Genomic DNA, 50,832 nt, shown 5'->3' with positions numbered 1-50,832 from the left:
GGGGAAAAATGTACACGCTATTTTTTTTTTTAAATTATGAGCAAAAATGAGGGGCTTTTTAAACTTCAAAACGAAAACGGGCAAATAACAAAGGAAAGTAGTGAAATAACCAGATTGGTCGAAGACTACTACAAAAAATTATTTGAAAAGAAAGAAACACATGAGAATGAAATGGGGCATGTATTAGATTATATTTCAAGATCAGTGCGTCAAGACCCCTTTTTAACATCGGACTTTACCCAAGACCAACTGAATGATTGCATAAAGCCTATGAAAAAAGGCAAATCACCCGGGGAGGACGGACTCAACCTCGAATTTTACCGGACTTTTTGGGATATTTTAGCACCAAATCTGTTTACTGTTTTTAACGAATTTTCCAGTCGAGACCATATGCCAGACAGTTTCAGAATAGGGATAGTTACTCTATTGCACAAAAAAGGAGACAAAATTGACTTAAAAAACTGGCGACCCATAACGCTTTTAAACGTGGACTGTAAAATTTTCAGCAAGCTTCTAGCAACACAAATGTCTGTAGTCTTGGGAGACTTGGTTGATCCAGACCAAACCTGTGCCATTGTGGGAAGGAAGATCAGCGACAGTCTCATGCTGATCCGTGACACCATTTGTTATGCGAGAGACAGAAACATGCGACTAGCGGTCCTAAACCTAGACTTTGAAAAAGCCTTTGATCGAGTCTCGCACCAATACCTCTTCAGGGTATTGCAAAAATGTGGTTTTCCCCAAAAATACATCAAGTGGGTAGGACTGCTATACCGAGACATCTACAGCAAATTCATGATTAACGGGAATTTATCGGAAGCAATCGAGATCAACTGCGGTGTACGTCAAGGTTGCCCTATGTCTCCCCTTCTCTATGTTCTTTGCATTGAACCTTTGGCACAAATGTTAAGAAAAGATAGATTTGTCGAAGGGATCAATATCCCAGGAAGTGGGGGACAAATTACCAAGTGTGTTTTGTACATGGATGATTTTAATATTTTATGTACTGACCGCGCATCTGTTGGAAGAGCCCTTGACTTGACTGACCTGTTTGGGAGGGCGTCTGGGTCAAGGCTAAATAGAGAAAAATCACAAGTGAAGTTTTATGGAATGTGGAAAGAGACAGAAAAGGCAGGACTGCCGCTGACGGTGTTAAAGACAGACCAGAAAATCCTAGGGATAAAATTCAATGCGGATGGAGGAGGCGAGACCAACTGGGATGACGTGACAAGGAAAGTTAAGCAAAGACTTGTTTTATGGTCACTAAGAAAACTGACAATAGAGGGGAAGGTCCTAATCCTCAAAGCGATCATCCTCCCAATGCTTATGTCAATCAGTTTAGTTTTTATGCCTAAAAGAAACGTGCTGTTACAACTGGACCGAGCCATCTTTCGCTTTGTCTGGGGCTCAAAGCGGGAAAGGATAAAAAGAGATACAATGAAAAGGAAAAAGGGGGGAAAGGAGTGCCTGACCTCCAGCTTTTCCTGGGAAGCAAATATGTCTCTCTCCACTTCCAAAACGCTGTGGGCCCACCCAACAACCCGAAAAGTCAAGCAATGACCCGGTTTTGGATGGGCTCATATTTGCGGAAGCTAAAGCTTGTACCAAACAATCGTTTGATTCCAGTTTCATTTAACTTGCCACCAACACATCTCTTTATTTGGGATTTTTTGAAGAAGTTTGATTTGGAAACACAAGAATGTCACACTTTACAAAACCACAGGGCCCTTATTGCTATTGTGCAAAAGCGTGCAACAGTAAGTCCTGTGCGGGGGCTTGCGTTTGGCGAATCCACAACGGTTTGGAGCAACGTGAATCATCCTGCCCTCCCAAACAGACTACGAGACTTGTCATGGATGGTGGCTCATGAGGTTCTCGCAGTCAGAGCCGTAATGCACCACCGAGGAATGTCAGCGACTTCGACGTGCCCTCGACCTGGCTGTGGCGCCCAGGAGTCGGTGAGGCACCTTTTTTGTGAGTGCAGCGCTGCCCAGGTCTTGTGGACAATGGCCGACCAACTAGGAAAGTTCCCGGACTTGCCAGCAGGGGAGGTCCCTGATGCACAGTACGTGCTTTACGGGATGAGTCGGTCGAGGAGGTCTCGGAACGACTTTGCCAGGGACTGGCTCACTCTCGCCGCCATCAAGGACGCCATCTGGACCTCCAGAAACCTGCTGGTATGGAGGTGCAGGCAGATCCCCCCCGTGGCTGTGCTCCAAATGGCTGCAGATACCATACAATCTGCGAGCGGCGGGCCTAGGACGCAGCCATAAAGAAGACTCGTCTGCACCCACCCGGAGGGGGGAGCCGGAGCTACACTGTGGGAGTCCGAGCAGCAACGGCCTGGGTTGTGGAACCCAGAAGGGAGAGGACCCACACAGAAGTCAAGTCAAGTCAAGTCATTTTTATTTGTATAGCCCTAAATCACGAAGAGTCTCAAAGGGCTTCACAGATTATTACACTATGTTACACAGACTATTTTTTCAGCCGACGAGAAGAGTAGGTTATTCATATGCTATGGAGTAGAAGTGAGTTTTAAGTTTAGATTTAAACATTTCCACTGAGGTTGCAGATCGGATCTCAGGGGGAAGAGCATTCCACAGCACCGGTGCCCGGATGGAGAACGCTCTCGAACCAGCAGAACACTTATTTGCTCTTGGGATCACCAGAAGACCGGCACTCTCAGATCGTAGGCTTCGGACCGGGACGTAGGGGCAAATCAGATCTGAAAGATAAGAGGGAGCAAGTCCATGTATGATTTTGTACAATACTAAGAGAACCTTGAAATCACATCTATGGCTAACTGGGAGCCAATGCAGGTTAGCCAAAATCGGTGTTATGTGATCGTACTTGTTTGTCCTAGTTAAAAGCCTCGCTGCGGCATTTTGTACCAGCTGAAGTGATTTGATTCTAGACTTCGGGAGACCAGAGAGTAGTGCATTACAGTAATCGAGACGGGAGGTGACAAACGCATGAATTATAATTTCCGCATCAGACTGAGACAGTATTGAACGGATTTTAGCAATGTTACGAAGATGGAAGAAAGCGGTTCTAGTAGTTTTCTTTACATGCATTTCAAAGGATAGATCAGGGTCAAATATGACACCTAAATTTTTAACTGAGTCACTCTGTGTGATGTGACATTTGTCAATGTTCACAGCAGTTTTTGAGAATATATCACGGCATTTAGATGGACCAATGACTAACATTTCGGTCTTTTCAGAGTTAAGACGCAAGAAATTGAGTGACATCCACTCTTTTATCTCAACGAGGCAGGCCTCCAAATTTCCACAGTTTAGTGTGTGAGATTCCTCCAACGGAAGATATAGTTGAGTGTCGTCTGCGTAGCAGTGGAAGCTGATATTGTACTTGCGAATAATATCACCTAATGGAAGCATGTAAATACTGAAAAGAAGGGGGCCAAGCACTGAACCCTGCGGAACACCAGAAGGGAGAGGACCCACACAGAGGACTGGAAGAATGCGGCTTGGGAGGGTGGGATGGCAGAGCTATGCCCTTGCACAATAGTATTGCCTTTTACACGCTGGTTAACTACTGTTAAAAGAAAATAACTCTGAAATTGTTTAATTGATGTTGAAAATGTCAGGAAAAAATGTTAAAACGTCATATCGTCACGTCATATTGTCAGATATTAAAAAATTGTGAATATGCTTGATGGCTGTTGAGATTGTCGTGTTTGTTTTGCTGCTGTTGGTGTCGGTGGATTTGTTCAGACTGAGGACAATCGACTTTGGCCTGGACGGATCTATTGACACTAACAAAGATGTTATATAATGAAATTGTGAATATGCTTGATTGCTAATAAGATTTTCGAGAAGGTTTGTTCAAACCTCACTTTGTGTTTGCTGTTAAAAACGTCATATTGGAATATAATATTGTGAATGTGCTTAATTGCTGTTGAGATTGTCATGATTGTTTTCTGTTTTTAGTGTCAATAAATTTGTTCAAACCAAAAAAATTTGGCCTGGACGGATCTATTGACATTAACAAAGATGTTATATAATGAAATTGTGAATATGCTTGATTGCTAATAAGATTTTCGAGAAGGTTTGTTCAAACCTCACTTTGTGCTTGCTGTTAAAAACGTCATATTGGAATATAATATTGTGAATGTGCTTAATTGCTGTTGAGATTGTCATGATTGTTTTCTGTTTTTAGTGTCAATAAATTTGTTAAAAAAAAAAAAAATTTAAAAAAAAAAAAAAATCTGGTGGATTTGTTCAGACCAAAGGCAATCGACTTTGACCTGGACGGATCTATTGACACTATCAAAGATGTTATATAATGAAATTGTGAATATGCTTGATTGCTATTAAGATTTTCGAGAAGGGTTGTTCAAACCTCACATTGTGTTTGCTGTTAAAAACGTCATATTGAAATATAATATTGTGAATGTGCTTAATTGCTGTTGATATTGTCATGATTGTTTTCTGTTATTAGTGTCAATAAATTTGTTGAAACCCATCCCTTTGCTGAGAACAGCACAATAATAAAGCAATAGGAATACAATATACAAAACACCCAATGTGACGGGCTAATACCCACTGTAGCGTGTTGTATAGAGTATTTCAGATTCAGATTCAGATTCAGATCTACTTTATTGTCATTCTAGTACACGTGTATACAGAACGAAATGTCGATACATCTGACCCGCACAGTTTCCTCGAATGTACAGATATAAGTAAAAGTTGTATTGTATTGTATTATGGCTACGTATAGTATTTTACCATAGTGCCGATAGTGCAAGAGGAGTAGCTAACCAGATGTGCAAAATGGGCATTCAGGTTAACAAGTCAGGTAAACAGTAACATTAACACTGTAACAATAGTGCTTTAAATAGTGCTACATAAAATACACACTGCAATAAAAGTACGGTAATATGCAATGTAGGGGGGTGTGGTTTAGTGTGGGCCTTTACTCCGCCAGGTGGAGTTAAAGAGCCTCATGGCATGAGGAAGAAAAGGTCTCTTCAGTCTGTCCGTGGTACAAGACAGTAACAGCAGTCAGTCGCTGAAGCTGCTCTTCTGTCTGGATATAATGCTGTGTAGTGGATGTGATGAATTGTCCATGATTGACCGCAGCTTTTTCAGTGCCCGTCTCTCAGCTACTGTTGTCAGGCTGTCGAGCTCTGTGCCCACAACAGAGCTCGCTTTCCTCGCCAGTTTATTGAGACGAGAGGAATCCTTCTTCATGACGCTGCCTCCCCAACATTGATAAAATTCTGAAGTTTAAAATGGAGGACTTACATTGCGTCATAAACTTGCCTTCTGGCAAAGGCTTTGATGTAAGTTTTGTAACGGCGGCTCTTTATCAAGAGTTTTGGAATCGTTTTGAGGGGGTGAGGCCCCAGTTTTCTGGATTTACAGTGGAGAAGCTGTCTGATAATGCTAACAAGATAGTTATTGTCAGGATGTTTAATGAAATGGTGAATGCTGATGACATCTGTTATTTGTTGAGTAGATATTGCTCGATAAAAGGCCAGGCTATGAAGGTGAGGGATGAGAAAAACAATTGGAATTGTGCCTGGAGGATACCCATCCAGCAATGGCAAGATCCTCAGGGCTTTCAGGGACTGAAACAACTCCCGTCGACTATATTCCTGGGGGAAAACTCTGGCTTTATCCACTATCAAGGACAACCGAAACTCTGTCATAAATGTGGTGAGCATGGGCATCTGGCTGAGGTATGTGATCGAATTTTTTGTGGAAAGTGCAGGACAATTGGACATTCCTTTGAGGAATGCACCAATAGCAGAAAATGCAATCTCTGCGGAGAAACGAACAACCTCTATAGAAACTGCCCAAAATCGTTTGCTAACAAGTTGAAAGCTAGGGAGTTAACAAAGACAACAAAGACAATGAAATGATGTCAGACAACATAGATAATTAAATTAATATATGTAACAAAGACAATGAAATGAAAAAAGACAACAAAAACAATGAAATGAATAAAGTTATGGAAATACAAAATGAAAATGAACAAGAAATGAATAAAGTTATGGAAATACCCAATGAAGATGAACAGGAAATGAATAAAATTATGGAAATACCCAATGAAGATGAACAAGAAATGCACAAAGACAATGAACAAGACAAACAAATTGAAAATACATCCCAAACCTCTGGAGGAGAGACCAAAGAATCAAATTTGAGTCAGGAAGGAACTGGAAATTCTAATTCGATTTTTCATCAAATACCTGAATTTGGACAAGACAAACAAATAGAAAAGGCAACTGTCACTCCAAAAACACATATTAATCAGGAAGGGCCTGGAAGAGAGTCCAAAATAACAAAATTGTTTGCTATGCCACTTCCGGGATTTGAAAAAGACAAACAAATCGAAAAGGCGAACGACTCCCCAAAAAACCCTACGGGCACTGGAAAGAGGGGTAAAAGTAAGACAAAATTGTGGGTGGTGAAAACACCGGAAACAAAGAGAAGAGATTTAGAAGAAAGCCGATTGCCGTTGAAAAAGCCCACAAGGGAACTGTATGAAGTTGAGACGGAGGAAGTCGGGGAGGGAAAAAATCGGACCCTTTGTGGGCAGGGAAGTAAGAGACCCCTTGATAGGTCCTCTGGCTCACCCCCTAACCCAAAAAAAAGGGGAAGACCTGGAACCACAGACAGAGAGTCAGAGGATTCCAAAGTTTTCCCCGGTGAGTCTCCAAATGAGGTACTGCTCTTAAGTGATGTGTCTGACACAGGTGACACCCTCGATGATCACCAAAGAATGGACTCGGATCCCCCGGTTTTGTCCAAGTAGTTTAAATACTTTAACAATAATTATGAACATTACATTCTCTACTATCAATGTGAGAAGTGTGAGATCAAAGGTTAAGGCTCACAGCGTTTTATTGTTCAGAACGGATGTGTTTTTACTACAAGAATGCTGCATCCCCTTTCTAAAAAATTATAAACAGTGGGAAGAGATTTGGCCATATCCGTCATTATGGAGTGGCTCGAATGAAAACCGTAACGATGGGGTAGCCATTTTGATAAACAACCCTCAACTCATCCTAAAGGGGAGTACTGTGATGAGAGACGGACGCGCAATCTTAGCAAGACTTTCTTATATAGGGAATGATTTTAACCTCAATAACATACCGACAGACAACTCAGGTACGAACTCTTAGAGGACATCCAGTCGGATATGCTAGGCCATCAACCACTAATCGTGGGAGGAGATTTTAATTGCATCCTAAGTAGGAAGGATAGAAAGAGGACCGATGACGAGTTTAAAGTAGATAAAACATCAACTTTATTACAAGACATGTGCCGGACATTTAAACTGGTAGACTGTTTTAAATCCATACATCCAGGAGAGGAGGGCTTCACCTGGTTCAGTAGTGACAATGCCAGAGCCTCTCGAATAGACTACATATTTACGAGGGGTTTAGCACAGAGTGATGCAAGATTAATTCCAGTTTTTTTTTCGGATCACTTGCTACTGTCCTGCTCTTTCTCATTTCCTTCAGGTATGACTGTTGGGAAGGGTTTGTGGAAGTTAAACTGCTCCCTGCTGGAGGATGAGGCTCAAGCCGCACAATACAGGGAGCTGTACAAAGACTGGCAGACCCTTCAAGACTCGTATGATTCACAAGCACAATGGTGGGAAATGACAAAGAAACGAACACAGACCTTTTTTAAAAATGCAGGAAAAAAACAAGAAACTTAAAGAGACAGTTTCAGAATAGGGATAGTTACTCTATTGCACAAAAAAGGAGACAAAATTGACTTAAAAAACTGGCGACCCATAACGCTTTTAAACGTGGACTGTAAAATTTTCAGCAAGCTTCTAGCAACACAAATGTCTGTAGTCTTGGGAGACTTGGTTGATCCAGACCAAACCTGTGCCATTGTGGGAAGGAAGATCAGCGACAGTCTCATGCTGATCCGTGACACCATTTGTTATGCGAGAGACAGAAACATGCGACTAGCGGTCCTAAACCTAGACTTTGAAAAAGCCTTTGATCGAGTCTCGCACCAATACCTCTTCAGGGTATTGCAAAAATGTGGTTTTCCCCAAAAATACATCAAGTGGGTAGGACTGCTATACCGAGACATCTACAGCAAATTCATGATTAACGGGAATTTATCGGAAGCAATCGAGATCAACTGCGGTGTACGTCAAGGTTGCCCTATGTCTCCCCTTCTCTATGTTCTTTGCATTGAACCTTTGGCACAAATGTTAAGAAAAGATAGATTTGTCGAAGGGATCAATATCCCAGGAAGTGGGGGACAAATTACCAAGTGTGTTTTGTACATGGATGATTTTAATATTTTATGTACTGACCGCGCATCTGTTGGAAGAGCCCTTGACTTGACTGACCTGTTTGGGAAGGCGTCTGGGTCAAGGCTAAATAGAGAAAAGTCACAAGTGAAGTTTTATGGAACGTGGAAAAAGACAGAAAAGGCAGGACTCCCACTGACGGTGTTAAAGACAGACCAGAAAATCCTAGGGATAAAATTCAATGCAGATGGAGGAGGCGAGACCAACTGGGATGACGTGACAAGGAAAGTTAAGCAAAGACTTGTTTTTTGGTCACTAAGAAAACTGACAATAGAGGGGAAGGTCCTAATCATCAAAGCGATCATCCTCCCACTGCTTTTATCAATCAGTTTAGTTTTTATGCCCAAAAGAAACGTGCTGTTACAACTGGACCGAGCCCTCTTTTGCTTTGTCTGGGGCTCAAAGTGGGAAAGGATAAAAAGAGATACAATGAAAAAGAAAAAGGAAAAAGGGGGAAAGGAGTGCCTGATCTACAGCTTTTCCTGGGAAGCAAATATGTCTCTCTCCACTTCCAAAACGCTGTGGGCCCACCCAACAACCCGAAAAGTCAAGCGATGACCCGGTTCTGGATGGGCTCATATTTGCGGAAGCTAAAGCTTGTACCAAACAATCGTTTGATTCCAGTTTCATTTAACTTGCCACCAACACATCTCTTTATTCGGGATTTTTTAAAGAAGTTTGATTTAGAAACACAAGAAAGTCACACTTTACAAAACCACAGGGCCCTTATTGCTATTGTGCAAGAGCGTGCAACAGTAAGTCCTGTGCGGGGGCTTGCGTTTGGCGAACCTACAACGGTTTGGAGCAACGTGAATCATCCTGCCCTCCCAAACAGACTACGAGACTTGTCATGGATGGTGGCTCATGAGGTTCTCCCAGTCAGAGCCGTAATGCACCACCGAGGAATGTCAGCGACTTCGACGTGCCCTCGACCTGGCTGTGGCGCCCAGGAGTCGGTGAGGCACCTTTTTTGTGAGTGCAGCGCTGCCGAGGACTTGTGGACAATGGCCGACCAACTAGGAAAATTCCCGGACTTGCCAGCAGGGGAGGTCCCTGATGCACAGTACGTGCTTTACGGGATGAGTCGGTCGAGGAGGTCTCGGAACGACTTTGCCAGGGATTGGCTCACTCTCGCCGCCATCAAGGACGCCATCTGGACCTCTAGAAACCTGCTGGTATGGAGGTGCAGGCAGATCCCCCCAGTGGCTGTGCTCCAAATGGCTGTAGATACCATACAATCTGTGAGCGGCGGGCCTAGGACGCAACCATAAAGAAGAATCGTCTGCACCCACCCGGAGTGGGGAACCGGGGCTACACTGTGGGGGTCCCGGAAGCAACGGCCTGGGTTGTGGAAAGTAGAAGTAAGAAGGGAGAGGACCCACAAAGAGGACTGGAGGATGCTGCTTGGGAGGGTGGGATGACAGAGCTATGCCCTTGCACAATAGTTTTGCCCTTTACACTTTGGTTAACTACTATTAAAAGATAATAACTCTGAAATTGTTTAATTGATGTTGAAAATGTCAGAAAAAAGTGTTAAAATATCGTCATGTCATATTGTCAGATATAACAAAATTGTGAAAATGCTTGATGGCTGTTGAGATCGTCGTATTTGTTTTGCTGCTGTTGGTGTCGGTGGATTTGTTCAAAACAAAGACAATCGACTTTGGCCTGGACGAATCTATTGACACTAACAAAGATGTTATACAACGAAATTGTGAATACGCTTGATTGCTATTAAGATTTTAGAGAAGGGTTGTTCAAACCTCACATTGTGTTTGCTGTTAAACGTCATATTGAAATATAATATTGTGAATGTGCTTGATTGCTGTTGAGATTGACAAGATTGTTTTCTGTTATTAGTGTCAATGAATTTGTTCAAACCATTAATTGCTGTTAAAAATGTTGAAAAAATTGTTAAAATGTCATATTGTCAGATATAACGAAATTGTGAATATGCCTAATTGCTGCTAAAATTATCGAGAAAAATTGTTCAAACCTCACATTGTTTATTTGTTGTTAATAGTGTCAATAAAATTGTTTAAACCCAAAAAAATGGATAATGAATAACGAAGATAGAACAATAACCCTTAAACCCCCCCCCTCCTGTAACCAACTATGCAGTTACAATCGTGTTCAAGATTTGTGAACAATCTATGAAGAGCCATGATCTTTGATTTTTGCAATCCGGAGATGGAATAAGAGCTTGCTCTGTCCACTCCACGCATCGGCCCGGTATTGCAGTACCTCCGGGAACGGTGCATTCGCAATGATCGCAGCAAGGCTTTAAGGCTAGGACCTTAGCTTGGCCTTTTGGCTGAGAGTAAGTGTCCCGGCTCCTAGGCTTTGTAGCGCATTATGAACTGACCGATAATGGATAATGAATAACGAATATAGAACAATAACCCTTAAAAATCCCCTCCTGTGGTTCTGATATAACTGGGAGGAGACGGTCATGCTTTGTCCACTCCACGCATCGGCCCGGTATTGCAGTACCTCCAGTAACGGTGCATTCGCAATGATCGCAGCAAGGCTTTAAGGCTAGGACCTTACCTTGGCCTTTTGGCTGAGAGTAAGAGTCCCGGCTCCTAGGCTTTGTAGCGTATTATGAACTGACCGATAACGGATAATGGATAATGAATAAAGAAGATAGAACAATAACCCTTAAAAAATTCCCCCCCCCCTGGTCAGTTGTGGTTCTGATCTTGTATACGATCACTGGCCTGGTATTGTAGTACCTCCGGGATCGGTGAATTCGCAATGATCGCAGCACGGCTTTGGGGCTAGGACCTTAGCTTGGCCTTTTGGCTGAGAGTAAGTGTCCCGGCTCCTAGACTTTGTAGCGTATTATGAACTTGCCGATGATGGATAATGAATAAAGAAGATACAACAATAACCCTTAAAAAATCCACCCCCTAACCCCCAACCCCCTCGCTTCTTTAGCTTGGCCTTTTGGCTGAGAGTAAGAGTCCCGGCTCCTTGGCTTTGTAGCGTTTTATGAACTGACTGATAACGGATAATGGATGATTAATAGAAAAAATAGAACAATAACCCTTAACCCCCCCAATAGTTACTAAATACTGAATTGTGGCATTCATACAAGTTAGTAAAAACACAGCACTATGAACAGCAAATTTTAGGCAAAAACTGCAAGTCTTTACTACTCTGCATAAAATCTGATTTGAAATAAGATATTCTTGTCTGGACATTTTGCAAAGGATGTTTTTTTTAAAAATTCAACAAAAATATATTAAACCCTTCAATGTTCCACCGGTCTGCCGTCAGACTGTTGATAAAGTCTTGTCTTTACGATGTCACTAGTCACTGAAATACTTTGTTATAAAATTGGAAAGCCTAAACTAATCACAGAATCTCAGAAAGTTAGGGTTAGGGTTAGTATGAATGGGGATGTGTTTTACTCTTGATTTTGATTGTCTGTTTGTTATGCAAGCCATCAAACAAAACTTCCGAGCTCAAAAACAACGCTTCTTTGATATATTCGCATTAAGTAAAAGATTTTCCATGCTTTGCTATATAGTGAGCAATGGCGCTTTTAGAAGTGACAGTGGTTTTCAGGATCTGTGTTTGTTTGCCGTAACCTGGACACAGCGCGTTTCAATGTCACCGCCTTGTCAGACTCGTCCTTGAATTCATGTTCATGATTCGTTACGTATTGACGTTTAATACTTGATGTGCGAGGTACAACACTCTCAAGGCATAATGCACAAAGAGCATGGTCATTTTTTGCACAAGGCCCCAGTCATTTGCCCATGCTGGCTGAAAAGAACAACATTTTTTGCTGGAAAAGCCGCCATGATTCATTCGGTTATCGCGCGCCTGTGTTTCGTTGGCTGGGTTACAACACAGATCTCTTCCCCTCTCCTCGGCACCGCACAGACACACGCTCACAAACGGAGCAGAGGAGGAGGGGCGTGACCGTAAAGCCTCTAAACAACACGCCGCACAACTGAAAATGTCTAAATTTCAGGTAAATGCGCGAAAAACAAAAAATCATTATTATTTTGCCGTGCGCTCGCGTGCCACTGGGTAACCCCTCACGTGCCACTGCTGTATTTACTCGTCATCATTCATGCAATGTTTGTGTTGCGTCTTCTACAAGCCACGTGAACTCTTTCCACGATGCTTTTAATGTACGTTTACGTTTTGCAGCGTCATAAATTTTAGCTTCTTTTGAATCTTTCTTCTGGGACTGAGGTTTTGGCTTGATTCCTAACCACTTATCCATTTTTCTTGTGTTCTCTGTTGTGTGTATTTTAGAAAATGAAATGCAAATGCACGACCTTATAACGCTCGGGAGAGTCCGGAAGCACGAAGTTATTTGATGCAGGCTTCTGATCGGTTGCCGAGTATGCAAATTGCCAAATGAACCGAAATTTCCAAACCGAACAAAGATTTTGAAATCGGAATAAAGCAAAAGTTTGATTTAAAAAAAAACAACCTTTTTTTCCCTTGAAAAAGTTGTCGGCCACCCGGGCGGAGATGTTTTGTAAGTTGTACGCCCGACGTAAAAGATGCACGCCCCGGGCATCCGGGCAGACGTTATTTTAGACACTGGTCTAACAAGATGGTCAGTAGGGTCAAACGAACTACTTGCTTTCTTGATCCGTTTCTGGCTTTACTGGTGAAAGATCTGTTTGGGATCTCATGACCTTCAGTTTTAAATATGATTAATATATCGCTATCCTGGGGTATTGTTCCTGTAGCCTTTGAGTCTGCTGTCATTAAACCCACGCTTAAGCAACCTAACCTTGACCTGGAAAGTGTAGGTAATTATAGGCGAGTGTCATATCTGCCATTTTTTGCAAAATTACTTGAAAAGGTCGTTGCAATGCAGCTTTATGACTTTATGCCGGAAATTAATCTTTGAGACTGTCCAGTGAGCATTTAGAGAAAATCACTCTCCTGAGATAGCCCAGGCTAAAGTAACCAATGATCACCTCTTTGCAAAAGATTCTGGTGCCTTGTCAATGTTACTGCTGCTGGATCTCAGTGCTGCTTTTGATACTGTGGCCCAAAACATGGTATTTGTTCGTCTGGAATGCATCGGTATCTTGGGGACTGTACTCTCGTGGTTTAGGTCCTACCTGTCAGACAGGACGCAATGCGTTAACTACGGCAATCTGACCTCTAGCCATTTTGATGTCCCCTGTGGCGTTCCATGGGGCTCTGTATTTAGCCCCCTTCTCTTTAGTATTTATATGCTTCCGCTAGGTGATATTATCTGCAAATATAATAGTTTCCATTGCTATGCAGATGACACTCAACGGTTAAATTGTAGAAATCTGGAGGCCTGGCTTACTGAGATTCAAAGATGGATGTCACTTAATTTTTTGCGCCTTAACCCAGGTGTTTGGGCATTTGGGTTGGCCATGGTCCAAAAAATGTTGTGTGTGTTTTTGCTCCGTTTTCCCTTTTTATTTTCTTTGTTTTTGTATGTGTTTGTATTGCTGTCGGTCTCCCCTCTAGAGGGATATGACCAGGATAGGTAGATAGATAAACCCAGAAAAAAACTGAAATGTTGATTGTTGGTCCAGCTCATTGTCGTGAGTTGTTTTCAAACACTGCCCTGAACCTAGACAAATGTAATATCACCCATAGTGATTCGGTCAAAAATCTACATGTTATATTTTATCCCAATCTGTCAGTTACACATGAAAAATATGACCTTACACCTCCGTAATATTGCAAAGATTTGTTCGATGCTGTCCCAATTAGATGCAGAGGTTCTAATTCATGCGTTTATTAATTCTCGGCTTGATTTACTGTCATGTATTGCTTTCTGGTCTCCCGATGTCTAGCATCTAATGTTTGCTGCTGGTTCAGAATGCGGCAGCGAGACCCTTGACTAAGACAAAAAAGTTTGTGCATATTACTCCTGTAATGGCCAACTTGCACTGGCTCCCAGTCCACCTAAGATGTGACTTTAAGGTTCTTTTACTAACATACAAATATTTGCATGGACTTGTGCCCTCTTATCTCTCAGATTTGGTTTCTCCCTATGTTACTGCACAGAGCCTCCGCTCTGAAAATGCCGGTCTACTTGTGACTCCGAGAGCCAAAAAGAAGTCTGCAGGCTCGAGAGCGATCTCCAATCCGGGTCGCGGTGCTGTGGAATGCTCTGCGCCTCCAGAAATAAGATCTGCAACCTCAGTGGAAATTTTTAAATCTAGACTTAAGACACATTTCTATTCAAAAGCGTACGATTGATGCCCACCTCATATTTTGTATTGTCCTGTCTTTTTCTGAATGTTTGGCCGGTGGTGACACTTGGGAGAAGGACGATTTGAGATGAGTCAGCGAACCACCGTCTTACCTAAAGCATGTCAACACCTGCATTGACCAGCCGGCAGAGATAGGAAGCTGCGTCGTCGCTGTTATGGACTTTTTAGACAAATTTCGACATGTTATCTATTGTTCTCTTTTATTGATGTTTACTATGTTTGTATACTGTTACCCAGTGCTAAATCTATTACACCCTGGTCATCCTGAAAGGGGGATTACCACCCTTTTCAAGGTTTCTTTTTTCCTCACGCTGAGGTTTTGAGTTTTTCCCTGCCCACATGTTGGTTTAAAATCAGGCGACGGTGAAATTATAACCCTGTGCAGTCCTTTGAGACATTTTTGTGATTAAGGGCTATACAATTAAATGTGACTTGACTGACTTGATTTGACATGTTCTGTATTTTATTTTGTTTCTTTAAGAATCTAGCTCTGATATTGTTCAGTCTCAATGGAAGAGGTGACAATCTTAAATCGTGTCAATGTTCAGTTCGATGTTTTTAGCTGTTAGGAACGCCACCACCAGTTCTTCCGCACTTTGCCGCCAACTCGCTGTGGTTCACCTCGTTGCAGAGGCTGGTAGCTGCTGCCTTTTGCATACGAGCGGGGTTTGATCTTCAGCCCAGTCACAATGAAATAATTCATTCTTAAATACTGCTCCAGGTCGAGCTCGGTTATTTTTCCGTCTCTTTCCACAGCACGCATCCTCAGCTCTTTCCCCTTCATCAACAGATCAAGTATCATATATTTTTTTATAAAAGTCATTTAATTTGTTTACAAGAAAGTCCAGTGATTTTTTTAATATCCTGCGTCTCGTCCGATTATCTTCTTGTTTTTTTTTACCTCACTGTGAGAGTGTGACACTGGAGTGTCATGTCCAATTTCGTTGTCACAATATGTTAACCCATTTTGTAACAATGACAATAAAGGTATAATCTATTCTATACAATGTTTATTTGGCCACTTAATCTTTGCAATTTGACACATTGAGTGTGTCAGCGGTTAAGCCAGTTAACTAGGCCTACGCCCACTTGATCAAGTAATTTGTATATATTTTAAACAACATGAGGCTCACCTAGAGGAATCTATGATTGTCCCTCATCTTATGGCTAAACAAAAAACTTGTTAATGTCTGGGCAAAATAGGATAAGAAAAAATGTGTAGCTTAGTCACTTTGAGTCTGTGTAGTTTCTGTTTTTCCTTGTGCTTTGAAGCACTTGTTTTCGGTTGTACTACCTAATACAGCTACATCTAGGGGTCAAAAAATACCCAGCAATCACAAAAGCAGTGGTATTGATATGAAATACTGTAAATCACCACATTACGATATGAGTGTTACACTAAACTAAATTTAAAACCCATATCTTTCATTTGATCTTTTTACTCGCCGATACGATACCTTAAAATAGTACAGAATCTGCATTGGAACAATGCTAGTTATTTTTTAGTGTAATTAGATGGCTAACAGAAGTGTATTATACATTAAACTTCTGTCTCAATTACCATGTTTGATGTGCTTTATCATTGCCAGTGTTAGGAATGACGCCGTTATAAATAACGCTGTTACCAAACAGCGTTCAAAGATGTAAAGATATTCCCTGACTGAAGACTCCTATTACCCCCCACAGTTTCTCCTTTGTTAATGACAAATGTGACTTTCTCTTGTCAACAATGTCCTTTATTCTTTCGTTTGATACAACTTTCCTTGTCATATAAATAAACATAGTTAGTTAGTATCAAACCACTTGCATTATTTATTTGTGTCTACTATTTTCCTTCTGGACTGATCAATCATTACCTATATCAATTACAGTAATAGAAAAACGACCATTTAAAGCTAAAATTAAAATATGTTTTGAGTATTTCGTACTTCATGATAAATGCAAGGCATAATATGAGACTATTTGTGTTGGAAACAGTAAGAATTTACCTGCTGACCAAATTGGTAACCACCGAACTAGATTCTGAATTATATAAATATGATTTAGACCAATTTCTCTACAGCCTCTTCCACAACGTCATCATTACTGATGGTCAAGTACAAATCAGCTGGTTGTTTCATGTTAAAGCTATGTCAGCGTGTGCATTCTTCTTATGCGTAAGAAAGAAAAGCAGGGCATTCTCGGTTGGCCTTTCAACATATTTATTCACGCACAATACGCTAACGTGAACACGGCTATCATTTTTACCTTACACGAGAGCCATCTAAAAATTAAACAAAGCAATGTGTTCTGTTGTGTACACAATGGAGAACATCCTACCGTAATATCACGGGTAAGAGCGCTATTAAATTAGCAATACACAGTGTTCATTTTACCTCTGAAAAGTGATGGGTCCCGGGGACTCGCATGTTTAAAAATCTATGGGTCCCAACAGATATCTATGGGTCCCCAAAATTTAGTCTCATATTGAAATTGTAAATCGGCGACAAATATATAATGTAAATCTATATATTCATTCCGTTTTAATCACCACCGTTTATTGATAATACAAATCAGTTATCACTTCAAGAGTTTTCAGTTCACAACAATATTGTACATTATACAAGATAATATTGCTGAAATAATTATATTAATCTATATTTTCATTCAGTTTTATTCATGACAGTTAATTGGTAATACGAAGCGGTTATCACTTCAGATTTTTCAGTTCACAATATTGTACATTATACAAAATAATCTTGCTGAAATATGAATCTATATTTTCATTCAAATTTAATCATCACAGTTAATTTGTAATACAAATCAGTTATCACTTCAAGAGTTTTAAGTTCACAAAAATATTGTACATTATACAAAATAATATTGCTGAAATATTAGTCTATATATTCATGCAGTTTTAATCATCACAGTTGATTGGTAATACAAGGCAGTTATGACTTCAGGTTTTCAGTTCATATATTCTTCGTGGTTTGCTGTCCCGCCACAGTTGTAATGCCTTCTTAAGGTCCAATTGCAGCAACGGAATTTCCATAGCTAATTTGTGGTTTTCATTGTCGTGGTGCCGATCAAATGTGCTCTTCTGAAAGTTAGTATTGTGAAATTATTTATGCAATCCAGTTTTTTTGTCACGCTGGGTACGCACAACACAGAACATGTAGCCTCTATTATCATCCTCATAGCGTAACCAGGAATATAATTGAGTCCATTTTGGCAGAAAAGTAATTTTCTTGCTAGAAGTATTCTTTTGTTTATTTTCTTTCGTCGAATCGTTCGCTTCAACACACGTGCTTTCCTTGCCGGAATTATTGCCGTTGTTATCACTCTCTGCATTATGTTTTGACTTATACTGACACTGATGAATGACCAATTTTGTGTTGATTGTTAAATTATACTGTTTTTTCGGAGGCATACTTAACCTTCACTCAACGACAAGCACCACAACAATGACGTAATCTGGAAGCAACGAAATCTCGTTTGCCGAGATCGGCTTGCAGACGAAATCTCGAACCGCGAGACCAAAACAACAATGGCGGATCTGCCTGACGAAAAGTTTGGAGTGCGATAAATCTTTGTTAAAAAAAAAAGTAATCGGGTAATAATGTCAATTTTGTGTCAAAAAAGTTGCGTCCCGGGGACGCACGTTGATTCAACACTATGCGTCCCCAGCAAAAATGATGCGTCGAGGACGCGGGCAAACGAGAACACTGAATACTTAACATCTAATTTGGGAGAACCAGTGTATACAGTGGGACCTCGGTTATCGCGGTTAATGGGGACCAAAACCACCCGCAATAAGTGAAAATCTGCGAAGTAGCTGCGCACCTTAAAAAAAAAAAAATTCTCATCTCATCTCATCTCATCAGCCGTACCGCTTATCCTCATCAGGGTCGCGGGGGGGCTGGAGCCCATCCCAGCCATCTCCGGGCAGTGGGCAGGGGACACCCTGAACTGGTTGCCAGCCAATCGCAGGGCACACAGGGACAGACAACTCATTCGCTCATTCACACCTAGGGACAATTTGGACCGGCCAATTCACCTGAAATGCATGTTTTTGGAACGTGGGAGGAAACCGGAGTGCCCGGAGGAAACCCACGCAAGCACGGGGAGAACTTTATTTATAAAATTATTTTATTCTATATTATTATTTTTTAGACCTGTGAAGCTCTAAACCCGCGAACGTGGAACCACGAAGTAGCGACACCCCTTAAAAATGCTTTAAAAAGTATATATATAAATAAATAGATAATTATTTTTTTTATTTTATTTTTTTTTTAGGCCCGCAAAGCTCTGAATCCGCGAACGTCAAAGCTCGAAGTAGCGAGGTCCCACTGTAGTTCTTTTTCAGTAGTTCCTGCATCTTTAAACCCTATTTTTTTCCAAAAGTGCTGCTCTTTCCTCACTGAGAAAGATTTTTGTCAGGTATCATAGACAGAGGGAGAGAGATGGAGAGGGGAGGGGATAGAAATTGATAGGGAGCGGAGGGAGTGAGAGAGGTAGAAAGGGGATTGGATAGTCACTTTATATTGTCGTACTGTTGACTTTTGTTGTGCACAAAATAGTTGAGGTGCAGTTACTTATTTTTACTTGTCTAGTCGTCTCATGTTGTGAGAGATTGATTGATTGATTTTACGCTGAAGTGTTAAACACACTTTATTTATGATCTGTTTCCTTCTGTTGCGTGATAATACTTGAAGTACAGTAGCATATGTCTACTTGAGCAGATGTCTGACTACAGATTGTGAAATCTATATTGTCTTACAATTGATTTTTGTGGTGAACAGCAGGCTGTCCACTTGACCAGTTGTCTCAGACTGTGAGAGTTAAATTTAGTTTATTAAACTCACTTTATATTGTTTCCTGCAGATTGTTATTTTATTATACTGTCCGTTTGGGTTTCCGGTTGGACAAGTGAGCTGAGAAGAGGCAGGTCGGGGTAGCTCCCGTTACACATCGTTTAAGCCCGCAAATTTATGGTTACTAGGTTTTTTATGGTTTTTACTAGGTAGGGATTGCAAACAGGGATGTGTATTGAGCCCTTTGTTGTTTGCTTTAGCTCTGGAGCCACTCTCACAAACAATTAGAGAAGACCCTGCCATACATGGCTATAACACAGAACATACTTGCAAAAAGTTTTCCTTGTACGCAGGTGACATTCTTCTGTACTGTATGTAACCCGACCTGAAACTACAATTCCACATATTTTGGAACTACCGTAAATTCCGGACTATAAGCCGCTACTTTTCCCCCAAACTTTCAACCCTGCGGCTTATTCAGTGATTCGGCCAATTTATGTAATTTTTCTAATGGCCGCCAGCGGCGCTCGAGTACAAAAGGTAAGATTTAGACCGGTGGAATATATGCGCCAAGGAAGACTGCAACTTCACTAAAACTGGCCGCATGCGAAAGGCAACTTTTTCACAAGTCTGCCAGTGGATCCTGACAGCGTGGGGCAGCATCAAAAAATCCACCGTCACCAACGGGTTCCGAAAAGCCGGTGTAATGCCGAGAAATGCAGAGAATTGCATCCCCTGTCGCTGGAGCGCGCACACGTCACTCCCGCTACTACAACCACTTTTACCTCGTTTTATCTCACTTTTATATCACTTTTCGGGAATGTAATGGCGAAAATATATCCAAGACCACTTCGTCTTGCATTTGTTGGGAATGTAATACAACTTAAACCATTCTGTCTTGTATTTATTGTGAATGTAATCGAACAGTAATGCACACCGTATATATACCACTTTTGAGCATGTAACGTGTTTATTTTGGCTTTTTCGACTCAAATCGCTCGTATTTAAACTGTTATGCCCTCTCCCATAAAGCTTATTTTGCTGAAATCATCAACAGATATAAAAGTGAGATAAAACAAGGTACGTAAAAGTGGTTGTAGTAGCGGGAGTGACGTGTGTGCGCTCCCGCGACAGGGGATGCAATTCTCGGCATTTCTTGGCATAACACCGGCTGCGGGAGCGTGGGACGACGTCTATATGACAAAGTTTCCTTCCGACACTGAGGAAGACGACTTTGATGGCTTCAGTTCTAAGGAGGAAGATGAGGACGGTTTACCGTGATTTTTACAAGTACGGTATGTTTTTTTTAACAGACCCGTTTACTGTGTTGCGAGCGTATTCAACTTATGAACCATCATCCGGGAACTAACTTGTTCATAAGTCGGGCAGCGTCTGTAATGCCCTTGCGTGTTGTCACAGATGCACACGGTCACTGATGAGATCCGATCACCAATTTTGAGGCACCCTTTCACTATAAAAAAATGTCTCTTGATCAAAATACAGGGCAGCCAGTCTGACATCTGACCATTTCTGACACATGGGTCACCACCAGTGTTGGGCACGTTACTTGAAAAAAGTAATTATAGTTACTCACTACTTCTTCGAAAGAGTAACTGACTTAGTAACTGAATTACTCTAGTTACCAAGAAAAGTAACAATTTCTGAACTTCTAAAATAAGTTTTTGTATGTCAAAGAGTTTGAAATCTTCTGCCCTAAAATTTGTCGCTTTGCCGAAGTTTGCAATTGAAACTGTCGCTTGTTTTTTTCTTTTTATGGGACTCAACCATTTCCAAAGTACCTCCAAACAGCTGAAGTGCCCCCCTGGCCGTTGTCTTTTTCGCTTATTTGGTTTTGTTTGGTTAATGGAGTCAGATAACTAATTTGAACAATTTGGTGAACGATACATTTTTAATATTCAAAATCTAACAATACATATGCACGGAATGACTTAAAAAAGGGGGGTAAATGAAAAAAAAATACGATAACAAAAGGAAAAAGAGAGATGTTTTTAAATTTTTGTATAAACACATTAACACTGAAAAACATAAGAAAATAGAATTACTATATTTATAAATCTACATCAAAGATAAAATACAAAACAATTTCAACTTTTTATGCTCAACAAATTTAAAGTCTACAACACGGAATCTCCAAAAAATGCGCAGTAACCAATCACAAGAGAAAAACGGGGTCTCAGAGGGAACCATCTGTTGATTAATGACTAGCGGGCTCATTGAGATGTTTCGATTGCGAATGACACAAATCTGGGTGCTCAAACTTTTCGCAAAACAGCATATATATTGTTCATTGGGGATAAAATAATTATATATATATATATATATATATATATATATTATAATCATTTTATCCCTCTCGGGCTTCCATAACATACAAGTAAACTTTTGACATGATAAATACTGAGATACATCTTTTTTCAATATTTTATTTAAAACTTTTAAAAAATTGAAACTTGGGATGAAAGCAAATGAAATGATCTGAAATAATCTGCATTTATATAGCGCTTTTCAAGTCAATGACTTCCCAAAGCGCTTTACAGTGTGCTTCACATTTCCCAATAGCGGCCTTGTATTGCAGCCATGTAAGACACTAACCTGCTTATTGGGGATGTTAGGGGTTCAGTGTCTTACCCAAGGACACTTCGACATGTAACACGGACAAGCCGGGATTCGAACTGGGATCCCTTGATCCCAACACGAGCGCTGTACCTCCTGAGCTACTGCCGCCCCAAAGCATTACATGATTGCCAGGTTTTAGTAACATTTATTTAAATGTCATTTTATTTTGGCATTCTTGGGCTTCGGTAGAACACAAGTTAGCCCAAATCATATCATTTATATAATTTTGTCCCTCTCTAGATTCCATAACATACAAGTAAACTTTTGACATGATATATCCCAAAACATGTTTCATTTTTTACATGCATTCTTTTCAAACTTTGTTTTACTTGAAGCAAGGAAGTGTGAGAGCATTACATAGTTGCTTGTTTTAGTAAAATTGATATCTAATTAAACGTCATTTTATTTTTTCCCTCTTGGCCTTCCAAAAGGACAAATGAACATTTGAAACAATAAGTTTAAATCATATCATTTTTTTCACCTTTTAAAAAGAAACATAAAAATGAAATGTTTTTTTGTTTTGTTTTGTATTTTTGTTATTGTTTTTTAGGGATACTTAAATTCTTTAAACATTATTATATTTACTTTGTGGCACTTTTGGCTTTCCTTAGAAATCAACTGAAAAATAAATTGTAACTTATTAAAATACGATAAATCTACAACAATTAAATTTAGTTTTCAAAAAATTGTTTCCAGTTGATTTTTTTTATTTGTTTGTCTCATTGTTCGTTCGTTTATTTCATTTCTGAGAGGTTTTGGCGGAGGGAAAACAAAGGTAGCGTAATGTCCCTTTAACTTGGACGGACTTGCGGTTCGGGTCCTGAACCTGCCTGTGGAATTTAATCGTTTTTGCCCAGTTGTCTGTGCCGAAGGGGGCAGAACCTCCGAAGCGCAACAACATACCACCAAAACACAAATTGGTCCAAAAATACGGGTATTCAATCTACCAACTGGTGTCGTTTCGGAGGAAACCGACAGAACCGTACCGGAGTCTCCGTGTTCGTAACGGTAAGAAGCGGCCGCCGTAAAAAGGATCAGAGGCGTGTTCAGGAGAGTGAGCGATTGCTATCGCTAGCTATCGCTAGCTTCTGAACGGCCAATGATTATTGAGCGCTCGCGTGCCCGAGTAATCACGGGAGAAAGACCGCTTACTTTGATTTCCAACATGGCGTCGACAGTGCAGAAGATGGAGGATCTCACCCTGACGAGTGCTGTTGGCGATGTAATATATCGTCTTACATTGCCTGGTAATGTTTGTGAACAATGCAAGACAGGTATGACCCTTCCACTGCGTTTAGGATAACCTTAACTGTGTCAATATGCGAACTGTCGCTCATATAAGCCAACTCGCTCAAAGCAAGCTGTAGAACGAAATCCATTGTACTGTCGTCGGCCATTTTGGATCAGTAAGGCAATCACAGTGAGCGATTACAAAACGTTCAGCAGTGCGCGGCAAGCGATTAACAAGCGACTACATGTCTGATTACTCTCCTGAACACGCCTCAGGTGGATCCTTCCTCTTGTTTTTCTTTCAATAGGCTTTGATGACCGCTTCCCATTCAGTTGGAACTTTGTTTTATTTATTTTATTTTAACTTTTAAGTCCGCGTTGTGTTCGTACTAAGGTGACTGTTCAAGTTGAAAAAAATAAAAAAAAAACACTGTTCGTCGTTTTCTTGTCGGCAATGCTAGCTAGCGATAGCAACTTGTTGCCAGCTATTTCGCGTTCCAGAGAGTAAATTAAATTATAAAGCAAAGTTATTACATTAAAAATTAAATTGTCTGATTACTCTTAATAACCTCACGAGTGAGGATACTTTCGACAAATAATAATAATAATAATAATAATTTCCTTGTATTGTCATTCTGTGTAACAATGTACACAGAACGAAATGTCGATTGCATCTGACCCGATGCAGCCGCAGCCAAGAGAGGGCGCCGCCGACCACTTTTTAAGTCTTAGGAATGACTCGGCCGGGGCGCGAACCCGAACCTCCCAGTCTCAAAGCGGGCGCCTTACCATCTAGGCTACTGAGCTGGTAAATCTCCCTTGTTGTCGTTTTTGTTTCAACTTTTAGTGTTTGCGTTCTCGGCAGCTTTGTTAGCTTGCTTTTATTTTTATACTAAAGCTCCTTGCAATTCCTTAGTGCATGTCTGTCTATAGAAATATCAATATGCTAATCATAATTGATGATATTTGTTGGTAATTCAAACTTACACAATCAAATTGTATTCATAAATACACACCTTATATTTTACATGAATCTAAATTAAAGAACATTGCTTTCTCATTTGTTTACATAATCAGTGTTTACTTTTAAAATGGGGGAAAAATCTGACACACCAGTCAACCTCATCCAATTGCTTCCCTTATTAAGTGATTATAAATCTTTCTAACACGCAGAATATCACGAACAGTTTGAGCAATCTATAATGATGTTGTCGTCTGCAGGTTCCTCTGTGAAAAGCGCTATATAAATGCAGATCATTTACCATTGTTACCAGTCACCGAGATGATCCAAATTAGAGCTCAAATGGGCAAGGCAAGAGTTAATAAAATCCGTACAAAAATGGCTTTACAGTGTACACAATTTGAAACGTATAAGATAGATAGATAGATAGATAGATACATTATTCATCCCCGAAGGGAAATTCACATTTCCAGCAGCATCCCTGAGCTGAGAACAGTACAATAATAAAGCCAAAAGAATACAATATACAAATACCCAGTGTGACGTGCAAATGCCCACTGTAGCGTGTTATATAGAGTAACTAAATAGTGCTACACAGAATACATATTGCAGTAAGATTCGGTAATATCCAATGTAGGTGGTGTGGTTTAATGTGGGCCTTTACTCTGCCGGGTGGAGTTAAAGAGCCTCATGGCATGAGGAAGAAAAGATCTCTTCAGTCTGTCCGTAGTACAAGACAGTGGCAGCAGTCTGTCGCTGAAACTGCTCTTCTGTCTGGAGATAATGCTGTGTAGTGGATGCGATGGATTGTCCATGATTGACCTCAGCTTTTTCAGTGCTCGTCTTTCAGCTACTGTTGTTAGGCTGTCCAGCTCTTTGCCAAGATGACAGGTTTGCGGTGAGCATGTTTGACACAAACATTTGACAGACCGATACTTATGATACCGATACTTACTGTTATGATTAAGAATTTCTGGATATGATTAATTGTCACGCAAATTGTCAAAAGTGACCGATATGTTGGCAATTTTTCCCCTTCTGCGTGGGCTCTACCAGGCTGTGCTTGCCAAAGACACACCGCAGTTAATGGTGTCCTTACTACGACCTTAGGGTTGAGGGAACCAACCAACCATGATACTAATAGATATCATTGGACACCTTAATAAAGAAGAGAAATTTAATTAATAGTCAAGAAATCATTATTAACTCAACTTTCTGTTCCTTTTATTAAAACAACAGACCACTTCTTCGGTATTTCAGGGATTAGTGCTGTTGTTCGGTGTAAATAAAAAATGTGTCCAAAATACTGAAGTGATGTTAAAAACAGACCGGGTAGTGAAAACCACACACAGAGAACCAGTGTTGTCTACTTCCATGTGTGCGTCGCTGCACGTTAATGTCTACAGTATTCATTTCATTCAAGGGTGGTAACAAAAGGTGGAGAGAAAAAAAGACTAATCGGGAATTTGAAAACTATTCGCAAATATGGGAAATATTCACAATTCGATGAATATGTCATATTCATGACATTCCTACCAATACCCAAATCTTGACAGTTACTGCTCCCAGTAACCAATAACACTAGTACTCTATTCTTGTTTAGTATTTTATTGCAAGCAAACTAGCTATCTCAAAAGCAATTCAATTTTTGCAGCAAACATATTTTTTTATATTTAATCTGGACTCGTGTCAACAAAGTTACTGTTGGAGTTGCTTTTGTCAAAGTATTCCTTAGTCATTTTTGTGTCATTAGTGTTCTTGGCAACTTTATCAGCTTGAAGATCAATAGGTGTTTGTTGCCGTTTTCCTTTATATTGATACTAAATCAGCTTGTAATGAATTACTTCACATATTTCTCTTTAACTAACAATTTAGAAATATATTTGATTATATTTGTTGGCAGTTTAACCGTAGTCAATCAATTTGTATTTAGGTTGGACTAAAATTGCACTTGTCATCATTGATTAAAACTTGTAGTATACAGTGTTTATAATGAGATTGGAAGTGGTACTCCAGGATAACATGCAATAAAATACTGTAAGGGGAAAAAAGAATATTATCATGGATAGGCAAATATTTATATGGTAGTGCTTGTAGACTGGGCTAAAGTTACAGGTGCATCATAACAACAGTGAAATGACATTAGGAGCAACATACTTCCAATATACAACCCCTAGCAAATTGTAGGAAATCACCAGTTTCAGGAAAGCCCTCACTCAGACATTTCATTCTGTAGAAAAAACTCAGATCACAAACATGAAACAATGGCAAGGTGATTCAAAAGTGCAACATATAGGCATTCAGAAACACTAAAAGAAACTAGACAATTGTAATTGTGATTGATCTGGAAGATGATCCCGGGATGTATATATAACCCTGGTTGTTAGCATTATGAGTAAAGTTTTTAACTCAGGAAATGTATTTGTAATTTCTTCGCCCCCCCACACACCCCCGGTACTGGCAAGTTCATTTGAGATCGGCCCACAACCGTTAGCAACAAGGATATGCCTTGTGGAGGTCTAAAAATCACATTCTTGGTAAAAACATAGTAATATCACTGTTATTACACATTACAAAATTTAAAATGTACATGTTCGAAAGGAATGAGCCATTCTATTTGAATTGGCCCATCCGGACTGCATTTAGCCCATTCAATTTGCTGAGTCGTTAGCATGTTAGCATTAGAATAATTTTTCAGCATGAAAAAGTTAGCAATTAGCCCTTAGCATCACTTTTTAGCATGTATCCGTTAGCATAACTCATCAACATGAGTCCACTAGCATAATTTGTAAATATGAAGTCGTTACAATATTTCCATTACCAAAACTTTTTTGCATGAAGACGTTAGCATTTAGCCGTTAGCATCACTTTTTAGCATGTACCAATTAGCATAACTCATCAACATGAGTCCATTAGCATAATTTGTAAATATGAAGTCGTTAGAATATAGCCATTGCCAAAAAATTTTAGCATGAATATGTTAGCATTTAGCCGTTAGCATCACCTTTTAGCATGTACCCATTATCATAACTCATCAACATGTATCCGTTAGCATACTTTGTAAATATGAAGTCTTCAAAATATTGCCATTACCAAAAATTTTTAGCATGAAGAAGTTAGCATTTAGCCGTTAGCATCACTTTTTAGCATGTACCCGTTAGCATAACTCATTAACATGAGTCCATTAGCATAATTTGTAAATATTAAGTTGTTAAAATATAGCCATTACCAAAATTTTTTACTATGAATAAGTTAGCATTGCCGACAGTGTTTACAGCTAGTTTGCGCTAATACTTGGGCTGGCTGTGCCAGACCAACCCTTTGCCGACAGTGTTACAGCTTGCTTGCGCGAATACTTTGGAATTCATCATTTACCCATGGTTAAAGGTAATGTAGGTCGGGCCCCCTCAAGCCACCCTGGACAGTCCCTGATTACTACCTCTGGCAAAGCCCTCGTTTCCAAGGCTACCCATTGAATTGAATGGGCCAATGTATTCCGGATGGGAGATTCTCAAAATACATTAGTCCGGATGGGGACTCTTTTTGGTCTCCGGGGCCCCGCCGTATCGCTTATCCATATTGTCGCTCAAGAGTCCCGGGCCGGAATTTTGGGTATATGAATCGTTGGGCTAGTCCAAAAGCTCTGGGAGGAGTTACCCGACAAACTTTTTTGTCAGAAGATAGATATAGTAACTAAACAATTCCCGTGGCAATTGTAAGAGTTGTGATTGATCTGGCAGATGTTGGTAGAGAACCGGTAGCGCTGAGTTGTTAGCATTATGAGTTAGCATAAAGTTTTTAACTCAGAGAGATGTATTTGTAATTTTTAACTTGGTTCTGTGGGGGGACTCCGCTTTATTTGTGTTATATAGCTACAAATAAGTATTTCAACAGTCAGTAAAATGAATGTCAAACGTTTTCCTGTAGTCTTTCACCAGGTTTGCATACTTTGCAGGAATGATCTTCTTGAGATCAGTCAGGTTTCTGGGCTGTCGCTGAGAAACACGGCGTTTGAGTTCCCTCCAAAGATTTTCGATTGGGTTCAGGCCTGGAGACTGGCTTAGCCATCCTAAAACCTTGCTATGCTTCTTACTCCTTAGTTTTCCTGGCTGTGTGCTTCGGGTCGTTGTCGTGTTGGAAGACCCAGCCACGACCCATGTTCAATGCTCTGACTGAGGGAAGGAGGTTGTCCCCCAACATCTCACGATAGACGGCCCCAGTCATTCTCTCTTTATTGCCGTGCACTCGTCCTGTCCCATGTGCAGTAAAACACCCCCGAAGCATGATGCTACCACCTCCATGCATCGCAGTAGGGGTGGTATTCTTCGGATTGTACTATTCATTCTTCTCCCCCCAAACACACTTAGTTGAATCATTACCGAAAAGTTCTATTTTGGTCTCATCTGACCGCAAAACGTTCTCACATGACTTAAGGTACCAGGAGCCTTGAGATGTGCTGGTTTAAGGAGGGGAACTTTTCATGCCATCCATGATTTCAAATCATGACATCTTAGTGTATTATCTACAGTAACCTTGGAAACGGAGGGCCCAGCTCCCTTCATGTCATTGACCAACTCCTGTCGTGTAGTTCCGGTCTGATTCCTCACTTTTCTTATCTGTTAATATTCTGATCACAATAAAAATATTCCAAGCACGGGACCCTTAGCTTCTGTGGCGGTGTAGGCTATGGTTGAGGTGTGATGCAGGCAGTCCGGTAAAGTTTAGTGTTAGAGTGGCCTGGGTACTCGTTCCTCGAGTTATCAGGTTTTTGTTCCTTTAACATCACTGCAAGCCTTTGCACCAATCGTAAATAAATACAATATAATAGAGGTATTGTATCGGCGACTTGTTTAGAGCTGCACGATTTTGGACAAAAACCTACTTGCGATTTTTTTTTTCAGACCTGTATTGCAATTTTGATGGGATTTTCAATTTCAAAAGAAAAGTGCATTTCTGTGCTCATTTTGTTTTTAGGGAGAACTTAAACATAGCGACATGCAAACTTACCTCAAGATGACGTCCTTAGAGACTGAGAGTATACGACTGTAATAAAATAACAACTATTGATCCACAAATAAAAACAGAATTGCAATTAAATAAATTGTCTTTATTGTCAGTATACAAAAGGACAACATAATTGGAGGGCTTCTCCTTTCAGTGTAAGAAAGAGATTTAGTGAGCGGATGGTTACGGCGGCGCAGTGGTTAGCGCTTGTGCGGCACAGTTCATGTCATGGGAACCTGTCGTGGGTTCAAATCCAGCTCCAGACTTCCTGTGCGGAGTTTGTATGTTCTCCCCGTGCTTGCGTGGGTTTCCTCCGGGCACTCCGGTTTCCTCCCACGTTCCAAAAACATGCATTTCAGGTGAATTGGTCGGTCCAAATTGTCCCTAGGTGTGAATGAGCGAATGCGTTGTCTGTCTCTGTGTGCCCTGCGATTGGCTGGCAACCAGTTCAGGGTGTCCCCTGCCCACTGCCCGGAGATGGCTGGGATGGGCTCCAGCCCCCCCGCGACCCTAATGAGGATAAGCGGTACGGCTGATGAGATGAGATGAGATGAGATGGTTAGCTACCTACACGCTAGTAACTGGTAACAGTGACTTCTGCAAGGTCTTTGTGATAATTAAAATACCAGAGTCACAAAGGTAGTGGGTTTCCACGAGTAGTAGCTCCAAGTCGTCTGTTGGTGACTAGCCACGGTCGCCAATTCCCGGACGCAATACAAACCCAGGCAGCACCTACTGGTTATCAGCTTTTCTTTGCGCTTTTCTGTCTTTCCTCAGCGTCCAATTTAATTAAATGAATTTATTTTCAATGTAACGAGCCTCTAAAGCTACGAGCTGTGGTTTTTGTTTTGGTGGCCATTTATGCAAGGGCTGTTTGACTGACTGGCAGCTTACACCAGCAAGTCGTGCAAACATGTCTTGCAAACTTTGCCTCACTTTATGGCAGGGGTCGGGAACCTATGGCTTGCGAGCCATATATGGCTCTTTCTATGAGTATCTGTGGCTCAGAGACAAATTTGATTGCATGCAAAATTTCTCCATCTTGTTCAAAAGTTGAGTTGTCTATCCTGTTCAGGTTCACGCAAAGCCAAACCAAAGCTAAATAATATGGTATTACTTCGCAGTATATATAGGGCACGTTTTTCACTACAATTTACAGTCAAGGTGTCACACAAAAAAAGGGGGGGAAAAAACCTCGTTTTGGCTGTACAACGCTAAAGAATCCTTTATATAAAAGTTCACTATACAATCTGTGTTCAGTGTTCAGATAGCTTATGATGAATCCACAGAACTGTAAATACGCCAAAACACCGGAAGAGAACTTAGTCATTTGATTGGGTGAGTGGGAGGGATGGGTGGAGCTATGCAAAAAGTGCAAGCACTCCCTCCTATCTCTCGCCCTACGCCGTCTGCGCCAAAAGTGAGCTCATCAGGCTCCCTATTTGCAGAATGTTGTGACGTTTTTACACAATAACTGCTTGCATCTGGTTTTGAAACCAATATGTATGAAAAAAAGGGTCAAAAGGAGTTTAACCGATCTTGAGTAATTGCAAGAAAGAGACAAGTTTAAAGTGGTATGTTTGTTGATTTTGGGACAGGGGCTCTGGCATTATTCTCTTTTCATAATTTTTATCAAATCATGAAAAATAAATGTGCTGAAGACTAAGCTTTTGTCTGGGGCGCGGGTTTAGCAATTTAGTAAATTTGTCTCATAATATATGGTGTGGCTCTTTCCCAAAATAAAATTAATATTTTTTGCTTTTATGGCTCTTTGAGTCAAAAAGATTCCCGACCCCTGCTTTATGGTGACCTCCATTAAAACCTGCTTCTCATTGCCTGGCGCTGTTAAAACCATGAAATGTGACAATTCTTGTTGGCCAAACACTCCATCACTAGAATATAAACTGTAACTATGAATCACTGAAAAAAACCACTGTGTTTTGCAGTTAGCTTATCGCACTACATTACGGTGATAACGATTAGATTTCGGTTTATTGTGTAGCCCTAATGCAACACATATCGCATAGTTGTGAAAATGCTGTAACAAGGGGCCGAAAAACATATATTGGCGACTTTAAAGGTGTAAGGCGGGGACGCCATATCCCACGGTCTACTGTCTCACTTGGACTTTGGCACATGCTAAACATTTATGTGCGTTACTTTTAAATTGGAAAAAAAACGCTAATAAGTTAGGACTTGCATGCCGTTTTTGTTGCGGCTTTTCCTTCAGACCTGGAACGTTTCATTTACCTTATTAAAGGAAAATGAAAGAAAGAAAAATCTTTCAAATGTCATCACAGTGAAGTTTCGCTCATAAAAAGGGATTCCTTATGTCGAGAGCTGTTGAGCCCACCTAAGTAGGTAAAGATGACAATGGTCAACTTTTTTTCCTCTTGTTGCCATTTCTTGAAAAACTTTACTTTTGTAGCAAATTTTTCCTTCATGTTAATCAAATATACAATTTAACTTTTTGGTTGGCTTTAAGCAATTTTTCGTAGTAAATGAGCCAACACATCTACATGGGTCTTTTTATATTTAAAAGTGACAGATTTATTGTTTCAATTTTTTTATTTAGCCAGTTGAGCTTCCTGCGTGGGTCATCTAAGTATGCAAAAACTAGTGGTCTGTGTGCTGATAAGAGCTGTGATATCAGCAAAAAGAAAAAAACAGCCTGTCCTCACTTATGCTTTGCTAATCTTGGAGCAACTGGAATTCCCGTCGTAGTAATTTGTGTACTGTCCTCTTCATCTTCCTGAAGTGAATTAGTTTACAGTTTGGGCTTGTCATGGGTGACGCTGAAATTTATGTCTCAATGTTTTTTTGTGTGGCACAGCTTACCTCTAAATTCCCACGGTCTCTTTATCTTTGTTTTTCTTTTTAAATTGTTTATCTGTTGTGGGGATTCTGTTCAAGATAATGTTGCTATAGTTAACTGGAGACTCGAGTATTTTCTCTACCTTCCTGGAATAACAATATTAACTTTCTCAATCTGGGTGTTCCATGTTGCTGTTGAATCTACTCAGAAGGACTAAAACTTCTCCGGTGTCTGTGATCCAAAGACACTGATGTTAATATTAGTTTTGTTTTTTTCAGCTAAACTAAATGAATAATCTATAAATTCAACGCATGCTGGTTGAGTATTACAAGAGCAATTTATAAAAGTTCAGGTAATGACTGCTGCTGAGACTTATTCAGAAGCCGTCTTGTGTTGACTTTTCATTAAGATTGGCCAGAAACGCTTCATACGTTTTGTTTTTTTTATTTCACATTCACATTCGCTTTTAAGGCTTGTCGCATGATAACATCACTATATTAAATCACCTGAAAAGAAACAATGGAAGACTGGTGGAAGCCACGGGCTTGCTTATAGGACACCCATTCCCGAAATAACTTTGGACGCATCTTCTATCAAGAATTTCAACAGTTATTTCAGAAATTATCACATGGTTTAAATCAGGATATATCGATATATATTGTCCATTTTCTCAGTTTTTTCCCCCCCTCATCCTTTTTTTTACTCTCTAGCTTCAATACAGTCCATAAAACCTGGGACAAATGCAGGACTGTCTCAGAAAATTATAATATTGTAATATCTATTTTTCTTTTTTTCTGTACTACAATTACAATAAAGAAAAATGTCCAACATGTGAAGACTTAAATATACCGTTTTACCATATCATGAAAATTTATACCGTTGGCTCTAATCCATCATCGGCAAAATTAAAATCATAAAAGGCTTTCAGTATTTCAGTTGATTTGCAAAGAATCCAGAGGTATGACCTAGCTGAAGTCGAAGGTTTTATAGTAATGAGTGGATTTGTTTGACCTACACTCAGAATGTGTAGCTAAGTACCAAATTTACGTTGTTTCGTTATTTTTCAGCTCACGAACAATGTTATTATTTTTTTTCCCTACAGTAGATCCCAGGTACAGTAAGACCTCGTTTAACGCGGTTAATGGGGACTAAAACCACCCGCGATAACTGAAAATCCGCGAAGTAGCGGCGCACCTTCCAAAAAAAAAAATTAATTTTTTTTTTTAATTATTATTTTTTTTTAGACCCGGTTAATGGGGACCGAAACCACCCGCAAAAATTGAAAATCTGCGAAGTAGCGACGACCCTTCAAAAAGAACAAAAAAAACCTCATCTCATCTCATTATCTACACCGCTTATCCTTATTAGGGTGACGCCGTGTCCGCCGAACTCGCTCCGTCGCGTGGCCCGGGAGTATAATTCATCCATCCATCCATCCATTATCTGCACCGCTTATCCTCAGTAGGGTCGCGGGGGTGCTGGAGCCCATCCCAGCCATCTTCGGGCAGTGGGCAGGGAACACCCTGAACTGGTTGCCAGCCAGTTGCAGGGCACACAGGGACAGACAATTTGCTCGCGCATTCACACCTAGGGACAATTTGGACCAGCCAATTAACCTGACATGCATGTTTTTGGAATGTGGGAGGAAACCGGAGTGCCCGGAGGAAACCCAGGCAAGCACGGGGAGAACATGCAAACTCTGCACAGGAAGATTGGTAGCTGGATTTGAACCCATGACCTCAGAACTGTGCCGCACACTCGCTAACCACTGCCCCGCCGTGCTGCCCAAGTATAAGTCAATTTATTTTCATTTATCACCACTTCTCACATGGTTGAATAAGAGGGAGAAGAAAAAACTGTAAGATTAAGGTAGGGTGAGGCTTGATAGTCCAATGTCCGGGTCGTTTGCATCTGATATTATGCATAACTGAGAGATGGCTCAGGTCAATTTGACGCAGCCTTATATTAAATGTTCTACAGTAAACAATTAAGGAAGTCCCTACAGATTATTTAACGCATGCACAGCAATAAATCCCCAAAGTCTTAACAAACATTGATGAGCAGTGGGTACAACTTTGTTGTCTTTGACTTCTTTCCTGATGATCTCCTAAACCTTTCGTTACTAACATTTGTATTATGTGTATTTGGCCTCTAGCAATAAAAGCCGGCATCGAGAGCAGGAACAGTCGGGCACAACTTCATCACAGAGCCTCAATGGCCACACAACTTTTCCTGCAGCTCCTGGTATTACTGTGTTTCCTCGAGGAACAAGTACCCAGGCCACTGTAACACAAAAATTTCCCGGACTGCCCGCATCATACCTCAGCCACAGCCTGCGCCACCACACCTCAGGGTCCCGTACTTTGATTATTATTATTGTCATCAGAATATTAATTGGGGTCTTTTTTTAGACTGTAAACCTTCTTTTTATGTACGCAGATCTCTCCCGGGGGGATGGATGAAACTGACACTTTTCGATTAAAGCGCTACAATGATGACACTGTTTCCCTCGTTCCCTCCATGACTGAGTCCATCATAGTTGAAGGTTTGTTGACTTTATTTCGTTTATTGTGTGACTGAAAAACATTCACCTTTTTTTTTTTTTTTTTTTGAAAAATAAATACGTTTTATGGCACATTTTATGAAAAAGGGATTAGATTTGCCTATTTGCTGACTGTTTGGAGTAACGACTCATCTTTTAAATGCTTACATTCAGGCAATAATCCTATTGGAAGCAGAATATTGGATTTCTGGAGCAATCCAAATGAATTGGTTTTATGACTAGAGATAAACGAATAACCTCATAAACATGCCGTTTGCGAATATTCCGATGACAAGGGCGAGGTCACGAGACAAATAGACGTTTTTTTTACGCATTTATCTTTTGACATTATATAAAGGAGCATTTAATTCATGTGACTCTCACCAAGTTCAACAAAGTACTGCGCTTGCTTGCCCCTAAAGTGAGCCCCTGTGTCCCCTGTGGTCACAAGATGTGGTTATACGTGGGTAGCCAAAAACAGCCTATATATATTGATAGATAAAACTGTTGGCATCCACTAGTTATAGGTAGATTTTCACCTTAGTTACAGAAAATAAAATGGAAATGTCCTGAAGAAATCGACCAATACACATGAGGCTCTTTTAGCGAGTAAGCTGGAGTCTGTATGTTTCATTCCGTACTGACTATATTTTCCAGAATTTGCAACACAAAATTATCCAGACAAGGGACACTCTGTGTTTGCATAGACAAGCCGATACCTTGAATGCGTATCAAGCACAAGTAATCACAAAATGAAAGGTCTAATCGGGAACCTATGGCTCTTTCATTGAGTAAATATGCCTTGCGGACCATATATGGGTCTTTCATTGAGTAAATATGACTCGCGGACCATATGTGGCTCTTTCATTGAGTAAATATGGCTCGCGAACCTATGGCTCTTTCATTGAGTATATATGGCTCTCGAACCTTATATGGCTCTTTCGTTGAGTAAATATGGCTCTTGAACCTTATATGGCTCTTTCGTTGAGTAAATATGGCTCTCGAACCTTATATGGCTCTTTCGTTGAGTAAATATGGCTCTCGAACCTTTTATGGCTCTTTCGTTCAATACATAGGGCTCGTGATCCATATATGGCTCTCTCATTAAGTACATATGGCCCGCGATCCATATATGGCTCTCTCGTTAAGTACATATGGCTCGCAAGCCATATATGGCTTTTTCATTGACTATATATGGCCTCAGGGACAAAATGAAACGTGTACAACTAATTCATATATTGTTAAATGTAGAGCCGACTGCTGCACATGTGATGCCAAGACAATATTGAACCGTAAAGGGTTTGGTCTAGCATATTTAGGACACAATATTAACAACAGTTAACAGACTCTGATGTGGCTGTAAAACACTAAATAAGTTATCTTTTTGGAAGCTCATTACAACAATCTATGTTCATCTTTGAGACACTTTATGACGAAAAGCTACAGATCCAACTTTGACCGAAAACCAACTCCTTACCTATAAGCCGTAACAAAGCACCAGGGGTAATTTGATTGGATGAGTGGTAGGAATGGGCGGACCTATAAAGAGGGCGTGTACACTTTTTTTCTTGCACAGAGCCTTCTAATCTAAAATTAGATAAACTGGTATCCTTGTTTGCTGTATTTTCTGACATTTTTACAAAAATAACTTTGCTTGCACCTTGTTTTGAAATCATTATTTAGGACAAATAATTATAATGAGCCTATACACTCTAAAGAGGCTGTCTAGTCAAGTCACATTTATTTGTATGGCCATTAATCACAAAATGTCTCAGGACTGCACAGGCCACAATTACACCATCCCCTCATCTAAAACCAACATGCGGGCAAGGAAAAACTCTAAACCTCAACATGAGGGAATTAAGAAACCTTATAAAGAGGCCTCACAACTGCGGGAGGGAGACACATTTTAAGTGGTTTATATATATGTTGATATGGGACACAGGCTGTGGCATTATTATTATAATTTTATAGATTTTATTTAATCATCAAACATCCCACAGTGTATTAAAAGGAACTGAAGAATTAGCTAGAGAGTGGGTTTCTTGGTTTGGTTGAATATTGACTTAAAATATTAATGGTGTGGCTCTTTTAAAAACATTTTTTTGTTTTTTCTTTTATGGCTCTTTGGGTCCAAAAGGTTCCCTGACCTCTGTCCTGAACACAACCATTCAAGTTGGAAAACTTAGGTGGATTAATATGTTCTCATTCATAATCGCAACACTGGCAGATTATTGCTTGCATGAAAATGTAACAACAAGAAGACTCATTTTTTTTCTCATTTTTCCCAGATGATCACTATGCTGCAGTGCGAGCTGATCTTGAGTGTGATGCGCAGGACCTGGAAGCAGAGTCCTGGAGTTGGGCAGTCGACCCACAGTTTGTTAAGAGACACTCAAAAGAGGCTGTGAAGAGACAGGATGTCATTTATGGTCTGTCTGTTTGAATGCACTCTGTTTAAAACTGACTCAAACAATACAAAACATACTGCTATTAGGTCATTACAATAACAGTCAAGCTTCTGGATTAACTCAAAACCGAAGAGTGAGAAGCAGTGTTGAAAACAAATATTTCTCAATCATTGTCTTGTTTGTCAATGTGAAATGGCCTGACTGCAGACAATAGAGCTTCATGTTTAACCAGAATCGAATCGACATTTCCATGTGACGTAGTGCGATTGTGTAATTGCATACCACCCCGTTTCTTTACAAGGATTTATAGACTGCAAACCTAACAAAGCTCCCCAGAAGAGGGCGCTGTAAACTTAAATTTATTCTCTGTAAGATTCACATGAAATCTTAAACCAAGACGCGGGAAGAGGTAAGAGAGATGATTCAGGTATATGATGATGGTGGGGATTTACAGCTCCTGCAAAGAATGGCGAGCCGTGTTTGTGGTTCAAGCGGGGTAGTTGGCTGTGAAAAGGCAAAGCCTAGTTGGGCCTGCTCTTCTGCTAAGTCAGGGGTCGAGAACCTATGGCTCACGAGCCATATATGGCTCTTTCTGTGAGTAACTGTGGCTCAGAGACAAATTTGATTGCATGCAAATTTTCTCCATCTCTTTCAAAACATGAGCTATTAATCCTGTTCAGACATGGCATTATTCTCTTTTTATTTTATTTTTTTAATTTATTTTATTTTTATCAAATTATGAAAAATAAATGTGCTGGAGACTTAGCATTTTTTCTGGGGCGCGGGTTTAGCAATTTAGTAAATTTGTCTTATAATATATGGTGTGGCTTTTTCCGAAAATAAAATTTATATATTTTGCTTTTATGGCTCTTTGAGTCAAAAAGGTTCCCGACCCCTGTGCTAAGTCATTGCCTGGGAGGTTACATGCTGATAACCATATCAGCTGTATAGGTTTTATAGGGGGGAAGGCCGCAATATAAAATTTAATGGAGAGGATGGAGGGGTCTGAGATATGAGAGATGGCGAGGGCTTGGAGGAGGTACTTTATTTCTCATAAAACGTGTATGATATGATGCCATGAGTGTTTTTATACTTTTCCCCACTAATAACCGACTCCACTCATTGTCATGCATTCAAGGGTTTAAGTACTTATGAAAATAAAAAAAATAAAAATAGCACAGATAATGCACCTTTCTTTTAAAATCGAAAATTGCATCGAAATTGCAAAACTGGTCTGAAAAAAAATCGCAATTAGGTTTTTTCTTAAAATCGTGCAGCCCTAGTAAACAACACAGAATGTGTTATTGGCACAGCTAATATTTAGAAAAAAATGATTGTCATATGTCAATTTCTTTGACAGAGCTGATGCAGACGGAAATGCACCACGTGCGAACACTGAAGATAATGCTTCGTGTTTACACCAAAGAGTTGAGGGAAAACCTTCAGATGGACTTGAGCCGACTGGAATGTCTTTTCCCGCGCTTGGAAAACATCCTGGAGATGCACACACATTTTTTGTCCTGCCTTAAAGAACGCCGGCGAGAGAGCATTGTTTCACCTGCAAAGGGAAACTACACAGTGGAAAGCATAGCTGACATATTGATTGCACAAGTAAAGAAAGGACATGAAAAGACAAACACGTTTCTATTTTTTGTTTTTTGTTGGTTTTTTTTTGTTTCTAATTTGCTCCATAAAACCTTCCAGTTTTCAGGTGACGCAGGTGAGAAGATGAAGGACAGCTACGGCGATTTTTGCAGTCACCACACGGAGGCTGTCAGTTACTATAAAGAACAGATGCAGACGAACAAAAGATTCCACAGCATCATACGGGTGAGACAACTAAATAATTTCCGGGTTTTATATCAAATAATCAGGAATGCACTAAAATGAAAATTAGGAGCCAAAACCAAAAAATAGTAAATGCTCTGACTCACTAATAAATATAATAATATTTATATAATCAATATAAGATAATAAATATCTGACAGGCATATTAATGGATCATGGGTCTTTTTTTAGTTTTATATGCATTTCTAATATCACAACTTATCTTGTTGTTATTATGTTGCAACTATGTTATAAGCAGATTAATTATTGGAAGTAGGGTTAAATATACTCTGTCAACTACTAAAAAAAAAATCGTTGACTAGAAAATCATAATGACCCAGCAATAGAGAGAAATTTCCAAAACAGTTCGTCAGACACCTCAGCTATCCTAAGGGGCCGCCACCCTGGTGCCCGGAGGCACATCATTGGAGACTCCAGTTCTAGAAGCTGATTCTTACTGTTTCACGTATTCAATTGTCATGAAACAACACAGAAGGTAAGTACATAATTTTTTATGTATTTTAGCTTTTAATAGACAGAAAAGTGAATAGTGACAATAAAACTGATGTAGGGAGAGATTAATGATGACTGATGATGATGACGATGAGGGCTTGCATCGGTAACCGGTTCTAATTTGGAATCTGTTCCGCTGTCAAACGATTCCTTGGAATCAGTAGTAAAATTCAATTTTGCTTGCACTATCAATCCCGCCAGGGCTGCGGTGCGAACATAGCAAACAAACACACCCCAATGCAGGATCAGGTGACGTCGATCTACGTGCTATTTGTTGTCGCTGCTCGACCAATCATCAGCTACAGAGATGTCGCCGGCAGTCAACGTTCTAAGGTGTGGCTGTATTTCACTCAAATAGACGATGCAGGAGTATGCCATACATGCAAAAACGCCAACTCGGCGAAAGGGGGTAAGACCACCAACATGCTTAAACATCTGGCTGGCCAACATGACATCAAACTGAAAGAATGCACCGTGTTTGAGGCGCTCCGACGACACAAGGACAGTGTAGCCACAGCAGATAAATAACGTAGCTAGCCTGCTAACTGTTAGCTACGTTAGCCAAACGTTAGCTAGCTACGTTAGCCAAGTTTAGTCGTGACATGAGGTTTGTTTTCTAAAAAGACTGCCTTGGAGGAACTGTTTGAAGAATAGGACTCTGAGCTTCTGTCCCTGCAAGGAACCGTCCCCACTGTGCCCATGGCCGAGAAGGTGGAACAAAAAGTCCAGCTCTACAGAAGCCTGGCCTGCATCCCCACCAAGAATGACGCCGCACAGTGGTGGTGGGAAAAGAGAGACACTATGCCGCTGCTGTCGGGTCTGGCTGCGACCTATCTTTGTGTCCAGGCGTCCTCTACCCCAAGTCAGAGGGTGTTTTCCACAGCTGAAGACACATTACGCCAGAAAGATCTAGCCCCCTTGCTGACAAAGCTGACCAGCTAATTTAAAGAAAAAAGAATGGTTAATTTTCTAATTTCCTTTCGCAGAATTGTTTGTTCTCATTCATGATGTTCTGATATTCTTACTGGATACATGACTTATAATTGATCTCAGGTATTGCATTACTTTAAGTTGAACTCTTACTGAATTGTGATTAATATTGTTTATTCAGAACTTAATGTTCCTGTCCTACTGCCTATACCAGCCCATCTTTAAATCATTTTTATATTAATAAAACCCTTTGTACTATATCTGTAGTCACATAGTGCTTATTTTTCCGCAGTGAGAATCGATAAGGAATTGGATCGATAAGCAGGGATCGTTAAGGAATCAGAATCGCTAAAACCTCATCAATACACAGCCCTAGCGGTAGTTGGTGCTGTCTAATGCAACAAATGAGTCACTGTCTCATATTTTCCAAAGCAAAATAATAATAGTCAAAAACTTTCGCCGTACATCGCTTAAAACCAGACATTTTACTTCAGGCATAAATGTATTGAATAACAAACACAAATATGTGTTTATGAAAGAAGCTACTAAACTTTAGTGAGTCAGCTCCGTAATGTTAGGATGTAAGTAGCAGCAAAAGTTCAGCAAGCTGCTAAAGAAAAAAGCGTGGAAAAAAACCCACAAACCTTTGAGAAAATCTAATATTGCTAAAACTTGTGTTGTTTCAGTTTTATTTCATTTTTATTTCATCAAAACTGAAAATGCACTTAAGGTCATTTCTGGACCTTAAAAAAATCCCCATCCCCAAATATTAACCTTGTGTTTGGTTATTGTCTTTTGTTGTCTCAGAAAATCGGCAACCTGTCCATTGTGCGAAGGTTAGGAGTTCCTGAGTGTATTCTGCTTGTAACTCAGCGCATCACCAAATACCCAGCACTTGTGGAGCGCATCCTGCACAGCACTGAAGGTCTGGTCATATTAATTTTCTTCATACAAGAATAGAATTGTCTTTTTTTTCCCATTGGTCAGGATGTACAATAGATTGTTCTCAGCAAGATTAGATGTTGCACTACATGATAAACATGTAATAAAAGACTTAAAAAAAAAACGAAAATAAGATTAAAAAGTAAAGGATACTAGGATGTATAAGCAATATTTATGAGGTATTTCTTCTAGACTGTCCTAAATTGTTAGTACATCTGAAAATAGTGCATCTGGCAATGTCCCTTAGACTGGGCAGTGAGAATCCCATCATTTTTGGGGCTGGGTTGATGACTAATTCTCAACATAAAGTTTGTTTTATTTGTTTTATTTTTTTCCAGAGGGCACTGAAGAGCACATGGAGCTTACCCGTGCACTAGGCTTGATTAAAGACACAATCGTTCAAGTCGACTCATTGGTCAACCTTCATGAGAAAACGTGTCGCCTTCGAGAAATACACAGCAAGATGGAGCCGAAGGTGCTTGGCAAAATCAAAGACGGCCGAGTGTTTCATAGGGGAGATTTGGCGCAAGGTCGACGACGTCTTCTGCTCGAGGGTACAATCAATTGGAAAGCTGCATCTGGCAGACTCAAAGGTTAGATGGGAACACCATGAAGAAACTTTTTTTTCTTCAACTCATTCTGTTATTTTACCCCTCAAAGATATTCTTGCAGTTCTCCTTTCTGATGTGTTGCTGCTGCTACAAGAGAAAGATCAGCGATATGTTTTTGCGGCCGTGGTGAGTCAATTAATACTTTTATTTATACATAATTTAATTTGAGCATAACCTGATTCATTTTCTTGTGATTTTTATTCCATCTAGGACAACAAGCCATCCGTCATCTCTCTTCAGAAGTTGATTGTTCGGGAGGTGGCCCACGCAGAGAGAGCTATGTTTCTGATCTGCGCATCCTCCAATGAGCCAGAGATGTACGAGATCCACACGGCCTCCAAGGAAGAAAGAAACACTTGGATGACACAAATACGGCAAGCTGTCGAGAGGTAGCCATTTAGTCCAATGTAGCTGTGAAAGTGTAGTCCAATGGTGATAATTACGGACTTTGGTCCCGTTCTTAGCTGCCCTCGTAATGAAGAGAGGCTCTTCAGTGAGGAGGAGGAATATCGGGCATCAAGGTTGAAGGATTTTCAAGGTACAGACATCCAAGTAACTGAAAAAAATGCTTTGGAGTTGAGCCAAAAAACATCCAAAGAGTAAAAAGGCGTCCACCCAAGAGCCTTCTTAAAAAGAAAAAAATGTTTTGCTACCACCTTGTGGGAGTAAGAGAAATTACAACTCTTTTTAAAGGAATCATGTATATACAGTGAAGAAAACAGTATTTGAACACCCTGCTTTTTTGCTATTTCCCCCACTTAGAAATCATGGACGGGTCTGACATTTGCATCGTAGGTGCATGTCCACTGTGAGAGAAAAAAAGAAAAATCCAGCACTCACATTTTTTAACAATGTATTTGTGTGATACAGCTGCAAATAAGTATTTGAACACCTGTGTATCATCTTCTGACCCTAAAATACCTGTTAGTTTGCCCATTAGAAGTCCTTCTGCACTCCATGTATCATCCTGAATTAGATGCACCTGTTTTAGGTTTATAGCTGCATAAGGAACCCTATCCACCCCATACAATCAGTAAAACTAACTTGTAACATGGTGAAACCCAAAGAGCTGCCCAAAGACAGCAGAGACAAAATTGTACACCTCCACAAGGCTGGAAAAGGGCCACGGGGAAATTGCCATGCAACTTGGGCAAACAAGGTCCTCTGTTGAAGCTAAACATGATGGTCAATCTCAATCGGAGTGGAGCCCCATGCAAGATATCACATCGTGGGGTCTCAATGATTCTAAGAAAGGTGAGGAATCAGCCCGGAACTACACGACAGGAGTTGGTCAGTGTCCACAAGAGCTGGGACCACTGTTTCCAAGGTTGCTGTAGGTAATAAACTAAGACGTCATGATTTGAAATCATGCATGGCTTGAAAGGTTCCCCTGCTTAAACAGCACATGTCAAGGCCCGTCTTAAGTTTGCAAATGACCATTTGGATGATACAGAGGAGTCATAGGAGAAAGGTTTGTGGTCGGATGAGACTAAAATAGAACTTTTTGGTCATAATTCCACTTAGCGTGTTTGGAGGAAGAAGAATGAAGAGTATAATCCAAAGAACACCATCCCTCCTGTGAAAATAATGCATTGTAATTTCTGGATGTTTCTTTTTAATTTATCCCTCTCACAGTGGACATGCACCTACGATAAAAATTTCAGATCCCTCCGTGATTTCCAAGTGGGCAAAATAGCAGTGTATTCAAATACCTATTCTTCACTGCATATATATAAATATATATATATATATATATATATAATCTATATGTATATATATATAATCTATATGTACTGTAAAATCCGGACTATAGAGCGCACCTGATTATAAGCCGCACCCATTAAAACTTGTGACACGATCACAAGTTTAACCCAGACCAGGCTGTTAGTTCCACGATTGTGATTTTGTAGAGGTTTATTGTTCTATATTCTTTAGCAATTATCCATTATCCGTTATCGGTCAAATCATGATACACTACAAAGCCAATAGGCCGAGACACTTGCTCCCAGCCAAGAGGCTGAGTCAAGGTCCTAGCCTCCTAACCTCCTACCGACACAATTCAAAAGTCAATAGTACACAATCCTAGAACCACAGTCGGCATCATGAATGGAAAATGATACCCGTAATTAACGTATGATGCAGACTTGTAAAGTCCGGGTCCTGTTGAAAGTAATCCAAGGAAACAAAATGTATATTTCCAAAGTTACTTTTTTCCCAAATGTTCAGCCCTGCGGCTTATCCAGTGAAGCGGCCAATTTATGGAATTTTTCTAACGGCCACCTGCGGCGCTAGAATATAAAAGGTAAGATTAAGACCAGTAGAATATGGGCGCCAAGAAAGACTGCAACTTCTAAGTTTAAGCATACATTGTCTGTAAAGTTAAGGTACGTTCCGATAATGAGGAAGACGCCCTTGATGGCGATAGTTATGAGGAGGAAGTTGAGGACGATCTTCCGTGAATTTCACAATTACGGGATGTTTTTTTTTTTTAACAGGCACGTTTGATACATTGCGAGCGTGATCCTACTACCAGTGTTGGTACCTTTCAAAGGCACGGTTTGGGATGAAAGTTATATTATTATTATTATTATTATTAAAGCTTTGAAAACTCTCTCGGTATACCGTCTTTCTTCGTAAATATGTGTAACCATGTATAATATGTATTTGCAACTGTATATTTTTGTAATGTATTTATTTTTGAGATTTATTCTGTTATGTGTTCTACGGACGAATCAAAAAGAAAGGGCGGAGCACACGCGGGCTAATGGGATTTGGGGTAAAGCTGAGTTACCGGTAGATCTGTCTCTTGTCGCAGCGGACAATAGTGGGTATATATTTTTCCCACCCTTAACTTTGGAAATATACATTTCGTTTCCTTGGATTACTTTCAACGGGTCCTGGACTTTACAAGTCTGCATCATACGTTAATTACGGGTATCATTTTCCATTCATGATGCCAGCTATGACTCTAGAATTGCATTCGCACTGATTGCTGCGTGGCTCTGTGGCTGGGAGCTTGACTCTGCCTCTTGGCTGAGAGCAAGTGTTTCAGCCTCTTGGCTTTGTAGTGTATTATGATTTGACCGATAATTGATAAAGAATATAGAACAATAAACCTTGCAAAATCCCCCCCAACAAAAAAAGGTGTACAGGAATCCGAGTTAATTGATTTCTATTTTTATCCTAGAATGTTTGAGCCAGCAGGATGCGGTGATTGTCCAAGCACTTTCCGAGAAACTGCAACTTTTTGCCAAGATGGCAGAATCTGTGCCAGGTGTGGAGGACACAGCTACCTGTTCCAAGCTTCTTTTAAGAGGCGACGGCTCAGATCTCAAGCTGGGGGAGTCGTTGCTTAAAGGAACCATCACTGATGGTAAAGCACTGCTCTAAGTAAACTCTTAAACGCATTCCCCAACGTGAAATTCATGTTGTGGCAAGATGTGAAGCAAAACGTTCTCCCTGTGTCAAACCAGTGGAAGATCTCCAAAATTTGCTCCAATCTGGTGCGAGGTATGCCTTTCTGTCATCACAGAAAATTGAAGGGAACAGCTCTGGAATCCTACCCAGGAGGGCAGAGACCTTTGGGGGCTATGACAGCAGCCCCAACTTCCTCACTAAAAGTGAGTCTAAAGCACTTCAAGTCCTGAGGAAGCTGCATTTCTAATGTGTTGTACTAAAGTGCACCTTGTGCAATCAAAAAACTTTTAAATTATTAATAAAGTATCATATAGGAGTGGGGCTATCTATGTGCTTATTATGTGGTTCTTAATGTCTATTTTGTCTTGTGTTTTTTTTTTTTTTTTTGTTAATGTCTGTGGCTGGCCGCTTTTCTGCCAGGCAATATGAAGAAGAACCTTTCCGGCAAGTCCAGAAACCAAGACCGGAGCCAGCGGGCCAGCTCTGACCCCCAACTTAAAGATCTCTGTGGCAGCCGAACTGTGGAGCAGACCGTAGGTCTTAAAGTGCAACAAAAATAATTTCTTCCTCTCCTAACATTTAACGGCACACAGCATTGTGTTGCGTTTATGCAATCAAATAAAGGCTTTCCAACCCAGGAAAGCAAGATTTATGATTCTAGCATGCATGGTTCAAAAGTTATTGTCATTATTAAATGATTGCTTTTTCGGACGTTTTAGGCTCAGATAAGTGCAAAAATGGGCTTTCCAGCCTGCAAGTCACACTTTTATGAAAACTTGCATAACTCAAAAACTTGAGCTTTTTTCACCAAATCTGCACTAAATATAGAAAATTCAGAAGATTTCCAACCTAGAAAAGCAAGAATTATGATTCTAGCATGCATGGTTCCAAAGTTATTGTCATTATTAAATGATTGCTTTTTCGGACGTTTCAGGCGCAGATAAGCTTAAAAATGGGCTTTCCAGCCTGCAAGTCACACTTTTATGAAAACTTGCATAACTCAAAAAGTTGAGCTTTTTTCACCAAATCTGCACTAAATATAGAAAATTCAGAAGATTTCCAACCCAGGAAAGCAAGAATTATGATTCTAGCATGCATGGTTCAAAAGTTATTGTCATTATTAAATGATTGCTTTTTCGGACGTTTCAGGCGCAGATAAGCTTAAAAATGGGCTTTCCAGCCTGCAAGTCACACTTTTATGAAAACTTGCATAACTCAAAAAGTTGAGCTTTTTTCACCAAATCTGCACTAAATATAGAAAATTCAGAAGATTTCCAACCCAGGAAAGCAAGATTTATGATTCTAGCATGCATGGTTCAAAAGTTATTGTCATTATTAAATGATTGCTTTTTCGGACGTTTTAGGCTCAGAGAAGTGCAAAAATGGGCTTTCCAGCCTGCAAGTCACACTTTTATGAAAACTTGCATAACTCAAAAACTTGAGCTTTTTTCACCAAATCTGCACTAAATATAGAAAATTCAGAAGATTTCCAACCTAGAAAAGCAAGAATTATGATTCTAGCATGCATGGTTCCAAAGTTATTGTCATTATTAAATGATTGCTTTTTCGGACGTTTCAGGCGCAGATAAGCTTAAAAATGGGCTTTCCAGCCTGCAAGTCACACTTTTATGAAAACTTGCATAACTCAAAAAGTTGAGCTTTTTTCACCAAATCTGCACTAAATATAGAAAATTCAGAAGATTTCCAACCCAGGAAAGCAAGAATTATGATTCTAGCATGCATGGTTCAAAAGTTATTGTCATTATTAAATGATTGCTTTTTCGGACGTTTCAGGCGCAGATAAGCTTAAAAATGGGCTTTCCAGCCTGCAAGTCACACTTTTATGAAAACTTGCATAACTCAAAAAGTTGAGCTTTTTTCACCAAATCTGCACTAAATATAGAAAATTCAGAAGATTTCCAACCCAGGAAAGCAAGATTTATGATTCTAGCATGCATGGTTCAAAAGTTATTGTCATTATTAAATGATTGCTTTTTCGGACGTTTTAGGCTCAGAGAAGTGCAAAAATGGGCTTTCCAGCCTGCAAGTCACACTTTTATGAAAACTTGCATAACTCAAAAACTTGAGCTTTTTTCACCAAATCTGCACTAAATATAGAAAATTCAGAAGATTTCCAACCTAGAAAAGCAAGAATTATGATTCTAGCATGCATGGTTCCAAAGTTATTGTCATTATTAAATGATTGCTTTTTCGGACGTTTCAGGCGCAGATAAGCTTAAAAATGGGCTTTCCAGCCTGCAAGTCACACTTTTATGAAAACTTGCATAACTCAAAAAGTTGAGCTTTTTTCACCAAATCTGCACTAAATATAGAAAATTCAGAAGATTTCCAACCCAGGAAAGCAAGAATTATGATTCTAGCATGCATGGTTCAAAAGTTATTGTCATTATTAAATGATTGCTTTTTCGGACGTTTCAGGCGCAGATAAGCTTAAAAATGGGCTTTCCAGCCTGCAAGTCACACTTTTATGAAAACTTGCATAACTCAAAAAGTTGAGCTTTTTTCACCAAATCTGCACTAAATATAGAAAATTCAGAAGATTTCCAACCCAGGAAAGCAAGAATTATGATTCTAGCATGCATGGTTCAAAAGTTATTGTCATTATTAAATGATTGCTTTTTCGGACGTTTCAGGCGCAGATAAGCTTAAAAATGGGCTTTCCAGCCTGCAAGTCACACTTTTATGAAAACTTGCATAACTCAAAAAGTTGAGCTTTTTTCACCAAATCTGCACTAAATATAGAAAATTCAGAAGATTTCCAACCCAGGAAAGCAAGATTTATGATTCTAGCATGCATGGTTCAAAAGTTATTGTCATTATTAAATGATTGCTTTTTCGGACGTTTTAGGCTCAGAGAAGTGCAAAAATGGGCTTTCCAGCCTGCAAGTCACACTTTTATGAAAACTTGCATAACTCAAAAACTTGAGCTTTTTTCACCAAATCTGCACTAAATATAGAAAATTCAGAAGATTTCCAACCTAGAAAAGCAAGAATTATGATTCTAGCATGCATGGTTCCAAAGTTATTGTCATTATTAAATGATTGCTTTTTCGGACGTTTCAGGCGCAGATAAGCTTAAAAATGGGCTTTCCAGCCTGCAAGTCACACTTTTATGAAAACTTGCATAACTCAAAAAGTTGAGCTTTTTTCACCAAATCTGCACTAAATATAGAAAATTCAGAAGATTTCCAACCCAGGAAAGCAAGAATTATGATTCTAGCATGCATGGTTCAAAAGTTATTGTCATTATTAAATGATTGCTTTTTCGGACGTTTCAGGCGCAGATAAGCTTAAAAATGGGCTTTCCAGCCTGCAAGTCACACTTTTATGAAAACTTGCATAACTCAAAAAGTTGAGCTTTTTTCACCAAATCTGCACTAAATATAGAAAATTCAGAAGATTTCCAACCCAGGAAAGCAAGATTTATGATTCTAGCATGCATGGTTCAAAAGTTATTGTCATTATTAAATGATTGCTTTTTCGGACGTTTTAGGCTCAGAGAAGTGCAAAAATGGGCTTTCCAGCCTGCAAGTCACACTTTTATGAAAACTTGCATAACTCAAAAACTTGAGCTTTTTTCACCAAATCTGCACTAAATATAGAAAATTCAGAAGATTTCCAACCTAGAAAAGCAAGAATTATGATTCTAGCATGCATGGTTCCAAAGTTATTGTCATTATTAAATGATTGCTTTTTCGGACGTTTCAGGCGCAGATAAGCTTAAAAATGGGCTTTCCAGCCTGCAAGTCACACTTTTATGAAAACTTGCATAACTCAAAAAGTTGAGCTTTTTTCACCAAATCTGCACTAAATATAGAAAATTCAGAAGATTTCCAACCCAGGAAAGCAAGAATTATGATTCTAGCATGCATGGTTCAAAAGTTATTGTCATTATTAAATGATTGCTTTTTCGGACGTTTCAGGCGCAGATAAGCTTAAAAATGGGCTTTCCAGCCTGCAAGTCACACTTTTATGAAAACTTGCATAACTCAAAAAGTTGAGCTTTTTTCACCAAATCTGCACTAAATATAGAAAATTCAGAAGATTTCCAACCCAGGAAAGCAAGATTTATGATTCTAGCATGCATGGTTCAAAAGTTATTGTCATTATTAAATGATTGCTTTTTCGGACGTTTTAGGCTCAGAGAAGTGCAAAAATGGGCTTTCCAGCCTGCAAGTCACACTTTTATGAAAACTTGCATAACTCAAAAACTTGAGCTTTTTTCACCAAATCTGCACTAAATATAGAAAATTCAGAAGATTTCCAACCTAGAAAAGCAAGAATTATGATTCTAGCATGCATGGTTCCAAAGTTATTGTCATTATTAAATGATTGCTTTTTCGGACGTTTCAGGCGCAGATAAGCTTAAAAATGGGCTTTCCAGCCTGCAAGTCACACTTTTATGAAAACTTGCATAACTCAAAAAGTTGAGCTTTTTTCACCAAATCTGCACTTAATATAGAAAATTCAGAAGATTTCCAACCCAGGAAAGCAAGAATTATGATTCTAGCATGCATGGTTCAAAAGTTATTGTCATTATTAAATGATTGCTTTTTCGGACGTTTCAGGCGCAGATAAGCTTAAAAATGGGCTTTCCAGCCTGCAAGTCACACTTTTATGAAAACTTGCATAACTCAAAAAGTTGAGCTTTTTTCACCAAATCTGCACTAAATATAGAAAATTCAGAAGATTTCCAACCCAGGAAAGCAAGATTTATGATTCTAGCATGCATGGTTCAAAAGTTATTGTCATTATTAAATGATTGCTTTTTCGGACGTTTTAGGCTCAGAGAAGTGCAAAAATGGGCTTTCCAGCCTGCAAGTCACACTTTTATGAAAACTTGCATAACTCAAAAACTTGAGCTTTTTTCACCAAATCTGCACTAAATATAGAAAATTCAGAAGATTTCCAACCTAGAAAAGCAAGAATTATGATTCTAGCATGCATGGTTCCAAAGTTATTGTCATTATTAAATGATTGCTTTTTCGGACGTTTCAGGCGCAGATAAGCTTAAAAATGGGCTTTCCAGCCTGCAAGTCACACTTTTATGAAAACTTGCATAACTCAAAAAGTTGAGCTTTTTTCACCAAATCTGCACTAAATATAGAAAATTCAGAAGATTTCCAACCCAGGAAAGCAAGAATTATGATTCTAGCATGCATGGTTCAAAAGTTATTGTCATTATTAAATGATTGCTTTTTCGGACGTTTCAGGCGCAGATAAGCTTAAAAATGGGCTTTCCAGCCTGCAAGTCACACTTTTATGAAAACTTGCATAGCTCAAAAAGTTGAGCTTTTTTCACCAAATCTGCACTAAATATAGAAAATTCAGAAGATTTCCAACCCAGGAAAGCAAGATTTATGATTCTAGCATGCATGGTTCAAAAGTTATTGTCATTATTAAATGATTGCTTTTTCGGACGTTTTAGGCTCAGAGAAGTGCAAAAATGGGCTTTCCAGCCTGCAAGTCACACTTTTATGAAAACTTGCATAACTCAAAAACTTGAGCTTTTTTCACCAAATCTGCACTAAATATAGAAAATTCAGAAGATTTCCAACCTAGAAAAGCAAGAATTATGATTCTAGCATGCATGGTTCCAAAGTTATTGTCATTATTAAATGATTGCTTT

At 39.7% G+C, this 50,832-nt stretch overlaps 1 protein-coding gene and 1 pseudogene across 5 annotated transcripts; both read left to right on the top strand.

Moving 5' to 3' along the window:
• Window positions 1–10,436: 10,436 nt before the first annotated feature.
• Window positions 10,437–10,576, top strand: LOC148345730 (U2 spliceosomal RNA; annotated as a pseudogene).
• A 12,201-nt stretch (window positions 10,577–22,777) lies between these two features.
• On the top strand, window positions 22,778–45,842 carry LOC148345729 (rho guanine nucleotide exchange factor 18-like). Of its 5 annotated transcripts, none has more exons than XM_088325807.1 (14): window positions 22,779–22,987; window positions 34,145–34,342; window positions 34,429–34,534; window positions 36,823–36,963; window positions 38,303–38,553; window positions 38,647–38,772; window positions 41,020–41,137; window positions 41,493–41,747; window positions 41,815–41,891; window positions 41,976–42,154; window positions 42,230–42,303; window positions 44,953–45,138; window positions 45,239–45,385; window positions 45,603–45,842. In XM_088325807.1, the coding sequence occupies exons 3-14, from the start codon at window positions 34,444–34,446 to the stop codon at window positions 45,740–45,742; spliced, it is 1,785 nt and encodes a 594-aa protein (XP_088181933.1). In that variant the 5' UTR covers window positions 22,779–22,987; window positions 34,145–34,342; window positions 34,429–34,443; the 3' UTR covers window positions 45,743–45,842. The 5 variants fall into 5 exon arrangements, with proteins under 5 accessions (XP_088181936.1, XP_088181933.1, XP_088181934.1 ...); XM_088325808.1 differs by lacking the exon at window positions 22,779–22,987 and adding an exon at window positions 23,114–23,253; XM_088325809.1 differs by lacking the exon at window positions 22,779–22,987 and adding an exon at window positions 23,401–23,485.
• The last annotated feature ends 4,990 nt before the right edge of the window (window positions 45,843–50,832 follow it).

Source organism: Urocampus carinirostris, unplaced genomic scaffold (assembly GCF_059441175.1).
Source record: "Urocampus carinirostris isolate Australia breed hairy pipefish unplaced genomic scaffold, RoL_Ucar_1.0 HiC_scaffold_27, whole genome shotgun sequence".
NCBI classification, from domain to species: domain Eukaryota; kingdom Metazoa; phylum Chordata; class Actinopteri; order Syngnathiformes; family Syngnathidae; genus Urocampus; species Urocampus carinirostris.
Note: the sequence above shows the minus strand (reverse complement) of the source record. Positions and strands in the feature narration are given on the sequence as shown.

Excerpts from the sequence above, each read along its gene's own strand:
- LOC148345729 (XM_088325807.1), top strand. The coding sequence starts at position 34,444 with ATGGATGAAACTGACACTTTTCGATTAAAGCGCTACAATGATGACACT. Across the intron at positions 41,748-41,814 it reads TGCATCTGGCAGACTCAAAG|ATATTCTTGCAGTTCTCCTT; the intron begins GTTAGATGGGAA and ends TACCCCTCAAAG. Across the intron at positions 42,155-42,229 it reads ATACGGCAAGCTGTCGAGAG|CTGCCCTCGTAATGAAGAGA; the intron begins GTAGCCATTTAG and ends TCCCGTTCTTAG.